Here is a 72,089-nt window from a genome sequence, read left to right on the forward strand (position 1 = left end):
TTTAGCAAACTACGACGGCAACATGAACAAGAACGTCACCAAACAAAAGGTTTAACGAGCAAAACAATAACTCTGCACGTGTGATTTAAATCATGGTACATTTCTTGACCGTTCTCTGTGAAACAACAACGTAAAAAATGACCAAGTTCTGCGTATTTTGGAGAACGTGAACAAGAGCTAAATTTCCGTATTTCTATTTGGGGATGAACGCTTTCTTTGCATATTCAGCTTCGGTTAGTTCCTAAACTAATAGATACACTGAATACCTCTGGATAATTGCGAAATTCTCGAGTAAAATATAAATTCATTTTGCAACAGGCGTTGTCCTCGGCGTCGCCGTCGTCATTGCTAAAGCTCCCTATTATTTTAGTATGACCGTTTGCCTGATAGGCCTTTTAATTAAAACTATATTTGAATAATAATGCGGCAGAATATAGAGAAAGCACAGTTTCGTGCACAACGTGTTAAACTCTTGAGTAAAGTCACTCAAGACTCGGACAATTTCGACAGTTTTAACATGGCTAAAAGCTTTGAAACAAAGGCAGTTATCTCGAAAATGTTAATCTACCAAATAAAATAAAAAATGAAAGTGATTGCCAGCTGCTTTCTACAGGAAGACATTAAAGACCAAGCAAAGAAATAGCAAATTTAATGACGCCAGCGTTTGAAGTATTAGAGGAAACTTTATAGATATGGCGTTAAAGATTGTTCTTTCAACGTGGTATGCCATCACGGGTTTGGCAGCCATGGTTGGAAACGGGATGGTCTTGTGGTTTGTCGCTGGAAATAGGTCGCTACGAACACTTTCAAACTTGTTCCTGACTTCACTGGCAGCCGCGGACTTCTTAGTGGGACTTGTTATAGAGCCAGTGTGGATATCTATTCGACAAGTGGCTTATACCGCAGATCATCTGCAAACCTATGGTAAAGCTATCGACTATCTTTGGATCCACACGACTGTAGCTACTTCATTTAACTTGTGCTGTGTCACCCTGGATAGAAACATCGCCATCTGTCATCCTCTACGATACGAAGACATCGTCACTGATAGGAGATGCTATGTGCCCATAGCCACTGTTTGGTTCATGTCCTTAGTTCTCCCTTGCTCCAGATTCTTGGTTACGGATGCAAAAGGGCAAGAGGAATTATGGTTGTCTTTCTTAATCATCACGATGTTGGTACCCATGATAATTATCGTATTCTGCTCTATTCGGAATTTCAAGGCCGCTGCAGTGCAATCTAGGAGAATATCTAACAATACTTTACGGAATCATGATCAGGACGATGCTAAGAGAAGAAAAAAGAACTTCAAGGCAGTCAAGACAATTAGCATCGTGGTTGGACTGTTTATTATTTGCTGGTTGCCAGTTCTAGTGACTTCTTTTGCGGATTTTTTCGACGAAACATCGTCTTTCCCAGTGGTGTGGATATATGTGGAAGCGGTCGCGCTAACTTCATCGGCAATCAACCCGTGGGTGTATTGCTTACGTGGCGACGATTTCTATGAAGCACTATCTCGCACCTTTCGATGTCAAAGAGGACAAAATTCAAATCAGAATGCCCTTCCCATTCAGTTGAGAGATCAAACCACAGGCAGCCCAAGCGATGGCTTCGTTAATAAATTGCAACGGTCGTTGTCGGTTTGACTCAAGCCATCGAAAAATATGCTCCATAAATCGACGAATTTGAGATCTTTCGTTCCTAAATTACAATTAACTGTTAGTCAGATAAATAAAGATCACTTACCTATTGTTGATTGTGTGTTATTGTGAAATCTGGTGGGGTTTTGGGACGATTAATTCCTCAGTGTAAATTTCATATTTATTTGAAGCTTATACCGGACATTAGGATGACCATGGTTTCCTAACGAAGTAAATTTTTGATGTAATGTATATCAGACTATATGAAATAATTCATATATGAAGAGCGGATGTATATGAAAGTGATATATGATCGTCGCAGTGAATTTCCAATTTAAGCAATTGGAATAAAGAAGCCTGAAAAAAAAAATTCAGGGCTTCAACGGGATTCGAACCCGTGACCTCCGCGATACCGGTGCGATGCTCTACCAACTGAGCTATTGAAGCCACACATTGGGAGCGACCTCCAGGTCTTGTAAACAGCTGGGAAAGTCGCAATTAAAGTTAAATTTCTTTAAAAGCGGTTTAGACATAACACGACGCCGTGCTCTTTCGAATTCTGTTTCACTAGAGCCCAGACTAACAACCCCTACGGAAGAATTTTGTCGAACTCGTGTCCTCAAATATTGTAATAGTAATTGCAAATCAGGGGGGGGGGGGGGGGAAGAAAGTCGGCACTTTTCTTTGAATACATAGCAGTGCCTGGAAACGGTGCGACGCTATGTCAATCAAGCTGTTGCTAAGAAAGACATCAAACCAAAGTTTTGTTTTTTCAGAAAGATTTAAATATCAATGACTGCGTGCGTGTGAAATGAGAATAGTCGCGGTGTTTGCGTTTGATGTTTTACGCCGCTGAGATGTTTTTGAAATTTTCAGCCAGATTTGTCACCTTATGTCTCACGTCATTGAAATTGTTTTGGCGGCGTGGAATAACAAGCGAAAAATTTGTCACGGTTGAAATTTAACAACCAAAAAATGGGAAATAATTTCAGAACCATTGGAGTTATTTTTAATTAGTAGAATTCACAAGCCTTACTTTTGCCAGGCTGGTCACCGTTATCACTGTTTGTTGTTTTGATGTCCGGAAGACTTCAAAGAAGCAATCAAAATGCAAATAGCTATTTTGTTTTGTGCACGGCCAAGACCAAATCATGCGAACTAAACAATGAACCTTGTCAAGCTATTCACTACGCGCTTAGCAACCATTCGATAGCTACTGCGCAGTCTCGGTTGCCCGGCACCGCTATGATTACTTTTTGAGTCGTGTAACAAAGGAAGTTCCCCCCCCCCCCCCTATTGCAAATATATATTTTGTTTAAACACATAGAGCGGTTTTCACTTGAGTGCCGAAAGTAATTCGCGTTTGCATTGGTTTTGCATTACTACGCTTTGTGATTGGTTCAAAAACCTCGCACCACTTTCTCAGCCAATCGGAAGTAAAACCAAAACCAATCATGACACGCTCGCGCACGTTTTCCCGCGCTTCGTGCCGGCTACATGTATTTGCTTCGAGTTTTGATTGGTTTACTGGATTGCCTGTGTTCTTTGTGATTGGCTAGAGTGATAACTTTGGTTTTGGTTTTACGACACTCAATTGAAAACTGCTCTATCGTAACATTTCGTGTCTCCACACAGGAAAAAAAGCTCTTAAATATATGGGTAAGTGGCGTCATTTGACGACAACGGCCGGTTTCCTTTATCGTTATTTTAGTATGACCGTTTGCCTGATAGGCCTATTAATTAAAACTATATTTGAATAATAATGTGGCGGAATATAGAGAAAGCACAGTTTTGTGCACAAGGCATTAAACTCTTGAGAAAGTCACTCAAGACTTGGACAATTTCGACAATTTTAACATCATCATCATCATCATCATCACTTTGTTTACCCTCGGATTTGAAGAGTAGCTTATACAGCTAATATCTCCGAGCATTTCACAGTAAGCACAATACAACGGGCAAAGACCAGACCACAACACCGGGAACTCCATGCCCTACTCTTTACGATAAGCGTGTGGGTTCTTTTACGTCCCCTGCTGACCATAACACTGAAGATGCAGGAGACGGGGCCTACGGTTTATCGTCCTTATCCGAGAAGACTAGAATATCTAACCATTTGCAGATGTTATTGCAAAGGCAGCATATTCTCCTCAGTTATTTTAATACCCTGAGTGTTGGTCCGGTCTGGGACTCGAACCCGAGACCTCCCGCACTGTAGTCTGTCGCTCTACCAACTGAGCTAACCGGTCGGCGGTTCATGTCCTTAGTTCTCCCTTGCTCCAGATTCTTGGTTACGGATGCAAAAGGGCAAGAGGCATTATGGTTGTCTTTCTTAATCATCACGATGTTGGTACCCATGATAATTATCGTATTCTGCTCTATTCGGAATTTCAAGGCCGCTGCAGTGCAATCTAGGAGAATATCTAACAATACTTTACGGAATCAGGACGATGCTAAGAGAAGAAAAAAGAACTTCAAGGCAGTCAAGACAATTAGCATCGTGGTTGGACTGTTTATTATTTGCTGGTTGCCAGTTCTAGTGACTTCTTTTGTGGATTTTTTCGACGAAACATCGTCTTTCTTCCCAATCGGGTGGAAACTAGTCGAAGCGGTCGCGTTTACTTCATCGGCAATCAACCCGTGGGTGTATTGCTTACGAGGCGACGATTTCTATGAAGCACTATCTCGCACCTTTCGATGTCAAAGAGGACAAAATTCAAATCAGAATGCCCTTCCCATTCAGTTGAGAGATCAAACCACAGGCAGCCCAAGCGACGGCTTCGTTAATAATTTGCAACGGTCGTTGTCGGTTTGACTCAAGCCATCGAAAAATGCTCCATAAATCGACGAACGTAACTTGAGATCTTTCGTTCCTAAATTACAATAAACTGTTAGTCAGATAAATAAAGATCACTTACCTATTGTTGATTGTGTGTTATTGTGAGATCTGGTGGGGTTTTAATAATAATAATAATAAAACATTTTTATAGCGCCTATCCAGGTCTGCTCTAGGCGCTTTACAAATCTACAAAAATTCGTTAAAATTAGCAGAATAAATCTTAAAAATTAAAAATGTACATTAAAAGTAATAAAAAGTAAAAATCGCTAAGAGTAATAAGTTTTTTTAAAAAGATAAGTTTTGAGTTTTGATTTAAAAAAACTTAAATTGTCACATGAGCGGATAAAAAGAGGTAGACTGTTCCAGAGTTCAGGCGACGAAACAGCAAAAGCTCCGAGACCCATACGACTTGAGGTGGAATTTGACAGGGTTAAGGCGTGAAGAGTGTTTTGGGACGATTAATTCCTTACTCAAGTGAGGTAATTCGTCAGTGTAAATTTCATATTTATTAAAAGCTTATACCGGACATTAGGATGACCATGGTTTCCTAACGAAGTAAATTTTTGTTGCAAAGTTATTGTAATTTTGCTGTATTTTTTTAGGCTTAAAGAGTGTCCATGATTAGCTATGTGAAACTAGAGGTTGTTAATAAACTCCAGCTTGTAAAACAGCTGGGAAAGCCACAATTGAAAATAAAGTTAGGCTCCCGTTTTCCATGTCAAATAAACTAATGCTTATACTTATGTACTTTAATACTCTCATGTCAAGCTCGCTCATTGCCCTTTAAGACTTACATTCGGGACACAATGAAACAGAATAGACTAAATATCCTCGCTATAGCCTGCATGAAGCACTCCTACTGATGGCAATAAAGTCACTGTCAACAGTTTGGACAAGATGATTGACATTTTCGGACAACACCACGGAAAGAATTACTAGTACAAATTTCGAATTTTGGTTCATGATCAGGAGAGGACGCCAATATTTTTAAGCGAACGAGGCCTCGTTCAGGGTTGCACGTGCGGAAAAAAAAAAATACGCGGTCATACTGCGTTGGCGGTCTAGATCGATAAGGCATGAAAAAATGGTATATTTTAAGGGGTCGATTGAGCTACGCCCAGGTTGGTCTCCTTTTAGGGTTTAATTTAAACTTTTCGACGAGTATCCCCGTTCTTTTTATATGGGAGTCCCTCTCCGGGCCGGGATTGACGTCGTGTCCAATTAAGTCAAATGTGAGTAAGGTTCTAGTCAAGCCCGTGTCTGAGGAAGTCTAGGTCTTAGGGACTTATGCTGTGGACGGCACATGCCTACTCAGGATCCGAAGTATACCCTAGGAGTCTCACTATTGTTCAAACGTCTTTTAAGATTTTTAACACCTCAAGCAGCAGAGATGGCGCAAGACGACGACACTGTGTTGAACAAATACAAAAAAACAGAGATTAGAACTCTTTCACTCGAACAGCTCAAAGAGCTTTTGATTTCCCTGTTTATTGTTTTTTGCTGCTATATATTCAACAATTGTTGCCTCGAATTTAAATGATTTCAAAGCTGCAGACATCTTTTCAAGAAAAGAAAACAAAGCTTCATAAACTAACATAGAGCTAATTAAAGGAAAGCCATCACCACCCACCTAGTAACTTGTCATTTTGATTAAAATTTTCACCCAAGCGAGAACTTACTTATCAAAAACTCAACCCTTGTGCAAAACTGACAATTATTTTCCGAGCTGTGTTTTGTCGAAATGCTGACAGTAAGGACCGACGTCATGAAATGCCAATCTGCCAGAAGAAAAGAAAAATAATTACTGACCAGCCGTTTAGAGAAGTAAATGGAGAAAAGTAACTTCAAGGCATTACTTTTATGCGCGGTTTTATCTTTCGGGACAAAGTTGCTTTTATCATTTTGTCGAGAGAAGCAAACAGAGGAATAACTGATTAAAGAGTTTTTCAATTAAAGGGTTTTTCAAGACATTAAAATGAGGCAGTTAATAATCTCCAGGTCTTGTAAACAGCTGGGAAAGTCGCAATTAAAGTTAAATTTATTTAAAAGCGGTTTAGAGAGGGTAGCAAAGGGGTGTCGCGATCCCGTTTCACACACAAAAATTTTAACCAAATTCACACGTCACGTTTACTTGAAACAGCAGAATTCACGAATCCCGTGTCTTTTCTGGCTATTTTCACACGTCAAGGTATAATTTTTACCCTATTTTCACGCGTCACGGACAAATTTTTGCCCTTTTCACGTGTCACGCATAAACCCTTTGCTACCCTCTTTAGACATAACTTAACACAACGCCGTGATCTTTTGAATTCTGTTTCACTAGAGCCCAGACTAACAACCCCTACGGAAGAATATTGTCGATCGTGTCCTCTAATATTGTCATAGTAATTGCAAATATATTTTGTATAACATTTTGTGTCTCCACACAGGAAGGAATGCTCTTAAATATATGGGTAAGTGGCATAATTTGACGACAACGGCCGGTTTCCTTTATTTTAGTATGACCGTTTGCCTGATAGGCCTATTAATTAAAACTGTATTTGAATACAGTCCGACCTCTATTAAGCGGCCACCTATTAAGAGGCCACCCTCCATTAAGCGGCCGCTTTCCAAAGTCCCGATTTATTTGTCACTAAACTGCTGTATTTGATACCTCTATTCAACGGCCACCTCTATTAAGCGGCCGCGGCCACCTTTTTGCTGTCGCAAATGTATTATTTGTATGGTTTTTTAACTCCATTAAGGGGCCAGCAAGTTTTTTTTCCAGAAGAGAAATGGTGACAGATAATACATATCGTCCGTGAAATATCTTGAGCTAAGTTTTTTTACATACTTACTGTTGATGCAAAAAGGCCTAAGAAACTAGTCAACGATGTTTTGCATATTTTTCTGTACATTATCAACCCAAAGAAATACTGTACATTTCAACTACGTGCCCCCGGCCGAATATGGAGAAAGCACAGTTTTGTGCACAAGGTTTTAAAGTGCCACTATGATCAAATTTTTGATTTTCATTTCTTTGCATTTTCGTGAACAATTAGACTTTCTTAATCACCATGCCAAATTTCAATCTATTACGAACATCAGAAGTCATTTTATTATAACATTTATTCCGGAGAATTTACGGCCGCCATTAATCAACCTTGTTCCAAAGCTTGGTTGCGAATAGGGAGAAAATGACGTCAAAGCCCAAAAATACCTCACGGGTTGAAATTAGAATAACAATCCGCATAAAAAATTGCACGAAAAACAAGTCCAAAGTTTTTGTTTCTTTTCGCGTGATTTTCAATACATATTGTTATTATAATTTCAACCCGTGAGGTATTTTGGAGCCTTTGACGTCATTTCCTCCCTATTCGCAACCAAGCCTTGGAACAAGGTTGTTTAATGGCGGCCGTAAATTATCGGAAATAAACGTTAAATAAAACGACTTCTGATGTTCGTAATGGATTGAAAATTAGCAAGGTGAGTAAGAAAGTCTTATTGTACAAGAAAATGTAAAAAATTGAAAATCGAAAATTTGATCATAGTGGCACTTTAAACTCTTGAGTAAAGTCACTCAAGACTCGGACAATTTCGACAATTTTAACATGGCTAAAAGCTTTGAAACAAACAGTGCGGCGCGTAACCAGAACTGGATATATGATTTCCTGTCGTCTGATTGGCTCACTCACTGACCAAAACATTGTTCTGATCGCGAAAGGACTAAGCTCTAGTGGGTTGGTAAGCAAATATGGCGTCGGCCCTCGAGCTCCATGAAAGAATATAATAGCCATAGAATCCCGATTTAACCCACGTTGTATTGAACCTCGGTAAAACTCAAACCAGTGGTTGGTTTCCTTGGATTTACGTTACGTATTTAAACGCTTCAATTTAACGCACGCTTACTCGAATCAATTTTCGTTTCCTCTTGAGTTCGATAAATCAAGATTCCACCGCCGCACTGCGCTGAACTTATCAATAGTACAAAGGATTTTTTGCACGAGATCTCGTTCTCAAGTTCGCCACATACAAAGATAATTCAGCCTTAAAAATGAGGCTGTTTCAAGTGAAGTCTGATGCAAGTGAATATATTTTTTCAACAGGCTTTTATGACAGTTGAAGTATTGACCAGTATTGTAGTACACTCTCGTTTTCATTTCCGATCATTTTAAATCTTCCTCCTGTTTAATGTGTACTAGCGGGAATTAAATCAAACTCGACTCTTAGTGCATACAATCTAGATCGTTTAGGTCTTTTCTGTGTCATATGCAATGTTCTAATAATCACTAAAAACATCTAGTCTTTAAAAATGTTCCAGGTACATGTATGTACAAAAGTTCTAATACTTCAATTGTTCAGGATTATCCTGATTACAATTGTATATTGAGAAAAGTTCACACTGAGGTGATAAATGTAAATATTAGTATCATTCGGTTCCAAAAATGTTCTGCCACTACAGTTTTCAATCCCGGCACAAAATCCAGTATCCAGTATTATTTGGATTTTAACAGCCCTATATCAGGGTATCTTTCTTTGCTGCTGCCTCAGGAACTTCAATCACTTGTTTGTATTTTGTGTGAAAGCAGGGTTGAAACAAGCATTTATGGTAACTTGAAAAAAGCATTCAACACCACTCATTCAAAAGTTATTTTATTATGTTCCTTGATCATATCATAACTTCCTTTTTTCCTCTTTTAAAGCTTTCTTGCAATGACCTGGAAAAAATAGTATAATTTTAGCAAATGCAATGAGAGCAGCTCAACTCATATAATTATTTATTTCCTTTTACATATATTAGCTATCACTGAGAGGTGAAAATGATTCTGTCAGCATTTGCATACTGCCAAGTCTGTGGATTGCAGCTAGTGCAAGACTCCCAAACAATATTCTACCACAAATTTCTCCCACATATTATCTCCACAACCACTAAGATTTCAAGATACGAGGCCAAGGCCTGAATTGAAAAGATGATAGCCTCATTTGTTGAATCAAGCTTTCACTATATTTCAGTGCTAAATACCATGTGAACCCCCCCCCCCATATTTTTTGGATAGCAAGAGATAATAAAATTTGTGAACAATTTTTATTGACATTTATACCATGGGTATATATATATATATATATATACAAGGTAAAAAAGATTTTGTTACAGCAGTCCAGTTTCTCCCCATACCCTAATCATGTCCACCTTAATTGTGAAGTGGCAAGTTTCACTTTTTATCTTTTTTCATCCATAGTAAAAAATCTGTTCTTCTCAGCAATGATTCAAAAGATAAATTAAGGATCATATGGTTGATAGCTAAGCAGTTAAATTAGGGGAGATCAGCTTTGGATATAAGGTTATTATAATTACCATAGATGCTCTCAAATTTGAAATTCTTAATTTTTAGTGCAAGAAATGCTAACATGAATTTAAAATTTAGTCAGTCACCCTAAACTTAACAAGCAAGATATACCCATGAACAATTATGTAAATACTACAAAAATACCAGAAATGAAAATAAATATTATATGAGTCAATGAGTCATGAGTGCATGATTCAAAATAAAGTCTGCGTCCAAGCCTAGTGGCCCACACAGCCAGAGCTTATTCCGGTTTCTGTAGCATTTAGGGACTAGGAGTATTTTACACCCCATGGATGGGATGCTAGTCCATCACAAGGATACCCTTGACAGTAAATTCATCAGTAACCATTTATACATCTGGGTGGGAGAGGCATGTTTCTTGCCCAAGAACAAAATGTAGTGCCCTGGCCGGGCCCCGAACCTGGACTGCTTAATCTAGAGTCCAGCATGCTAACCATTAATGGGCCACTGCACCTCCCACAAATAATAAATTATATAAGAGAAGTTATTTGAAAAAGCCAGTGCAACCATAACTAACAAATAAAACCTAACCACATGCAAATGATTTGGAGTGCTTCTAAGGTAATTTGTACTCAGGCAAAAATTATTGTGGTTCAATAGGTTATAACTAACTTTGTGTGAAAATCACTTTTCTACTGATTTGACTCATTGACTCAGACTCATCTGACTCATAAAACAGGGGGGTAAAAACAGGGGACATTGCCTGACCGCAATGTCCAGACATTGCCTGACCGCAATGTCCAGACCCATGCGGCACAGACAAAATAACTTGCAAATTGGTTGAACAAAAAAAAAAACAGCAATAACAGTATGCAGAGTTGTTTTATTTTCTGCTGTGATTTATGTGACAAAGACAATTAATTATTTGCATTGTTTTCAGCCAGGTATAAGCTTACTATTGTTTTTACCCATGGGGCTGATACATGTACAAATAAAAACCTACCTTATTTTCATCCACCAGTAAAAGATGAAATTGATGCTTTTGACCATAGCTAGTTGAGGGACTTGACTTCTATTAGTTGTAATGTTGAGCAGGTTTTAATAAGCTCAAATCAGGATTGACTGCAAGCTGAATACACTTTCTTCGCGTGAACATCTTTGGTGTCTTACTCACTCAACATCGATGTCAAAAAACTCCAAAATTTCGTTTCAAACCGCTGTCTTAAAGCAGTTCTGGACCACCATTCACTTTGATAAGGTTTTCTTACACAACCGGCATCTTTTCTTCACGAAAGCGATGTGCTTTTCCAACAGACTGCAAAAGAACATTAAACGAACATGGCATAAGCAGTCCAGTCGATGTATCACTTTACAAATAACGCACATGGCGCGACACAAAGTTGTATCTTCAAAACCACAGCACTATGTGAATAAGTCTTGCACTACAACGAAAATAGTACGAAATCAAAGCAAATTGTATACAGATTCTTAAAATAATTTTTCCAAAGATGGAAAAAATTGCTACGCACCTTTTATCTTTAGATGTTTGATGCTTGGTCAAGCAGTTTCATGCTATTGAATGCTCCAAAAATCAATATTTTTTCCTCTAGAACTCAAAGAACACGTGAAAAGACGCCATTTTCTCACACTCGTCTGTTACCTTGTTGTTCAAAGGCTAAGTTCCCAAAGTACTGTGGGACATGGGCACTTCAGCGCGTATACAGGACCTAAAAACTCTACCACTATACTGTCCCTTGAAGAGGGCGCCATTTTGAAAAAAATATGACGTCATCAGATATCCAGTTCTGGTTACGCGCCGCACTGACAAAGGCAGTTATCTCGAAAATGTTAATCTATCAAATAAAAAATGCCAGAGATTGCCAGCTGCTTTCTTTTTTTTTTTGCTTCCTACAGGAAGACATATAAAGACCAAGCAAAGAAATAGCAAATATAACGACGCCAGTGTTTGAAGTGATAGAGGAAACTTTATAGATATGGCATTAAAGATTGTTCTTTCAACGTGGTATGCCATCACGGGTTTGGCAGCCATGGTTGGAAACGGGCTGGTCTTGTGGTTTGTCGCTGGAAATATGTCGCTACGAACACTTTCGAACTTGTTCCTGACTTCACTGGCAGCAGTGAGGCCCTGTTAGGGGGGTTCAGTTATCCCTTATCCCTTTAATTTGGAGCACAGTTATCCCTTATCCCTTAAAGTATCACCAGCGTTATCCCTAAAAGTATGTCTGGTAGAGTTAACACCGTACAGAAAGTTGAAATCGTATTTCTAATTATTATCAAGAGTGAAAAAGCCGTTATTAAATCCATTTAAGGCCATTACCTAAGATAACTAGAAATATTCACGGTATTTGAAAGAAAAAGAAAAGAACCTTTTGTTTTTCAATATTGAATTCTTGTCGTTTGAGCACAAGCCACCAAACAATCATCCCTGAGATTTGGGTTAAGTGCTGTAGGCGAAATAAGCCGAAATAATGGTCCTCTTTTGTAGTTTGTTGATGAATTCTTAGCGATTGTCTGCAAAATACCTAGATAGCCATCAATACGTGCTATCGATTAGTGACCAGCTCGATCAAGAGGTTATTTTTCACAAAAAGGTCAGTCAATGGTTCTCCGTGCTCTGGAGATTTACATTGACCTTCATTCGCTGAAGGCATAGTGTATCTTTTCAGCTGCATCTGCACTTGACAATATTGGTAAGAAATGTTTGAGTTTAATTTTTTTCCCAAAAATTAATTCTGTCAATTCTACAACTTGTGAACAAGCCACGGGCCGGAAAAAATATTTTATGATCTATTTCTCGATGTTGTGGTTAACCTCAGCTGAGGAACGTGAAAAAAAAGATGAACCATCAACGCTTCTTTGCGATCTGCCAGCATCCATGATATTTTTTTTGGGGGGGGGGGGAGGGAGTGGGGGGAATTGGGGGAGGGGGGGTCGAATGATGGTAAACGGAGAAAAAGGGGACGGCCTAAGGAAACATCGACCACTTCTGTACGAGGCAGCTCGAAATCAAGAAATTCAATGTGGTCTCTCCCCCCAGGCATATCCGGGACAAAAGCGGTGCTCTTGGGTTCAAAGTGTTGCTTAAACTGTCTCGTTACGACCGATAACCGATCAAGGGTGTAAAAAAAATCAAGCAAAAGTGTAAAAAGACAAGTCGAGTGTGCTAAAAACCGAGCCCGGACGTAACAGAGCTTGTTTTCAATTATCCCTTAAACTAATCCTGTTATCCCTTATCCCTTAACTATTTTTCGCGTTATCCCTTATCCCTAAAATTATTTTTCCTGTTATCCCTTATCCCAAAAACCCCTAACAGGGCCTCAGCAGTGGACTTCTTAGTGGGACTTGTTATAGAGCCAGTGTGGATATCTATTCGACAAGTGGCTTATACCGCAGATCATGTGCAATCCTATGGTAAAGCTATCGACTATCTTTGGATCCACACGACTGTACCTACTACATTTAACTTGTGCTGTGTTACCCTGGATAGAAACATTGCCATCTGTCATCCTCTCCGATACGAAGACATCGTTACAGACATGAGATGTTATTTGGTCATAGCCACTGTTTGGTTCATGTCTTTAGTGACCCTTAGTTCTCCCTTGCTCGAGATTCTTGGTTACGGATGCAAAAGGGCAAGAGACATTATGGTTGTCTTTCTTAATCATCACGATGTTGGTACCCATGAACATTATCGTATTTTGCTCTATTCGGAATTTCAAGGCCGCTTGGTCATATTTGGTCATAGCCACTCCTGTCCTTAGTTCTCCCTTGCTCGAGATTTCTTGTTACGGATACAAAAGGACAAGAGATATTATACATCCTTTTTACAGTCACATATTACATAAAAACTAAGATATGATATAAAAACTAAAGATATGATATAAAAACTAAGATATGAGACTAAGATATATAATAAAATATGATAAAAAGTTATGATATAATGTACAATAAGTACGTTCTGCAAAAGACGTATCATGACTTTCCCCATGGGGTGGAAAGTAGCCGAAGCGGTCGCGTTTACTTCATCGGCAATCAACCCGTGGGTGTATTGCCTGCGGGGCGACGATTTTCTATGAAGCATTAACTCGCACCTTTCGATGTCATAGAGGACGAAATTTAAATCAAAATTGTTCTCCTCATTCAGTTGGGAGATCAGACAGGGAACTCAGAGAACACCGTTATATGTATAATTCGCCAGTGTAAAGTTCATACTTATTTAAAGTTTAAAGCTGACATTAGGATGACCATGACGAAGCAAATTTTTATTATAAATTTCTATTATTTTGCTGTATTTGGCTATGTAAAACCCACTTCTTGTAAAACAGCTGGGAAAGCCACAATTGAAAATAAAGTTTGGCTCCCACTTTTCCATAATGGTTACGAAGTGCAATCTCATGCTCACTTAAACTATAAATGTGCAAACTAGATAGAAAAAGGCCTGCTGTTGTCCATTGCTGTCCATTTTTTCGTAATAAATAAAAATTATAATAATTCTTTCGCCTGCTCACCGTTGAACATCTTTTTTCCAGAATTGACATTCTCTTTCTTAAAACACAACTACTATCGGACGCTAAATATGTTGCGTTAAGCTAATATACTATATTTCTCGATTTTCATACGTTCGCATAAAATATCGTCTGCACAAGAGATAGGATAATGACTGAGTTAGAGCTTGAGTTGAGTTTAAGTTAAGATTGAATTAAGTTTGAGTTACCGTTTTCTGTATATTTTATATTCCAAAATATGTTAAATTACCACAAGGGGAGCTTGTAAGTGAAGTGTGACTATGTTTAATTAATTCACATTCTTTCGGGCAGATTGTCCAAATAGACCCAAACAGAAGCAAAGGATTTTTGTGCCTACATGGCAGCCTTTGTATTTTTGGCTTTGAAACTGCTACGCTAATGAAACAATGGGGAATGACTGACCCATCGACTAGAAGATTTGTATTGTAATGATGACTTTTCTATACTTACAAACCGGCTAGCTGATATGAAAGACAAAGGAGAACGTTTGTAGGGAGTTGATAGGCAGGTGGCACTAAGGAAATAGAAATTAGGGTTATAATTAGGCAGCGGGGTTGAATCGAATGAATAGATGATTCAAAGAGTATCAGAGTTCACTTACCGATGGGTGGTGTTGTGAGTGAAAATGGAGGGACACTAGGGAGGAGGACATCATAGCCAGGGTAAGGTAGGGACAGATGATGTTCTCAATGCTATTGCCTGTTTGCATATCAAATGTTATTCGATTAAGAACAAAAATCAGGATCTTTAACACAAAAGATAGTTTAATCTGTGGTTTTGTACGGCTAAGAAACACGGAGATCAAAGAAGAAATTGTCTAAGAAGCTACAGACCTTTATTAATAAATGTTTGTTTTTGGAAGATCCTGAACATACGATGGCCAAACACCATCACAAATGAAAAGCTCTGGGAGGCTAGGATGTGGAAGAAGGTCGGACACATACTCTGAAAACCTATAAACAACATCACTAGAACTGCCCTCGAATGGAATCCCTAGGGTTCCAGGAAGAGGGGTCCACCTAAGTAGTTGTGGAGTAATTTATTATTATTATTTTTAATAATACCACCATTTACATATTCTGAAAACCTTACTACCGTATTTATTCGATTAAACGCCACCCTCGAATAAACGCCGCCCTCGAATAAACGCCGCACATTATAGCAGAAATATTAAAAACGCCGCCCTCGAATAAACGCCAGTAATAATCAAATTTTGAGCAAGCCTCAAAAATATTTTCTTTATATGTAACGACGTTTTAAGATGATAAAAATGAATTATCAGACAAGAACTAAAACATGTTTCTGTTTTTTTTTTTAAATTTAAATGTTCAGTTTTCATACTATTGTTAGCAAGAAATAGAATGAATTTTAATAAACGCTGCCCTCGTATAAACGCCGCCCTCGAATAAACGCCGCACTCGGCGTTTAATCGAATAAATACGTTATGTGAAATCAATGAAATACAATATAATCATACACTAAAAACCTCTCCAAAAACTACAAAAATCAAACTAAATGCTTTCTTGTACAGTCTTAAGGTACATTTTAACAGTAGTTTTAGACAATCTAAGATAGTTTTTTATTTACAGTTTTCTAGAGGTTCTGACACTGCCACCAAATCTCGGAGCCGCCGAGTAAAGTGCCAACGTGCCAATTCCAATGCCAATGTAAATTTGCTTTTTAATTAACAGTTTCTGAGTCATTGTCCTAGTAAATGTAGGAAATAACTTAGAAAATTCTCGAGCTCAGTAGGGGTATCCGTTGTATTTATGCACGGCGCCTTAAGGTCATTGCCCTGAATTGCATTGCGCATCCTTACTGCGCAGAATTTTACGCGTAATTAGCACATGAACAAAATGGCGGCTTTTTTCTATGCGGCTTAGTCCGCGAGAGGACCGCGAGAGAATAAAATTGTCGCTTTCTCGTAAACAAGTATGGTGACCTATCAATTTTTTTCTCATATTTTGGATGTAGCGATCAAATTCTCTTTGTAAAATGAAAACAGATTAATTCCTATGTTTGAAAAATAAATTATCGCTAAAAACGTGTACTTTGCCAGTACTCGCAGAGGAATTATATGGAATATACAAACTCTTCCTGCTCCTAAACGAATATGGTGACCCCCCTTTTTATTTCAAAATTTAAGTTCCCTTAAAGTAATAAACCAGTAGGCGAAGTTTGGTTAAAAATCTATGTTCAGTTCTATTTCAGGGTAATGACCTCAAACATATTTTCCGTTGCTAGATAACCTTGTTTCGCTAAACGTTTCCTGCACTTAAACCTCTTAAAGGTCAAATGAACAGAATTTCAATATGCCATTTTAACCAACCAAACACTAAAACTATCCATTATTGAGTGAAATGAAAAAAAAAAAATGGTTTTCGAGCCTTAAATTGCGAATTACAGCAGAAAATACGAAGATTTCCGAATTTTTCCGAAAGTTTTTCCGAGCACTCTACGATTATGAAGGCCTAAAAAAGCATTTTTCAACTTGCAATATCTCTGCGATGCAATGTCCAAGTATACTTTGTAACTTCGGGATATGTTTATTTGGCTCTAAATAATCTCGTTCCCAGAGCCTGCGTTCCCCTTGACAAGCGGACGGGAAACTCAACGGCTCTGGACGAATCCAAAACCGGACAGGAAAATCCTGGTTGATTGTGCGCATGCGCCGGAGTTTGTGGTGAAACGAACAAGTTTTCGACAGCCAATCAGATTCAGACGCCTTTGTGGCGGGCTTTCAGAATAGCCCAGAGGTCCTGATCCCTGGCGCAGACCAGAAGGATCGCGGCCTCTGGGGACGAGATTGGGCTCTAAATAAACACATGGGCGAAAAATAAAAAAAAATTGAAATTTCAGTTCATTTGACCTTTAAAGCTCCTGTTTCGAAAGATGGCACTTGCAGTAGCTGCCTTTGTCTCCCGCACGTTCCGGTGTTGTTATTAGGATGGAAATCCGTTTCATTTCTAACACTCTGTTGAACTCTCGAATTGAGTGTTAAATCGCGCACTAGCACTGGAATTCTACGCCCTCGCACGCGTAGAATATGAAACAGCGTAGCTCGAAACCTACTGTTCATGATGGTGTAGACAATGGGATTGTAGATTACGGAAGCTTTGGCGAACAGCTCAGAAACTTCTGCTTGCCCGGATGCTATCACGTGACTTTTGGTCAATACTGCAGCGAGGCTAACAAAACAATATGGCGACCAACTCAGCACAAAAGCGACGACAGACATTGTTGTCATACGTATTACTTTTATTTGGGAGTGTCGATGTCTTATTTGGACTGCGGCATTACTTGGGACGACAGCTCGATGAACAAAACTGAAAACAAGAAAGAAGATATATGGAGTATTATGACGCAAGGCCGGGGGAAAGGGAGGGGAGGAAGGAGGGTTCTTCAACAAGCCTTTCTGTCTTGGGCATATTCAAAAGCATCATGTCCCTCAGTGTATGTCTTGTATGGTTTGGGAGATTTCCTCCCTAAAGTAGACTATGTTATAGGTTAGGTTACATTATCTTCATTCGGTAAAAGTGACTTAAGCTGAACAAACAGCCTTCCGTGTTATGGTTTACAAAGGAAGCCATACGATGCCGTGCACGGCTCAACCTTAACTCTTTGTAGAAAGAGAGCAGGAGGGCATTTTGCGTGCGCATGCGTCGATATGGGCTAGTGCGCACGACAGAGAAGTTCTGCTATCGATTTTTACATATTTTTCACAATTTATGGCCTAATTTCAGCTCAAAATAAAAGGTTTTTAAGTTTTATTTCTGTATACGATACTAAGAGTCCTTGCTTTATCTTCTGGCAACAACCAGCATACTTTGGTGTCGGCGTGCCGTTTATCTGATCGACTTTGGCTATGTGTATTAAACATTGCGCGTGGACAAAATGGCGACCGAAGTCGAGAACCGTAATACCTTGCCCATGTTTTTAATAGCTGGGAGATCTAAACGGACAAAGCGCTACGGCTATTAGTGCTAAAATATAAAAAGCAGTTTTAACTATACGATGTTATAATCAAGTATCCCGGGTTTGAGCGAGTGGTATATTTTTTAGATTTTTCATAAAACTGCAATTTCATCGTTCTCACGATGCAAAAATCTCAAAATCTAACCTTGATCTCCAGCGTCTACCGAGATAGATGGAGCCGAATATTGAACTATCGTACTCGACGTTGTTCGACTTCAAAGAAAACTGTACTAGCTCAGTAAAAAAACCAGAAACGTTATACTCTGCATAAAATTTTAAGAATAATTTTTTAACAATTTTTTTCAATTTTCTTTCAACGTTTTTTTTTAAGATTATGTTCGTTCTGTTATAACGACTTTTTACTTTTGTCGCCTAAATGTGATTCTTGTCGCCTAAATGTGTCCAGGAAACCCTGTTTGCCAGTCGAGGGAGTTGGCCTGCTTTAGAGTCATCAATGAGCTGCTTATCATGTGCAGAACACCCAAACATTCTTTCCCCTCAGGGAAAACCTCAGTTTTTTGGTGGCCGTCCCTTTAGGCAAAAAATCTCCCGACAAGCTATAATATTGCTCGCACTCTGCTTGTATTACAGCAATTGATTTGATATGAAGTTTTGATCTTAATATATCACACTCCAGCACACGAATAAATTTTTCCTCTTTTTACGGCCTGTTTGATTTCTGTCGATGAAGGCTTTCCTACCTGTCCCACATATTTTCCCATTATTTTCAACAACGATCCCGAAGCAGGCCAGAAAATCTGCTTTATAAGAGCCTTGCAACACACAAAACACTTTTTTTAGCGAAATTTACGTCTATATTAAATTATGTGACGATAAACAGTACAAAAAACAAAGTTTGAATCTTCCGCGCCATTTTTATTCCCAAGATCACGCGGTCTTTGTACAGCGGTTGCACGCATGCGCCCGCAAAATGCCCTCCTGCTTAGAAAGAGAGGCCATAAACAGTCACGGCTATGAGTTTTTCGGGTATCGGAGTCGAGTATTGAATGGCGGAATTATGCATTGTAAACGGTATTCTAAGTTGGGTTTTTAAATAACACCGAAAAGAGTAAGCTATTTGAGTATATGACAAAAAATTAATTTACCTGTAAATTTTGTAGTAGCATATTACCATAACTATGAGAGGCAGAAAGAAACCCAGCACAACAAGAAGAAGATTGTAAGCTGTATCTGGTAAAGATTTTCCTGCCCAGTCTGGACAACAACTCACTCTAGACGACGAAAGAACAAACCTATTCCAACCCACCAGCGGCGGCAGCATACAAAGGCCTCCGTAGAACCACGCGCTGCCAATCAAGCAGATGATTTGACGAGTTGACAGCCTACTAGTATTTGTGTTCACTTGCCTCACACCGAAGTATGATACCACAACCATTTCTGTTAAGGTAAAAATGGCCGTTATTCCCACGGTACCGTTAACGAATCCTGACCACATGCAGTGCGAGCTTTCCAGAAACTCTCCTCTAAGATTAGATTGAATTGATACCGGGTAGCCGAACGCGACAATGAAAATGTCCGCCAATGCGAGGTTGATCATTAAGGGGGTTACGCTTCGGCTACGGTGTTCACGTTGGTGTAGCACAAGAAGAGTCAAAACATTGCCAATGAAACCAAACGTTAGGATCAAGAACATGACGATGCCGTATGCCATATAACCGTCCTTGTGCCAAACAAAAGTGTCCTGACCACTTTGGTTTGTAACTTGCTGCATATTGGGTTGGTATACTTGTACTGTTTAGTGTGGCGTCTTCAAACCTTGGCAACAGAAATGTAAGGCAAGTATAAATTTCTGTATAATACAGCAGTTGTTATTTGAGGGTCGTAAAACCAAAACCAAGGTAAACATTTACAAAAGACACCGACAATCCAGTGAACCAATAAAACTTCGAAGCAAATACACCTAGCGGCACGAGCGCGGGAAAACTCGGGGCGATTGGTTTTGGTTTTACTTCTGATTGGCTGAGAAAGTGGCGCGAGTTTTTTGAGCCAATCACTCAAAAGCGTAGTAATGTAAAACTAAAGCAAAAGCAAATACCTTTCGACACTCAAGTGCAAACCACTCTAACAAAGCTACTGTGGGCCTTATGATTAGTTGATTTCCCATGATCCGTTAGAGACAGGTGCACGTGGATTTACTTTGTCACTTACGTCACCAAAATCCAGAGTCCATAGTTCTTTGAATCAGTACATTTTGTTCTGCAACTAGCATTAAAAATTAACTGGTCATCTGTAATCTCCAGACGCGTATTAAACTTCACATAAAAACCCGATATCGCACGAAATCATGAAATAACGCAAAATGTCTTCGTCAACCGACAAACTCAGCACGTTGTTTTAACCTGATTCAAAGCTTTTAGCGGCAGTCAATTACACACAAATAGGCTTTATAGAACGCTTAAGCCTTACATTGTCTCTCGGTTGTCCTTTAATGTGATCTTAAGAAAAAGATAATTGGAGTGGGCGTACCCCTAGGTGCCAAAGGCTGTTTTTTACATATTCTGAAGGAAACGAGAAATAATGTTTCGGAAAATTCGAAAATTTGTATTTCATGTAAACCTGAGTTACATGCAACGGTTTACTGACACAAATGGTTTTGTGTTCTCCCAAATTTTCTCGACTGTTTTCGTTTGCATTTAAATGGAAAAGAAGCCAAAAAGAGCTTAATAGATCTTGCCTTTATTCCAGCGAAATCCTTCCTCTAGCGTTATCGATTACATTTAAAGGCCTGGTTGAACTAGGAAACATTGTTGCGGAAACATTGCTGCGGAGGCAAATGTTTCCCAGTTTAGCCATGTATGCGCAAGAAACATGTTGCGGAAACAAATTTTGCTGAACGGAAACAAAAAAATGTTTCTGCCTCAGGTCAAAAACGTTTTTTGCTTCCCGGACACAAATTTTCATTCCGAAACATATATCGCCCAGTTTAGCCGCCATGGAAGCAATGTTGACTACTTTATGAGCATGCGTGACACTTTGTTCCCGGAAAATTGTTTCCTCGTTTAGCCACTCGGGAAGCAAAACATTTTGCTTACTTTCCGCTAATTTAGCCACCTAGGAAACATGACAAGGAACAATGTTTCTGCAACAATGTTTCCTAGTTTAGCCAGGCCTTAAGTGTCATGGTCAGAAGAAATCAAAGAAATTTTGGCCACAGCCAAAAATTCATACTTTGTCAGTTTGAGGGCCTAGGTATGTAACTGAAAGATATGAAGTTAGTTTTTCGAAATATTCAAATTTACGCCAGAAAACCACAAATAACGGTAATCGTACCGGAAGCTCAAATTTCACTTCTCGGCAATCCGAAATTTCACGCTTTTCAGCTTCTTGCTACCCAGACGTTTCAACCGCTGTAAACCTTTCCTATAGTAGTTGCATAGATTGACTCTTCCTTTCTCGAAATATAGTTAGTATTTTTATCTCTGATTATTTCTGAGCCAGCTGAGCCTCGATTAAGTAGACACATTTTTCTCATTTAGGAAAAAGGCTAAAATAATCCAAATTCAGTGAGGAAAAAAGCTGACCGGTAGTGCTTCAAATCTTCTGATATTTTAGCCAAAGAGAGTCCAGTCGTTGAATTTTAGGTTTATGGTTTCAAAAGTGTAGGATCTAGTAGCAGTTTTGAACAAAGGTCGATCAAAGGTCGACAAAATTACAATTCCGCGGCTTTGAAAAGACCAACTGTAACACGTGACACGAAACACGCAATAGAGTAATTTGTATATTTTTTGGGCAAAGACAACACGGTAAAATTAGCTTTGAAGTTCTATACGTTTGTGACTGTTACAACTGTTAATGTTGTAACGACAAAATAAGACGAGTAAACGTAACGTCTTCTTTCTTTATTGTTGCTGTTTTAATTACATGTCGCGCGCATTGTGACGTAGTTAAATTACATAATTTATGACACTCTCCCGGGCCGACAACATAAGCTGAAAATATAGTATACATTTATGCGTAGGGAATAAAAGAAAAATGTCATATATTGTTCCCTTCAACATCAGTGGTTATTCTATTTGTTCCTTGATTCTCTGTGCTGCCTTCTGAGCGGCAAGTCGTAAAGGAGGACGTTGTATATCATTTTCAGGAGCTTTTTCTATGTTTTTGTTAGTCGGTATGTCTGACATCTCTAACGGATAAAGTTTCTCTATAGGTCGTGATAGTTCCTTTCCAGAAGGTACTCTTAGAGATACAGATCTTGCGAGTCCATCTTTCCCCGTGTGTAGGCTAGTTACCACACCTATTTTCCATTGGTTTCGTGGTGTGCTATCGTGTATGGGAACAACATCTCCAATGGCAACTGTCTTTTTGTTTACTATTCTTTTTCGACAAGTGTGATGTTCTCGCAGACTTGTCAGATATTCAGTTTTCCATCGTGTCCAGAACGCGTTTATTAGTGTTTTCTGATACTGAGCTCTTTTTATCAGTGCTTTTGTTGACATCTCAGATGGAATATAGTCTGGATCTGCTTCGTTTTCTTTAGCATTCGTGTCTGGTAATGTTAGGAGACGGTATCCACATAAGAAATGTGATCATGATGGCGTCAGAGGAGAGGCATCGTTGATGTCTGTGTAAGGGTATGTTAAGGGTCGGCTGTTTAGCACTGCTTCTACTCTAGTAAGTATTGTGTTTAGTTCAATCATGTTTAGGCAGGCTTTCCCCAGAGTTTTCTTTAAACGTCTTTTCATTAGACCAATAAGCCGCTCGTAAAATCCTCCCCACCACGGAGCTCTTTCAGTGATGAATTTCCAAGTTATGTTGTGATGAGCTAAAAATAGGCCGGTTGTGGTCTAAATGAATAAAATCTTAAAACATATATCTTACGATACTTGCGAAAATGAAAGCTGTTTCGTTTTTTAGTTAAGACAGATTTGTGGGCAAAGTTTAAAGAAAATAGATTTTTCTTATTTCAGAATATGACTTACTTTGAATCAATGGAAAATATTTTTGTCATTCGCGGCTCCAAGTCGCTCGTGCGTGACGAACATCAGGGAGAGTTCAAGTGCTGTTATTTTTGGTATTTCTTCTATTGTAGGCAATCTTTAGGATAAATACTATTTTTTCTAAAGTCTCAAACGTATAGAACTTCAAAACTAATTTTACCGTGTTGTCTTTGCCCAAAAAATATACAAATTACTCTATTGCGTGTTTCGTGTCACGTGTTTCAGTTGTTCTTTTCAAAGCCTCGGAATTGTAATTTTGTCGACCTTTGATCGACCTTTGTTCAAAACTGCTACTAGATCCTACACTTTTGAAACCATAAACCTAAAATTCAACGACTGGACTCTCTTTGGCTAAAATATCAGAAGATTTGAAGCACTACCGGTCAGCTTTTTTCCTCACTGAATTTGGATTATTTTAGCCTTTTTCCTAAATGAGAAAAATGTGTCTACTCAATCGAGGCTCAGCTGGCTCAGAAATAATCAGAGATAAAAATACTAACTATATTTCAATAAAGGAAGAGTCAATCTATGCAACTAAGGTAAGGAAAGGTTTACAGCGGTTGAAACGTCTGGGTAGCAAGAAGCTGAAAAGCGTGAAATTTCGGATTGTCGAGAAGTGAAATTTGAGCTTCCGGTACGATTACCGTTATTTGTGGTTTTCTGGCGTAAATTTGAATATTTCGAAAAACTAACTTCATATCTTTCAGTTACATACCTAGGCCTTCAAATTGACAAAGTATGAGTTTTTGGACTGTGGCCAATTTTCTTTGATTTCTTTGATTTTTTCTGACCATGACACTTAAGAGTTTCTTTTACATGGTCAGCCACAGACAAAGCCAACCAATTATCACGTGGGTAGCATGCACCAATATAAATGACGTCGTCTGGCCAGCAGTGGCCAGCACGTGTTTGTTTTTACAATAAAGGGCCGCTAAATTAATTTGCTTAAAAAAAGAAAAAGGGAACGACCAATACTTTTTCTTAAATTCTATGTTATCCATTTGTCGCGATATATGGCGTTTTTTTCGTCTCGCTTTTGCTCAAGAACGTGATGCGTTTAGATTTACCGCTGCGTAGCGATGACTTAGTTTAAATTCAGTTTTTTGACGATTTTATTCCAGATTAATTAAATGCAGCTGTCTATGTTTATATTTCGCGATCTTTAGCAAATGACGCGCAGTTTAAACTAGTGGATACCTCGATATAAAGTGTATAAAGTCAACATAAAGTGCAATAATATATAAAAAACCTGGCCTGATGCTAAGCGTCTACACAAACTGACCAATCTCAATATGAGCGCATTGTAAAAGCAAATTTTTTTTTAAAAAAATTATCTTTCTATTTAATTTAAAAATTCTCCTGAGCAACGCGCATTAATTAACGTAAACAAACACCTTCTCTTCATGCCGTCTGGTGTCATTCTGAACTTGCGAACTTTAGAATTTCCGATCACGTTCACAAACTGTTAAAGTATTCTTTGTAAAGGTGATTTTATATTAGCGTCATTGCATTTCGTGACAAAAATATCGGTGTTATCGTTGAAGTCGACTTCGGCTTCGTGAGCTTTAAAGTTTTGAGAAACTTGGACATTATTTTTTTATTGTACACCGACAGAAATATTTAATGGTTCATTTAATTTTAGTTATACGGTTTATAAACAAACAGACGCTCAAACTGAATTTGCGACCGTAAAAGTAAAAAAAAAAATAAAAATATGTCTTAAAAGATAAAAGACAAAGAACGCACAAAATAATATCGCATTTGTTGAAAAGAAAATGAAAAACTAAAAGTGAAGTTATAGCTTGAGATCAGACTTGCCTTAATAGTTCTAACATTCAAAGTTCAAATTATTCAACTTTTAAGCATACCTGGTTTTCCTAGCAAACTTGTGTTTGCTAGGTTTGTCTTGGTGCGCGCAAACGTGTCGTCTGAATAAGCTCAACTGAAGACACAGTCAGGGTTTCCCGTTTAACATTTCTTATAAATTAATGAAAAACCATGTGAAAGCAATTGTGTTTTGCTTCCGACAGGGAAGAAAAATGCAGGCAATATTTGATAGGAAGGCGCATTATTAATGTGACATTTTTACTCGGCAAGGTGCTTTATAAATAGGTTGTTTTCATTATCTTATTTAAGAAAGTTTCAGTTTTTACTCACGATCATGCCAGTGCGTTCGTTTTAACAAGCGAGAAATACCCCGAATATTTTGTCCTTTCATGCAAAATTTAAAATATTTCTTACCGTAGTTGTAAAAAAACTTATCAAAATAACAGATTTTTGATGTTTCGTGAATATCTTTTATTATTGAGCATGCCTTTTTTGTAGCCGTCTATCTAATCGTAGTCGCTTTAAATGGATTTGACAGGATGCATGTTGGCGTTAACATATTATGGAATTAATTTTTCCGGACGCCCTTTCCAAAAAACCACGACAATCTCTTATAATAGTTCCGCAAAAGCCTTGCGGCTAAACCTTGTTTTCAAAACTGTTTTTTGTGACGAGACGTTTTATAGCAATTTTAAAGAGTTTTAATTTTAACTGCGTGTGCTCTAACAAAGTTAAACATAATAAACCATCAATTTTGATACAAGTATGTCAAAACTAAACTTTTAAGCCTACTCGACAGTAATTATACTGATACTAAAGGTTCCAAGTAGGGGAAATACAGGGAACGCTATATTGACGTACTTCGTAACAATGGGAGTAAAAAAGGGAAATTCGAGAACCATGCAGCCGAACTCTTGGCCTGCTTTAATTCTCTTAAATTATTCAAAGAGAGATTCAATGCGTCGGCGTATAGCAAGCTAAACGGCCTGATTTAACCACCTAGCCCCAGAGATGATTTATTGATTAAGGTAGGTTTAAGTTCAATGGTTCAATGGTTTCGCAAGGGTGTCAAAATTGTAATATCTGAAGGAAATGTATTAACCAAATTGCAAGTTTAGGAAAGCGGCAGACACATGGAAATTTCTAGACTGAGCACGCGAAGGCGTTTTATTAAAACTCATACAGTATGAGAGAGGTTTAATTTGTCATATTTGAACCTAGTTATATGACATAACCCCCAGAGTCTCATACAGTGTATAAAAGGTCATCGGTTGACTCCTGTTTGGAGAACTTTGAATAATTTCTCAAGGCTTATCAGAGCCACAGCGGGCCGGACGTGTGATAAAAATCTGTCTCGTATCTCTACTGACCAAGCCGTAACATATGCAATATTTCTTTCCGAAAATATCGAGTGAACACTGCATCTTGGATAATTTTTCAATACAAAAATAATTTAGTGGTTGTTTTACTTTCCTTCACAAAATATATCGCCAGAAGACAATAAATGAATCCAAAGCTCAGACCCGGAGCTCAGAAAAGTTAATGACAAATTGAGAAAGCTAAAAATGTGTTTGTCGCCGATAAAATTGAAAATTATGTTAATGAAGAAAGAAACGGTGTACACAATGACACCTCACGCTGAGGCGCAACAAATCACGAGCTTCCTTATTTGTCAAAGCAAAGTGCTATGAGCACTTTAACCCATTCACTCGTGCTAAAATCTCAGCATGGCACCTCGCATTTTCTGCATCGTTCTCAAATAAACTATTTTCGTACGGCACTACCATATACACAACAAAAAAGATAACGTTATTTGATTTACTACTGGGCACGATTCCAATTTCTTTATAGGCAACCCTTATCCAACTGTTCCTTCCGAGAAATGGCAGAACGAGGTCAGTTTTGATGTGACTGTTCATCGTGCGTTAGATGTAAAACATGACTTTTATTGGCAAAGAAGGAGTTGTCGAAGATTCAACATGATTCAAGAAAAAAATACGAAATCGACATCTGTAATAAATTGGTAAATTCAGAAGACTGAGGACAGAAAAAAAATAATTGGTTATTTGCAGTGATGGCGGACGTGTTTTTCATGCCACAATTTTTTTTGATTGCCGGAGCGTTTTCTTCTTCGATTCTTCCTTGGAATCATTCTCGACTCCAGAGCTTCTCGTTTTCCCACTCTTTTTGCCGACCACGTGACCATAAGAAAGGAGAAGGAGGGCCTTTGGATCGAGAATGCGCGTAAAAACTACGCATGCGCTACGGCTGCAACCGCAGCAAAATGACCTAAAGCGGCACCGGAAAGCGAATTCACGAACGTATTTCTCGGCGCATTACTTCGATTACTCGTACCGTAGAGGTAGTCTCGCACCCCAAGAAAATTGGTCGGTGGTGCCACATTATATTAGAGACATGTACATTTACACGTCAAGAGCTGAGAGCGCCGTACACAAAAAAGTCAGCACGGTGCCAAAAATTTGATCTGCCGTGCCGATTATAAGATATAGTTCGTGTATATTTTTTACTTGTCCGCCCATACCAGCAACGATTTCAAGTTCGTTCACCTTTTACGCGTGCCAAAGTATAAAAAAATCCCAAAATGACTGTCAGGGAAGTTTGAAGAAATAAGCAGAGGCAACTCAAAAGGTCTGCTGGACTGCTTTCATTTAAATGATGACTCACTAAGTTTTAAAGGTTAGCGTTGCCTTACGGTCAGTGAACTATGAATCAACGATAAGCAGGGAGGAGATCATCTGTAGGCGCAGTTCACCTCAAAAATTTGTTGGCAAAGGCTTTCAAGATCCCTTTATGTGCTGGAAAATTGGAATTATTAAAAAAAGTTTTACTATCGAAGCAAAAAAGTTACAACAACTTCGTCGCAGCAATTTCAGCTATTTTAGCTAGTTCATTACCAACACGGACAGCGGTCAAATGATTTCCCCTTGTTTTGCTCAGTATGTTGCTTTCATTGTTTTACTTTCAAAGATATTGTTTTATTTTAAAGACATATTGTTGTTGGTTCTCCTCCTTGCTCCTAGGGTTTTCTATAGGTTTTCCAGTTTTTTTCTCTCCACAACTGAAATAACCAACGCTTCTAAATTCCAATACGATCTGGAAACACTGGACAAAGAACCACACCATGGATGTGCCGCTGTAAATACCATTTATTATTTATTATTGTGGTTTATTGTTTATTTTTAACAGGATAGAGTAATAATGTGGCTTTTATTTCTGTTGCTCTATACTAACTCCCCTTCTCCTTCCCCTTTAAACGCCGGCCACGCAGGCTACTCTATACTCGGCTTGACTTTTATCGGTTAAATAGCAAATTCGATTTCTTCATCATCGCCATCTTCGGCTTCGTCGCTATTCTTCCAATCCTCGTGCTGAGTCTCCGCGGGCACATCCTTGTCCTTAAAGTCCGACATGCGGGCAGCAGTGGCCTGGGCCGAGTCATGGCGGTTTGTCAGCCCAAATCCCTGACGACGACGACGACGCCAAGCGTTACTGTACATAAAATGGAAATTGAATTTTTTTAAATAAAATTTCCAAGTAAACACCTATTCACCTCAATATTATCCCAAGTACTAGATTTAACATTTCTATGTCTGTAAAGGAGTGATACAACTTGCCTAAGGATTTATCGGGTAAATTCATTTTACGTCCGTTTCAAGATGGCAGCGATTTCAATTGAGTACTTGATAATTTATACTACAGGCCGATTTTTTACCTACAATTTTAGGTATTTTAAACTACAAATAAAAATTATTTTCCCTTTAAGGCCTGGATTTTTTTAAAGGAATTTGTTGAACTGATAAACGTCTGCCCTGATGTAACAAAGAATACCAAGCGGACTGAATGGTCAGCAATTCATTTTGCCTCACCCCCCCCCCCTCCCGGGATTCTGGCTAGCCCAGGGGTGTTTGTGGAAAGCCTTTCCATCTCCTACTACAGCTAAGCTGTCGGAGGGTTCAAGGCATCTGGACCCATCTAGAATTATCTAGCAATCCTGCAATTCAACGCCTGACCCAGCGGTTGTTAGACCATTGACTAAGCTATCCGGCACAAGTTTCCAAAACGGGGCCCCCTCCTCTCAAGTTTCTCCCACGAGACTAGTAGTAGCTTGTCGGCCCTTCAAGCACGGATTTTTTGTCATTCCGGAGTGCATGTTCTGTCAAATCAAGACCGATGTATTCTAAAATGTTCCCAGGGTCTTCCTTCATGCGTACGCCAAGGAGTAGTCGCCATTGAGCCTTAATTTAAATTGAGTTGACAATATAACACAAACCTTTGATGCAAGGAAGAAACAATGAGGCACATTACAAGGAAAATGATAAAAACACGTCCCATGTTAAGTCTTTCTGAAAATAACAAAATAAAATATTTAAATAGCAATGTATCGTTTACTCATACTGAAAAGTAAAGCCATTCTATGGGCTTTCACCGTAACAGCCATTACAACTTGATCGTTTGGCTGGAAATAGGAGGAAGTGGAAACCTGCAGAAATAAAGAAGGACAAACGGCTTTGCACTAAGATTTGTGATTACGTGGTAAAGCAAGAGAGGATATCCTCTCTTGGGTAAAGTGAATATTGAAATTAACGCGATGTTTTCAATGCTATAAGAAAAAATAGATTACATCGAACGAGTGAGCCCAGTGAATAAGATTTTCAACCTGAAAAACATGTATGGTACACAGGATTTTTTTTAACCTCAAAGGACCTATGTCACGGCAATTTCGCAGATTTTTGGCCAAACTGTTCCGAAATTAGTGGTAGGCAACTTAACCCATTAAACACATTATCCTTGAACATCTAAAGGAAGATATAACTTCAATTTGCGGATAGAAATCAACCAACGGCTATAAATATCAATTTTGATGACGTGCGGAAACAACTTGAAAACGTTAGCCTAACTTATTCAAGTTGCAATCCTTTTCTATCCGAGCTAAAATCTGTACACTGTCAAGGCGGGTTTAAAAAAAGAGTTGGCACTTTAAGTACTATCATGTAAAGCTCGTTCAGCGATTTTCGGCGCTTTTTAGACTTAAATTCGGGACACAATGGAAGAGAAGAGACTGAACAACCTTGCTATAGTCTGTGCATTCCTGTGGATGGTAATAAAGTCTCACTGTGAGCGGTATGGACAAGATGATAGACATTTTCGGACAACGCCACGGAAGGAATAACTTTTGTCAGATTTTTACTAAATTGAGAAGAATGCCGATAGAGGTTATAGAGTATGCGAGGTTTCAAAATAACCTTTTTATGAATGATACTAGTAGGTTTTTTTTTTTTGCAATTTGAGTTCGTTTGTATTTCGATTTTAATACTCACGCACCATCGGGCCATTGTGTAATATTTTCGAGCAAGAAGGTCACCGCGCCCTAAGTCCGAAGGTGCCCGTACGCTTAGGCTTTTTCGGGATGCTTACAATCTGGATGTACAGAATGATTTAACTTTGTATATACATGTATAAATAAAGGCGTGTGCTGAGTTAAAGGCATGCTTGACATCCATTGTTATTTACCCTTACAAAGAGAAATAACTGTAAAAGATAGCTACTTACAAAATCAATCACGCTTTGAATTGCAGTTGTCCGTCTTCAACGAGCTCAGGGATGAACTGATGCTTTAGCTGGTTTTATTGCCAATATTATATACCATCCGAAAAAATCCATTAAGGTCCATTAAGGCCATTAAGACATGTAAGTTACTTTTTATCGCGCGTGATCGTGATTTGCAAAATACTTTGTAAACGAGATACGCTCTCTTGATAAGCAGGTCACGCTATTAGAGAACTTTCGAGAACATATATTGTTTAACCGAATAATAAAAAAATCTTGATGCCTCAAGGGGGAAGGATTATTCTTTCATCAAACAATTTCATTCCTGCTGGCAAACGTCTCCCTCGGGATTCGAGGTTTTTTGTATCTGCAACAAAATCAGAATAAATAAATCATTGATTTGTTCATTTATTGTATTACAGTCAACTCTCGTTATAGCGGACACGCTCGGGGCGTCGTTTAGTGTCCGTTATAGCGAGAGTCCGTAATAACGGGAGTCATTTCCAGTCAAACCTCTTTGCCGGGGATCTGGATTTTGTCCGTAATAGCGAGTGTCCGCAATAGCGGGGTGTTCGCAAGGCGAGAGTTGACTGTATTTAGTAAAAAATCTATTTCTTAAGATTTTTGTAATTAACTTAGTTTTACTTTTTTGCCGCCCGCCTCGATTAGCACCTTCTATTTGCGGACGGCACAAAGCTTGTATTATTTTAAACTAATGAATAAAGTCGAGTTTGAGTTTAATTAGTGTTTGTCATCTGTTTAACTCACGCCCTAAGCAAGGTCTCAAAAAAAGATCATACGCAAAATAAACGTGTCTCTTTCAGTTTTATAGCTGGAATAAACAACTTCTTCTAAAACTTTTCCCGTAATAAAAATTCAGCGATAAGGACAGTGGTTTAAACTTTTTAAGTTACAAATGAAATCTAAGATAGCAGCATATGTATAATTTTAAGACGATGGGAACGTTAAATTAAAGCGATAAAAAACAAACTGTAGGTGTAAATGATAAGCGAGAACTGCTTCCTCTAAAAAGCAGGATTACTCAGGATTATCAAACAATTTGTTTCCGTTGAAAAACGTCTCCTTCCGGATTTAAAGTTTTCGTGCATGTAAAACGTCCTTGGGCACCCGTTTAACCCTCGCAATAAGCAAGGTCCCAAAAAATCGGCGATAAAAAAAGGATGTTTCGATCTCTTAGGGCCTGTTTACATGATTCCGGAGCGGAATGACTTTCATTCCGGAACGAGTTCATTCCATCCCCATACATTTCTCTGTATCTGTTTACATGATACCGAGACGAAAGTCAAGTCATTCCGGAATGAGTTCATTCCGGTTTTCATTCCGGAATGAAAGTTTCGTTCTGGAATGACATTTCATTCTGGTATCATGTAAACACAGAACGAAATTCGTTCCGAGATGAAATCGCAACTCATGAAACTGCATACGGACTCCACAGTTTGAATTCAAAGCGAAAAAACGTAATAGCATTTACTGTTTAGCCCAAAGAAGCAGCTCTATGGTCAAATTACTCGTTAAAATTGCAGATACGGCCATTAATGGGCACAAAAACATATTTGCGCGAAACAAGCGCCATCTTGTTTTGATCTCGCGCGAAACGTGCGCCACCTTGTTTTGATCTCGCACGAACACCGCGCACGTGAAAATGCCTTTAGTTGAACCGGTCGACTCTGTCATGTAAACGCAGAACGAAATTCATTCCGGAACGAGTTTCGTTCCAGAATGAAAGTCATTCCGGAATCATGTAAACAGGCCCTTAGACAGGACGACTCGGATTAATATTAATCGGATTAATATTAATCCTAATGATTATTATAATTCAGTAATAGATTATTATAATCCAGTAATAGATTATTATAATCCAGTAATAGATTATTATAATCTATTACTGAGGTTTGAGCCGTGCCTTAATCCATTAGGATTAATATTAATCTTATGTAAGATTAATATTAATCTTAATAACAAATCTCAACAGCTCAATCCTAGTCCAAAGATTCCGATGATTGACATTATTTAACGATCTAAGGCGGCCTTGTCAATATCTTATGCATTTTTGGACCCTTTTGCTTGGTATGCGATCATTAAAATATAAAGATATTTTTTAATAAGTGCGTCTGTTGATAACAGTAACTGTTTGCAATTTGACGTATCTTTCGATTGATATAACATTGCCGACTTCGAACCTCGAAACAGTTGGTATCTTTGGGATTGTCGCTATTTCTTCGCAGCTGGTAACGATTCCCGGTAGTCAGGTCTCCCTTTTTGTAAAAGAACATGCCCACGGCACGGATTCGCTGACCCAGAGGCGCTTGATCCTTTTCTTTTACTTCTAACAACATCGTCTATCTAGCTTTAGCATATGCAAAAGTGATCGTCATGTGACGGATTAGTGACTTTAATATGTCCTGTCAGTCCTGTGTTGTATGTCTGCAGTGTGTTTGTCATAGCATGTCATTACATATCTGTCAGATAGTCTGCAGTCCGAACATTCACAAAATTTTATCGGGATTATAATAAAGATTAATATTAATAACAATAATAATAATCTAATCCTTCCAATTTTTGCCGTGCCTTAATCTATTACTGGATTATAATAATCTATTACAGGATTATAATAATCTATTACTGGATTATAATAATCTATTACTGGATTATAATAATCCTATTATAATCTATTATTATTATAATCCGCGGATTAATATTAATCCGAGTTGTCCTGCTTAGAGATCATGGTCAAGATGAGTCTAAGAAATTAGCATATAAAGTAACTTGGTCACGGAAAGTTCATCTCGGTAAAATTGCACTTTTTCGCGTTTTCTGTTGGCAGTCCGTCCTATTTTTCGTAAGTCGTGACCACCATAGTTTATTTTCGGTTTATTTTAATTCGTTTTTGTTTTCTCCCTTGGAAATCTATTATTTTGAGGTTTCTTTTTGAATTAATATCTTGACATATAACTTCTTCCACGATGAAGGAATTGTTTAAAGTGATAGAAATAAAGCTGTAAAGAGTATACTAAGCGATAACTGGAAAAAATGAAACAAATAACTTAGAGAAAATCAAAGTTATGCCAACAAAAGTCGAACCTATATGGCCTCGAATTCAGCATATCAGTCGAACGCTCTACCAGAGAGCTACAGACCGGTAGGAGGTAGTCCATTTTTTAAGGTGAGAAACTCTCCCCATGATACTGTTAAGAATTAGAATTGTTAACAAGTAAGAATGTGTGAAAATTGAAAGAAAATGGTTGTATTTCTTAAGCTTAGTGGAAACATGAGAAAAATGTAAGTCAGTCAGTACTGATTTCCGAGTTCTTCCGACAGAAGTCGGATGAAAGCGGACGGCAACGGCGATGGCGGTGGCGATAACGATTCAAATGAAATCATATGAAAGAACCGTAAATTGAAACAAAAGAAAATCTGTAGGCTCTGTTAGTGATCTGGATTCTTGCCTCCATCTTAAAAGTTATCCTTTTAGCTAAACTGATAACATAGGTTATTAAATGTGTTTTAAAACTGATACAGAAGCCACGAAAGTCTAATATTTTTCCAAATGTGATGCATTTAATTAATAGTTTATGAATGTTTATCAAGCGGGTGCTGTCTATGGCTTTTAGGTTTTTTACTGCAGCCAAAGAGATGTAACTAATCGCAAGTCCTTTGATTTGATCCAGGACTCAATAAATCTCTCTCCCGTTGATAGTTAACTTTATTACATAAAACAAGTGTGCGCTGTAAGTGAAACCTAAGTGCATAAGTTTTCTAGCAACCGTGGCCGAATGATGTCACGGAAAATGCTGCTTAATAAACGAGAGGTGAAACGTCAGGTTGCACGGCACACAGCAAAGGTCAACTTGCTCTGACCTTATTTCTTTTTTTTTTCGTCAATTATCAAAAAAATCCGTCATTAAAAATGGTCAATAATTCGCCCTTTCAAGACAAAATCAACTGCTCACTTTAAGTACAAACGGCCCATTAAGACATCAGTGTAAATAATATATTGATGCCTCAAGGAAGCAGGATTATTCTATTATCAAACAATTTGTTCCCGTTGACAAACTGCTCCTTCTGGATTCAATTTTTTCTTCGTTGGTGTTTTCTCCCTTAGAAAATCTATAATATTGAGGTTTCAGTTTTGAGTTAATATCTTGACATAACTTCTTTTACGATGAAGGGATTGTTAAAAGTGATAGAAATAAAGCTGTAAAGGGTAAGCGATTACTGGAAAAAATGAAACAAATAACTTAGAGCAAATCAAAGTTATGCCAACAAAAGTCGAACCTAGGAGGAAGTCCATTTTTTAATGTGAGAAACTCTTCCCATGATACTGTTACGAATTAGAATTGTTAACCGTGAGAATGTGTGGAAATTAAAAGAAAATGGCTGTATTTCTTAAGCTTAGTGGAAACACGAGAAAAATGTAAGTCAGTAAGTGAAAATGTGGAAAAAAGTGATTTCCCGGCTTTTCCAACAGAAGTCGGATGAAAGCGGACGGCAACGGCGATGGCGGTGGCGATAACGATTCAAATGAAATCATATGAAAGAACCGTAAATTGAAACAAAAGAAAATCTGTAGGCTCTGTTAGTGATCTGGATTCTTGCCTCCATCTTAAAAGTTATCCTTTTAGCTAAACTGATAACATAGGTTATTAAATGTGTTTTAAAACTGATACAGAAGTCACGAAAGTCTAATATTTTTCCAAATGTGATCTATGTAATTTTTTATAGTTTATGAATGTATATTAAACTGGGAGTGAATGTAACTATATTAAACAGGGTGGCTTTTAAGTTTTTTACTGACTGCAGCCAAACAGAGTGTGACTGATCGCAAGTCCTTTGATTTGATCCAGGACTCAATAAATTTCTCTCCAGTTGATAGTTACCTTAAGAACATAAAACAAGTGTGCTTTTTTTCGTCAATTATTAAAAAAATCCATCAGAAAAAATAGTCAATAATTCTTCCTTTCAAGACAAAATCAACTACTCACTTTAAGTACAAACGGCCCATTAAGACATAAGTGAAAACAATATATTGAATCCTCAAGGAAGCAGGATTATTCTATTATTACACAATTTTTTCCCTGATTCAAAGTCTTGTGTGTTTGGGTACCTGTTTAACCCTCGCCCTAATCAAAATGTCCTTATTACTCTTAAAAAATTTCGTACACTAAATAAAGTTGTATTTTTTTCTTAGTTGGAATAAACAACTTTCTTGTCAAACTTTTCCATAATAAAAATCGGCGAAAAAAAAAAGAAGGACGTTTTGATCTCTTACAGATTATAGTCAAGATGAAGCTTAGAAATTATAAAGGAACTTGGTCAACGACGCGGCATCTCGATAAAATTGGCTATTTTTTGGCGTTTTCTGTTGGAAGTCCGTCCTAATTTTCTTTAGCACTCTTTGTTGGCTTAGTATGTTTCCTTTTTGATGTTTTTTTCTTCCTTAGAAAACTATTACTTTGAGGTTTTAAATCAAATTGAAAGTATTTACTACTCCTTTTAAGATGATGAAAATGTTAAAAGTGATAAAAATAAAGTGAACAGAAGTCGAGCCTATGACCCTCGGCGTATCGGTCGAACGCTCTACCAGAAAGCTACAGACCAGTAGAAATTCGTCCATTTTCTATTGTAAGAAACTTTCCCCATACTCTTACGAATAGATTTGTTGGAAAGAAAATGGTTTTATTTCTTAAGCTTGGTGGAAATATGAAACAAAATGTAAGTCAGTCAGTAAAAATGTGGAAAAAACTGATTTTCGAGTTCTTCCAATAAAAGTCGGATGATAGCGACGGCGATGGCGATGGCGATGGCGGTGGCTGATAACGATAAAAAAATAATCATATGAAAAAACCGTAGATTGAAACGAAAGAAAATCTGTAGGCTCTGTTAGTGATCTGGTATCTCGTCTCCATCTTAAAAGTTGTCTTTTTAGCTGAAATGGTAACATTGGCTATTAAATGTGTTTTAAAACTAATATAGAAGTCACGAAAGTTTAATATTTTTTCCGATGTGATCTATGTAGTTTTTTATAGTTTATGAATGTATATTATATTAATTGCTGTCTATGGTTTTTAGGTTTTTTACTACAGCCAAACAGATGTGACTGATCGCGAGTCCATGATTTGATCCAGGATTCAATAAATTTCTCTCGAGTAGATAGTTACCTTAATCACATAAAATAAGTGTGAGTTGTAAGTGAAACCTAAGTGCAAAAGTTTGCTAGCAACCGTGGCCGAATGATGTCACGGAAAATGCTGCTTAATAAACGAGAGATGAAACATCAAGTCGCACGGCACACAGCAAATGTCAACTTGCTTTGACTTTATTTTGCTTTTTTCGTCAATTATTAAAAAAATCCATCAGAAAAATGGTCAATAATTCTTCCTTTCAAGACAAAATCAACTACTCACTTTAAGTACAAACGGCCCATTAAGACATCAGTGTAAATAATATATTGAAGCCTCAAGGAAGCCGGATTATTCTATTACCAAACAATTATGTGACACCGTCCTTAGGTACCTGTTTAACCCTCGCCATAAGCAAGGTCTAAAAAATTTCGTACACAAAATAAACTTGTATATTTTTCTTAATTAGTTGGAATAAACAACTTTCTTGCCCAACTTTTCCGCAATAAATATCGGCAATAAAGAAAGAAGGGCGTTTCGATCTCTCAGAGATCATTGTCAAGAGGAACTTGTTCACGGAAGGGGATCTACGGTAAAATTGGCTTTTTTTCGCGTTTTCAGTTGGCAGTCCATTCTTATTTCCTTTAGTCGTGACCACTTGTGTTTATTTTTGGTTTATTTTTACTTCGTTGTTGTTTTCTCCCTTAGAAAATCTATTCTTTTAAGGATTCGTTCAAATAATAAAAAACGACGGCTTAAAATTAATGAATTTCTCGACATAACTTCTTTTGCGATGATGGGATTGTTTAAGACTGGTTCTCATAATCGCCCCGATCGTTTCTATCGCTTCTGTCACTTCAAATATATTTCTTGCGATCGGTGCGGCTATATAAGAATATTACACGGACAATCGCTAACATTTGCGGCGATTGGGGCGATCATGATCGCTTGGATTGCCCGTACGTGTTCTATCCCGTTTTTTTTTTGTCCCGTTTTTTTTATACTCTGTAACTTTATTGCAATATTTTTTTCCGCTTGGCCCAGCCACTTAGCTCCATTAGCCTTAGCTATTTCTAAGTGACTGTGCTCTTTTTTTTATTGTTAATTTTTCTCTTTGCATGTATTTACTTATTGTAAAACTATTCTGGGCACGAAATAAAAGATTGTTGTTGTTGTTGTTGTATCCTTCTAGCTGAGAAGATAAGAGGCCGCGAGTTTTGCTCTTTCATTGAAGGCTGCCATTGCGTTGGATTTAGGGCTAAAATGATTGTTTTTCGTAGGTGTTCGCTCTTATGGGACTATCATATGAGAACCCCCGATCCCTTCCAATCGCTTCAATGTAAGTCAGTCAGTGAAAAAGTGGAAAAATGATTTCCGTTTTCTTCCAACAAAAAACGGATGATAGCGACGGCGACAGCGACTGTGATGGCGGTGGCTGATAACGATTTAAATGTAATCATATGAAAAAACCCGTAAATACAACATGGGGCATAATATCTTGTATCTGTTTTTACATTTTTATATCCTTTTAGATAAATGGAATAGGAAACTAGATGTCTTTATTTATTAAAAAAGGATCATGAAATAGATATGATCTAAGTAATTTCAAGTAAATTGGGCGCTGTCTATTTTTCTAGAAAGGCCATGCATTCCAATAAAATTTTTCGTTTCCCATCGCATCGCCTGACCGACCCAATGTTTTCAAAAAGTAAAACGAAATCCAGTCTCACTGTCTAAAAGGAAAGTGCTTTAATTAACAAGCACATCATCCTTTCTTCTATAAAACAACAACAACAACAACCAATTGTTATCATGTACTCTTTTTTACTAACATTTGACATTACTGCTGGTGAGCGTTATTTATTTATCTTGAAGCTCGAAACTTGCAAGTTAAATGTGGGTTTAAATAATAAACTGAAACAAAAACTTAACGACCCATTACCCTGTATTCCTAAAAAAAGAACATTTTTACAACTGCTTTTTCCTTACATAAACAATAATACAGTCGAAGCTCTCTTAACGGACACTCTCGTAATCGGACAGCTCTACTTACGGCCGCCTTGTTTGAAACCCCGTTTTAACTCCCATACAAACTCTGTATTCAGTTTTACATTCTCGTAAGCGGACATTCCTGTAAGCGGCCGCGGACACTTTCAGAGATTACGACTTTGACTTTTTCTTTGTTTTTAAGCTCCCGTAAGCGGACACCCAAAAGAAAATCCTATAAACAACCTCTGTATCTTGTTTTTTCTTATTACCTTTACATCGCCGTTCGTCACAATTATTTTACAGTAATTACAGAACAATATTTCAGTGTTTGTTTTGTCGTCGTCCACGTCCGGTTACATTTTGAAACACCACTTGTTAGCAAGCTCCCGTAAGCGGCCATCTATCCCCTTCACCTCTAGTGGCCGCTTACGAGAACCATTCTCGTAAGCGGCCAGCTCCAGTTACGGACACTTTTTTCGCGTCCCGAGGGTGTCCGCTTACGAGAGCTTCGGCTGTATGCACATGAAAATCGTGCTCGTACAAGTCGGCTAATACCCCTTTGCGGTTTTTGAAACGAATGCTTAATGCACATGAATCACTAAAAGGGAAACAGTATGTCCTCCACTGTAGATCATGAAAAAAATTAGAAAACACATTATAAGATCTGATCGCGCTTCCTAAAATGCGTATTTCCATAGCCGTGTATAGCCGTGTATAAACCATACTAGGGCTAGCCTTTTTTTCTCTTAGTGTTTTCTACGAGAAAAAGTAAACATTTTGGACCGTTTTTAAATCGAGTTACAGAAACATTCGTGAAAGTTTGGGAGAACTCGAAAAATCCAGAAACTAGAAACAGAAAGGTGAAATCACAAAAAAAAATCGAGAAAATGTTTTCTTTTTCTCAAATAATTAGCGAGCGAAAATTAAAGACCATGCATGTTTGAGTCGACTTTGTAGCGCAGCAAGGCTTCTTTTTTGACAGTGCTAGTCACACTCTCTTGTTGCACCTATAATCCCACAACTAATTATTAAGTATTTTTTTTTTGACCCGAGCGCCCGCCTGCTCTACCGACTCACATTTACGGAAGAGAGGGCGATGGGAAAGGAAATATCTTAATGGGATGGACTAACACAGCAAAGCGCAGATGTTTGCAAGCGACCGAAATCTGTACAGACCCATAAGTTGTCAGGATGTTTAATTTTCACTTGTATACATATTTCGAATCTTTTTGACAGTGCTATAGAATGATTTCAAAGGAGCTGAAAAAAGGAAGCCTCGAGCCCAGTGGCTCACATTCTGCCGGAGCGTATCCCGGTTTCGATAGCATTAAAGGGGCAGTATCCTGGGATTTTGATGCATTTTCGCCACAACGGAGCTAAAATTATGCCTCAATAGCTTTTCTCATTCACAAGATGCGCAAAGAACACCAAAGTGAAGATATTTAACAATTATTCGCCGAAGGCGAAGTGATTATTGTTGAATAATCCCCGAGACGAATCATCAAGAACTTAAAAAAATAACGATTGCAAACAAGAAAACAGCAAACGCAAGTGTTCGCTTGCATACGGTGTAAAGTGTAAACCAGTTTAATTCATCGATTGCAAATCAGAATTTATTTAGTTAAAGCAATAAAATGGAACAAAACAAACACTATGAGAAAGATAGATGTCCGGTACCTTTGTATGATTGTTGATGACTTCTAAGCGAATGTGTGAATCCTCTTGAAAATGAGTAGCTCCGGTTAGAAGAGAACCAAATTATGTTTGCTCAATCGATCTGACTGAGTTTCTCATCGATCGCCAAAACCGCCGTGTTTACGATCATTTCTAATGCCTTGAGAACCATCTCTTGAAAATATTTACGGTCCAAAAGCCTTGGTAGTTAATTTGAAAAATTCCCAATGTTTAAAATATCCAAGACTTGGGTTGGCTTCTTTCAAATCAAAGAAATTTTCTTTCAGCAAAAGCGGCCATGTTTACTTGCCTGGATGTCAAAGGTGGCGTGGCTAAGTAACCAAGCCTTCAAAGCTATAATCACCTCGCGCGGGGTGAATATAGCCTCATAAGCCGAGCTTCTCGACCAATCAGAATGCTTCAATTCTTATAATCACCTCTGAAATTATACTAATATGTGAATATTTCAAAGGGAAATGGTATGCTAGTCCATCGCAGGGTACTCCCCCCCAGCATTATTTCACCGGTACCCATTTTTATTATATATATAGCGAGAATTTTAAGCAATAAACCTTGCAAATAGAATTCTATATTTGCTATATTTTCACATGTGAAAAAAGCGATACGTCCAATCAGCTTCGCGTATAGCTTTCTTCACATGTGAAAAATATAACCAATCAGCATCTAGACTAGTACGACTAAACCAATCACAGCGCGAGAATTTAAATGGTTTCCAACGAGGTTGAGAAAGCGAGCGGCAAGTTTGCTCTCGACGGCAGTTTATGCTTTGAAAACATAGCTACATGTTTTGTTTCTTTACAAAACTTTGCCTTTTAAGAACTTAATGGAAATGCAAGCCAACAGAAACACGCTAAGCAAAACCTAAATACAGCAGTGATAAAAACCACTCTTCAAAGGCGAAGTGAAGACAGGCGAAGGCGAAGTGTCGATAAGTGAAAGCGAGTTGAAGACAAGACTTTCATCGGAACTTACAACACATCCAAGGACTTTCTAAGAGTATTCAGGAACTCTTGGGATCGTCTTGGTAAAGTAAATTGTATTTTTTAATTGGATTTACGTCGTAATTATAGTTTAATTAACCGACTCCTTGTGTTGTCACAATTTGTTCAAAATTCGCCAGTTGATTCGCCAGTAGTTTATTCGCTTGTGGCGAAGTTTCCTCGATGCGATACGAAGTTTATAAATGTAACGCAGTGTGTTTATTTAAATAAAGTTCTTGCTAGGAGAGTTTGTCGCCAGTAATTTTTCTTTCATATTATTGAAATAGCGAATTCGCTTGTAAAGCTATGTGCATTTGCAGCTTTGTTTTCTCGCGCCGTTTAACTGTTGTATGCTAAAGGTTATAAACTGGAAAAATCGGCGTAAAGTGCTCAATGGTTGAATTCTCGTTATATATATAATAAACAAATTACAGCATAGAAAGTGCTTTGTACGGATTTTTATTCACTCGTTGCAAAACTTTGGAAAACTCACTCGTTCGCTACGCTCACTCGTTCGTTTCCCAAAATTTTGCAACTCGTGAATATAAATCCGTACAAAGCACTTTCTATGAAGTAATCTATATATACACCTGGGTGGAGAGAGGCACTATGAGAGTAAAGTGTATTGCCCAAGTACGCAACACAGTAACCCCGGCCAGTGCTCGAAACCGGACCGTTCGATCCGGAGTCCGGCGCGGTTGAGGGTTATCAGTTTGAAAGATCAAAGGAGATAAGTAAAGTTAATTTAAGTTTTTCTGAGCTATGTTTCTTTCAGGATTTGATTGCATTTCGTGTTAGGGAATTGAGGCCTTTAAGGCTGGATCGCTGTTACTCAATGTTTTGGTATTTATTGCTTGGTCCCACTGAAGTTTGTAATCTTTAGTACGTTTCCTCATCACCTCTATAAGACGGACGCCTGCTGTTGGTCCCATCCGGTCCCTGCCGTTTTTCAGTCATTTTACCGTAACTAAACTCCCTATAACATGTACACCTCTCTAAGACGGACAGTTGGAGCCTGTCGGCGGGTCACAGTGGTGTCCGTCTTGGAGAGAGTTGATTGTATTAAGAAAATGCAATATTGATAATGTTTTCATCAAGTCGTTCTAGCATACTCCGGCTCTTTCAGCAAGTTCATTAGTTATACCGTGATCAGCTGTCACTTCTTTTTTCTCCTAAGTTGCTATAGAGGGTCCTGAAGGCGTGGAGGTCCCAGTCCTTATTCTTGGTTTGTGATTCCCAGTCATTTTCGTCCTCCCTCAGCCGGCTGAACCTGGGGCACGAGGAACATGATTTATAAATTTGGCAAATCAAATCAAACGTTTTAAAATCCCTTTGTTGTAAGGGATTTTAGTATGGTTAATTTGATAGGCTAGATTTGAAACCCCTTTTGTTCAAATCCGGCCAATGAAATCGCGTGTCCCCAGAGCCACTTGTTCCTGGTGCCCAGGCTCAGGCGGCTGAGAGGGACAAGTGGGTCTGGGACGAGAATGATTCCCAGTTCCAGTGGCTTAAACCCCAGTTCTCATTTTGCCCCTTCAGGCCCATCTTGCTTTTATGCTGCCGTATTTTTTTTTATTCTAAACATATTCTAAACAGCTGGGTAGAGTGATCATGTGGCTTTTAATTTCCGGTTGACATTTATCAAGTACACTAGCAACTCAGATTTCTTTATCGCCATCTTTCCGTTCCTCGGGCTCAGTCTCCGGAACATCCTCGACCATAGACTCCCATATGACGTCAGCAGTAGTCTGGGAAGAGGCATGGCTGTCTGTCAGCTTCAAGCTGTTAACAGAGCGACGACGACGACGCCTAGCAGATGTTTCATCCTGACTAGTACTCACATGAAATGGAAATTGAATGTTTCTTTAAAAAATTTTCAAAATAAACACAAAGCATTTACAATTAGAATTGTATCCCAAAATACTAAGGAACCTGTCATTATTTATCGGGGTGGGAGTGGGGATGGAGGCCACTTTATTTGGGGGAAGGGTCACTAATTTTTGAGCGTTATTATTTTGGAGAGGGTCATAACCTTTTTAACTGTTTAACTGTATGTGGGGAAGGGATATGATTTTTTTACACTTAATCACACAACATGTGTCAAATGATTTGTAAGTCAAGTTCTTCTTAATTCTGAAACTGACGCCCGTCCTTTTTCGTGTGGTCAGAACAATGTTTTTCAAAAACGATATATACATATATCTATTCTTATTAACCACGTGTGAGGGCCGTACTGGGCGAATATTGGCCCGTGGCAAAACGTGGTCTTGACAGTACGGATCGAGCGCAGCGAGGTCCGTGCAAAAAAGACCGAGGGCCAATACTCGCCCAGAACGGTCCCGCCGAGCAAGCTTGGTTAATAAGAGATTTATTACCCGACTGGAAACTTTGTGAAGTGAGAATTGCTACCCGGTAGATGTCGTAGAAAACAATGTGCGGCAAAACTTTTACGCGCGCTAAAGGAGTTATAATTATTTCTGTGTTTAAGGTCATTTCATTTTCAAAGCAAAAAAAAAAAACACTACGAAAAAATCTTGCAAAAAAAATCTTTCAAAATTCTTGCGCTAAATCTCGTGGGATCATCCAGGACAAACCCGGTCCTATATACTTGGAAAATATCGGCCCTTGCGATCGCGGGACCGGAAATAAAGTAATCTGATTGGCTGATTTAGTTATTGGCCCTCGGACCGCCTTAGTCGTGTAATAAATGTCAATATTCAAGTATGGCCAGAAATGAGAATGTCTCTTCAAGGAATATATTTTGACTTTGCTTTTCTTATTTGTCTTAACCACGTACTGCGTGTCATTTACCCTTGGCAACGGTCAAACATCTTGTCCAGAAGAAGGGCTATGCCCAAAACGTTCGTGTTTGTAAACTACACAAAATGACACTTTTTACACCATTCTTTAGTTTTTTGTTTTTAGCACTATTTTGTCCATATTGCCAATTCTACTAGTAATTTGCAATAGGTGTTGAAAGCTTCGTCGTTTCTGGTCCTTCTGTTGCCACTCAGTTTGCTTCTAGAATCATGACCTAACTTTCATGGTCAGAGAGGCTTTTCACCTTTGATCACGGGTGCTTTACACTGGTATAAATTGATTACTTTTCACCATGTTTGACAGTTTTGGGTGCATTTCTAGCGATTTTAGAAGATCTAAAATAAACATTTTCCCTGGGGGAGCATGTCCCCGGACCCACCTTAGTTCCCTTATATCGTGAAACAGTTGTTAGAGTTAAGGCTTCTCAGACAGCCCTCACGCTTTGAGCGCGAGACTCACGCAATTGGATGCAATTTATATACTGAAACAATTGTCTCTCACATAATTTTTGCCGGAGCCTATCATTTTTGAAGTAGAAATTATTAACAAAGTACACGTAATCAATGTATGGTCTCAAAAACATAGTATAATGCATGCTATTTTTTGTTTCGTTTCGTTACCCACTTAACAGATTGAAAAGCTAAAACAGAGATCTAAATAGCTTTTCTGTAATGACCCTATTGCTGCTCTGACAGATCTAGAATAACGGAAAACAAATCTAAGCGGAATCAATGTAACTTTTTTAAAATTCCCTGGGTGAGCATACCAGGCCACACAAGAGGGCACGAGTGTACTGTCGTGAATTGTAATAAACGTCGTGAATTGTAATACCTGTCGTAAATTGTAATAACAGTTGTCGTGATTTGTAATAGCTGTCGTAAATTGTAATAACAGTTGTCGTAAATTGTAATAATGCACCTATCGCAAATTGTAATAACATGCTGTCGTAATTTGTAATACGCCGAGCTGTCGTAAATTGTAATAGCACATTGCCGTGTTTTGTAATAACCAGTATTATCATATATTATTTTGCCATTTAACTCTGGAAATCTATTTATCTATTAATTGCAAGCATTTCACAGCGAAGGGAGTCAGTAAGAGGTTCCGGTATTCTTTTTAATAAAAATGTGCATTAGAGTGATTTCATTTAACCCGTGAAACACTATCTACCAGTCAGTGCGTAATAGTCAAAAATATACAAAAGAAAACAATGGAATAAGTGTCTAATAGTATCAAAAAGTGTAATAACTAACGGGTTTAGTGAAATCACTCTATTTTGATTAAACTTAAGGAACTATGTCATGGATTTTAGCCAGAATTAGGCATCGGAAATGACCACCAAGTTCGGTAAAATATAATAATAGCCCCTAAAACAGTGAAGGAACATTTCAATAATGTAATCAATAATCTTGTAATCCCCGGTTCAAGACCTGCCTCTGCCACTAGCTGGCCGGATTTGTTTTTCGGTTGTCCCGAGTTCAAATCCTCGACCACGCTTTGTATATAGCCAACTGGTCTGCCCCCTGCCAGTTGGGATTTTTAACCTTGTTATGTTTATTTAAAAATATTTGTTTCCAATGTTTCAGTGGCATGCCTGTAAACTAGCTATCTCGTTGAGATATGAAGCTAAGTGCATGACCACTATAAACATATATTTTTTTATTTTTTTTATTTTTTTTTTTTAGCAAATACAAAAGAAGGTACGGATGGCCAAAAGTGATAAAGATTGAATCTGATTGCAATATGGGTTTTTTGAAATATTATTGGGCTGAACAGTTTTCAATAACGCCTGGGAGACAAATTTGGTTGCAATGCAATGAAGCTATGGTTTTGTCATTTGGATGCATAGGAGTAATTGCTTTGCAAACATGAAAGTTTCATAGCAAGTATTTGGCAAAACTTAAAAAATAAACTTAACTCAGCCGTGACACAGTTCCTTTAAAGAAGGTAATATTTGAAATAAAACCCATTATCCACTTTAAAAAATAAAGACCAGTGACTTGTAAGGGACCGAATAGAGAAATCACAATGAAAACTTTCGTTTCCCTTTATGTGCTTTGCTGCAAATTTGTTCCAGTGAGAAGATTAATAATGTTGGATAGCCCTCAAGACGATATCAAGCAGTAAAATAAATTTATGCCACGCGTTCTTTAACTGTTATTCCTTATAGATAACGAAAATGAGATTTCTCAATGATTTTTTTCCTAATTCTTATTTCAGGGCTGTAACTAGCAAGAGGCAAGACGAGGCACTTGCCTTGTCTAAATTTTTACCCAAAATTAAAAACAAAATATTTTTCTCAAGAAATAACTCATAAAAAATGTCTCTGAAAGAGATTCATAGCTTCTAGATTTCAAATTTTCTGGAGGGCATGCCCCACAAACCCACTAGCAAGATCTTGCCTCGTTTATGGCAATGGTCTGGTTACGGACCTGCATTTTATAGAATTATTACAAAACACGGCAATTTGTTATTACAATTTACGACAGCTCAGAGTATTACAAATTACGGCAGTGTGTTATTACAATTTGCGATAGGTGCATTATTACAATTTACGACAACTGTTATTACAATTTACGACAGCTATTACAAATCACGACAACTGTTATTACAATTTACGACAGGTATTACAATTCACGACGTTATTACAATTCACGACAGTACACACGAGGCCTTAGTGGCCCTTCCCCCCGGTAAATAATGACCGGTCCCCAAATTCAACATTTCTAGGCCTAAAATGGAGTGATAAAACCTAGTAACGGATTTATTTTGCGACCCCTTCAGAAAAGCAGCGTTTTTCTTTGTGTGACGTTTAAATAATATATATACTACGGGCCCGATTTCGTCATGAACGAATTGTCCATAGGCCGCAAACGAGTTGAAAACCACTCTCCGAAGATGAGAGTTAGTTTAAGTAGGATAGCAGTTCAAAGCCGATAATTTCCCCTAGCTTTAAAAGCAACGCTCGCGCGCCAAATAGTTAATTAATTGCGACGATGAGGAAAACAAACATACAGTATTGGCGGATTTGCAGTAGGCCACGACGAGTGTCTACCTATTTTTATTAATATAACAGTACGGTACGAAAAACAGCCAATGGCCTAACCCAAATATAAGACCAAATTTTAAAAGAGAAAAGCAACAAACTGAGAAAAGGTAAAAAAAAAAAAAAAAAACCCAGACCATCCTGACCCAGGGCTTGTAGGGGTATTAGGTCTTTGACTAAGCTACCCGGCACAAGATTCCAAAACGGAAGTCCCACCCCCCTTCTAAATGTTCTTCCACGAAGACTAACTAGTCGGCTTTCAAGCGCGGGTTTTGGAATGTATGTTTGATTTTGTCAAATGAAGGTAGAAGCAAACCAAATGTTTCTAAGGTTTTCCTTGATGTGTACGCTAAAAGTAGAAGCCATAGAGCCTTATCTTAAAATAATAGATGTATTTAAAATCATGTGTTGACCCAATACAGTATATCACAAACCTTTCATGTATGAAAGAGACAATGAGGCATATCACAAGGAAAATGACAAGAACACGTCGCATGGTAAGTCTTTCTGTAAAAAAAAAAAACTATGTTTACAACAATACTCCAACAACATAGTTAGAGCTATATTAATGAGCTTTCACCGAAACGGCCATTTGATCATTTTGGCTAGCTAAAACCTAAAACTAGGATTTTAAGGAAGTTTGTCAGAAAAAGTTAAAAAGAAACGGCTTTGCTCTAAAGGCTGATTTTCGCTAGCCACTAGCACCGCGGAGCTTTACATACCAGTGAAAATCAAACCGACTGAGTCGTATGCAGACTTTCCGATTCGGCTAATGACTTCATCGCTTATGATCCAATGAAAACTTAATTTTGGGAAGCAGCAAGGGAGTACTCGGAGGGCCTGAGAGCTAGAATTGTGTGTGATTGGCTCGGGAGCTAGCCTGTTCACACGCTATCTACATTACGGACACTTTTTATCACATTTCAGGGACAAACATTTTGAACACTTTGAAAAATAGCACAAATGCTATCAAGCCGTTACGTATCTTAAGCGGTGTCTTAACTAGAGTTCCTTCCATCATGATAAAGGCAATTGGAAGCTCAAAGTGGCGTAACTGATCTGCTACAATTCTTTAAGACCTTTTATTGCTTGCTTGTATATTTACAAGTTTTATTCTATACTGTAAATATTCTGGACGCTGAGCTTAAAAATTTCGGCTGTTTTTTTTTTGCTTTTTTTTTATCGTCCGAAGTTTTTTGCAAGCAATCTAGTTTTCACTGGATCATAAACGACAGAGTCTTGAGTGGACTCCGAAGAAAATACCCTGAAAATAGAAACATTGATTGCTGCGACTCACATTCTGTAGAGCTTATGACTCCTCTAATACGACTCCGATGTTGGATTTTCACTCGGTCAGCGGTAAGCGCTATTCCGACTTCGACTATGAGTTCGTCGCTAGTGAAAACAAGCGTTAAGTTTTGGAGTGTAGAGTAGAGGATTTTTCCATTTTGTTTTCTATAGCTTTTCATCTTGAGTGGAAAATCTCAATCATCAAAATTCCAAACTTGATTTCAAACGTCCTTGCTCTGATATTCAAAGGTACTCATGTTTTGGTAGAATTCTTTTTCTTTTATGAGCACGCATTTCTGGAATTTCGAGTTCAGTGCGCAACAAAAAAGTATGTAATTCGTTTCTCTATTGAATGCAACTGCGTATCGTTCGCCGTTGGGCGAGTTCTGAGACATGCTTGACATCCCCTGTTATTAACCCATACAAAAGGAAATAACTGTAGAAGATAGTGTACTTACAAATCACGCTTTGAATTGCTGTGGTCCGTCTTCTACGATCTCAGGGATAAACTGATGCTTTAGCTGGTTTCACTGTTGTACTCTTATTGTTGTATTTTTATTGTTTTATCATTATTTTTCACGTATTTCTATTTGACTATTTCAAATGTCATCTTGCACTAAGAACTTTTCAACTAATTTTTCGAAGAAACTTGAGTAATTTTCCTAACCGTGTTTACCATTATCTTGATTGAATTCTTACAGGTGCATGATCAAATCAAGATAATGAAATAAAAGTTGTGGTCAAGTTTTTGAAAGCGCTTTTCCTGGAAAAAGTGGTTTTGGGCTCTCAAACGGATTGGAATTTTTGCTATCTTATTTTTCAGTCAAACTTTGTTCTCATTGTTTTATACATATCGATCTATTTGGACGCTGAATTACGGTTGTTAAATTACTTTCGTATAAACCTTTTATCTCAGTTCTCCTTAGGTTATGTTGTGTTTCTTGGAAACTAATCTATCTGCAAAATATGTTTTCATTAGCACATGCACAACTATTTTGTTCTTTGAGGCAAGATAAAATAAACTAAATATACAATAGCTTCAATGAATACTTCGTAAACGCCAAAGTGCGACCAAGTAAGCGAACAAACAGTCGTCTTGGATTTTACACGTTCACTTGGAATATCTTCATCAGCAGGGGAAAATCTAGGGTGAGGGTGTCTTAACTAGAGTTCCTTCCATCATGATAAAGGAAATTGGAAGCTCAAAGTGGCAGGCTTAACTGATCTGCTACAAATCTTCAAAGACCTTCTAAAGGATCATCTGGTTCTATTTCCTTAGTCGCAGCCTCCACTATTCCTGTCTGAATGGGGTTTAGTGTTTAGTGTTATTTGCCCATAATTTTTAGTGTTTGCTGTTAAATTGGCAATTTTTCTAATGTTTACTGTTTTCGGAGAATTTACTGTTAAAGCTGATTTCCAGTCCGTACTGCGCAGACTCGGGGTTTGTTTAGTTTTTGTTTTGAATTCGTTGAAACGTTACACTTCGGTGACAGCATACATGAAGTTTTTTAGTCCGCCATTACAGTTCGCTTCGTTCAAGAACTTCCGATGAGCTGAAACGTCGGTTGAAATAGCGTCAAGGTTCTTCTACTTGTTATTATTTGTTCTGCAAGGATACTGGCGTTAATAATGAAGAAACAGGTAAGTTTGTCACGTAATTTTTAGTTTTGCTTTGTTTGTGAGGCTCACATAAACATTGCAGCCGAGATTGCGCAGTACGGACTGTAATTCATCTTTAACCGTTTGGAGGGTTTTTGGAAAAACCCAGTCTTTTAGCATTGTAAATTCGTATCTGCCCTTCGAAAATATGTAATAAAATCACTCATGAACATTGAGCCTGTGCTCAAAAGGGCCGTAGCCTCTTTAATTTTTGTCTTTTTTTGACCCATGCGCAACAGTATTCTGGGAAAACTGGGGAGTACTGGGGACCAATCTTGTACCAACAGCCCGTCATCCTTTGGTCAGCGTCGAGGACGAAGTCGAAACATTATGGCGGCATCGAGAGGATCTCCGGGACTAACTATCCTGCGCTCACTTTATGTAGTAAGACAATAGTGAGGCACCTTATGACATATTTATACCACGTAACACTCAGTCCATGAATGTTGAATACTATTGACTAACACTCCGGTTAGCCTTAATAGCACTCCGGGTAGCTTAAATAGCGTTCGGTTAGCCCTACTAGCACTCCGGTTAGCCTACTTTAGCTTGTGTTGTTTGTGGTTAGCTTTTATAATAGGGTTAGGATTTCTATCTAAAAAAGTCAGGATTCTGGTAGCTTTCGTCGATGACCTAGTGGATATCGACATTCCCGCTCGGCATGCCGGCGACCCGGGTTCGAATCCTCTTGGTGTGTGTGATTTGTACCTCGTCAACTGACAACCTCGTTCCCAGGTTCTCTCTCTCCCCGCCCCCGGTGTTGTTTAAGCTTTAGCTAGTGGGCTTCTATAGAAGCGGATAGAATTCTGCTTTCGAAAAGCATAAAAGCAGCTTGCTTAATTAAGGTATCAGTTGACCTTTCAAAGCAATCCAGCACGGCAGCCATCAAGACACAGTGACGGAATTCTTGGCCTTAAAGTTTTCGGATTTCTCCTCGGAAATCTCGGTAGTCTCGGACATCTTTGGTAGTATCGGACATCTTCGGAACTAAAATAAGAAAGCCAACTGCTGAAAATGTGGCTTTTCTATTGGCTGTTGATGATACTTCGACTTAGAGATCAATGGTATTGTAATGGTAACTTCTGCTCTTCTTTTAGCCGAAGGGTGTACGAAGACCCTTTCCTTTTCCTCCGTTGACAACGGCGATAGCTTTTACATTATTTCCTGATATTTGTTTTGTTTTCTTCACTTTCTTTAGTAACCTCTGCGTTTTTCAATGCGAAATTCTGAACCTATCGTTGATTCTTGATTCTTAAGTTTGGTCCGATGAAATTATCAACCAAGCCGAAGTCTTCTGCTCTCCTTTTTGCCAAAGGCTAAAAGAAGAGCAGAAGTTACCATTTCTATTTCATCGAGTACTAAATCGAAGTCTCATCAACAACCAATTCTGAGAAAGAACCACATTTTCAGCAATAGGCTTTCTTATTTTAGTTCAGGCTGTAATAAATAGTTGACCGCTTTTAAATTCTTGTATAAGGAATCGCCGTTTATATCAACGATGAGAAAGAGTTTTTGTACATCCTTAAAGGTTGCTGATGACACTTCGAGTTGGTAATTTATTGCATTGAAATGGTAACTTCTGCTCTTCTTTTAGCCGAAGGGTGTAACGAAACTGACCCGTTTCTTTTTCTCAGTTGTCAACGGCGATAGCTTTCACATTATTTCCTTATATTAATTTTGATTTCTTCAGTTCTTTTGTAACTTTTAAATCTTGTTAATGCGAAATTATGAACCTGTCGTTGATTCTTGATTCTTAAGTTTGGTCCGATGAAATTATTAACCAAGCCAAAGCCTTCTGTTCTCCTTCTTGTCAAAGGCATAAGAAGAGCAGAAGTTACCATTTCTATTTCATCGAGTACTAAATCGAAGTCTCATCAACAACCAATACTGAGAAAGAACCACATTTTCAGCAATAGGCTTTCTTATTTTAGTTCAGGCTGTAATAAGTAGATGACCCCTTTTAAATTCTTGTAAAAGGAATCGACGTTTATATCAACGATGAGAAAAAGTTTTTGTACATCCTTAAAGGTTGCTGATGACACTTTGAGTTGGTAATTTATTGCATTGAAATGGTAACTTCTGCTCTTCTTTTAGCCGAAGGGTCAGGTACGAAACTGACCCTTTTCTTTTTCTCTGTTGTCAACGGCGATATTAGTCAGGTGGCTGAAGGTTAAAATATTTACAGACTGGAAGAAAGCACCAAATTTGACACACATGATCTTTTCGGTATACCAAACAAATTCAGAAGGGGTGCCACGTGATCCGGTTATCCGGGGGGGGAATGACAGGCATTTCAATTTCTGGGTATCTCTATTAGCATGAAATCGAGGTTGGAAAGTCAACATGACCCATATCTGTGTTTTTTATTGGCAACTTGAGTAAAAACAGATAACAAAACATCACTTATTAGCTTATCTCCTCAGTTTGCAAAGTTCTAGGATGTTTAGAATGCAGTCCCGTGACAGTCCCATGAGTCTTTGCATGAAAGTAAGACTGACAAATCAAACGTACCTCTTCATGCTTCTCATTGGCAAATTGAGACAAAATGAACTAGAACGTCACTAATTAGGTAGTCTGGGTATTTTGAAAAGCACTTAAGGTGTTTGCAAAAACTAAAGTAACGTGACAGTCCTACAAGTCTTTGTTTTCTTGCACACGATGTGTACCATCTACAGAGCATGTGGGATTCACAATTTCGACTTTCAATAAATAAAACCGTTTCCCTCCGCGTTTCCCCACACATTCCAAAAACACGCTGCAAGCATTGTTATGTATTGATATAGTAGACTATGAAGTCGTCAACGTGAAAACGAGGCTAACGTTAAAATGGGTCTTACCGTTGCACAATTCAAAAGGGTCCTCGATACCCTGATCATCTTAACACATTGACACCTAAAACGCCCTAAGCCGCCCTGGACTTGTGTGCGTCTTTAATTAATTTGTTTTACTTCTAACTTTAATAAAAGCCAAAAAAGGCATCAAAACCCCAAAAAGCACAGCAGATATATTGGGTTAATTCAGCTTGAAATCCATACAAAACGCTCGGAAATGTGAGAGAAAAACCTCAGAGGTAAATTTCCCTCTTGCATTCTTGGCTATTTCGTGGTACGAATTAAATGGCTCGTTGACGTTTTCTCGGAAATTCTTGAAGTGAAAAGAAAGCCAAGGCACAACTGTGACATAAAACGTTCGGAAAGAGGAGAAAGGAAAAGCGGAAAAAAAATGAGACGGAAAGTCGAGAGAAAGGTAGTCACCTTTGCATTTGTGCGCATACCCGAGTTAAAATGCAATCAAATGCGTTGCTTCTGGTAACACCGGCGAGGGTTGTTTTTGTGTTGCATATAAGTTTTGAGCAACTTGAATCAATTTTGTTCACAACTGACTAGAAAATGTCAAAACTGTCTTAAAATGCCTTTTTTTTTTCGAAAAACTCCAGGAGTCAGTAGGTTAATTAACATCTTCAAAATTTAGAGGTTTTTTTTAGATGAAAACAACAAGCAATGATTACACACTCCCTGTTCAGTCGCAGTTCATAATGTGACACAAAAAAAGCTTTTAAACGTCATACATACGTTTTCAAGTTTAATACGTGGTAAAAGTTGAACGGGATAATTGTTCACAATTCAGAATTTATAGACCAAGTTACAGGTGGTAATAATTACTGCAAAGTAAGCTTCAAGCAAAGACTTCTCCACATATGGAGTCTGATTGAGTATTGAGATCTGATTCTATTTCACCAAGGAAAAAACATCTCGCAAACAGACAATTTGCTCAAGGCCTCTCTTCAAGAGTTGTGCTCTTTAAATGCATTGATAGGGATGGCATTGTGTAGCTGCTACTGTATCCGTATCAGATGAAATTAAAACTATAGGCTTTGGGTGGATTTGTTTCACATAATTTGAACATTAGCGGTCGGTCCAATGCAGCACAAGTACATTCGTTCTACAACTGATTTGTGAAAAGTCAGATCAGTAATTGGAAAGAGCTCCAAATAAGAGCTCTGACGTGCATGACTGGAGCTTTTATTGACGTGAGCTGCCGAGACACGAGGGCCATAAATGTTGCGGGGACAAGATCATGTACTGATCACTAGAAATGTAGCAGAAAGAACATTAGTCAATATGTACTCACTTAAAAAATATAGCGGCGATATGTTTCAAAGGAATGTTGCAGTTAAAATTCCTAGTGTGGATTTAATCTGGGCATGGCACATCACCTACAGTACAATAAGTCGTCTTTCAAAATCAACCAGAAGATTTAGGGGCGACATAAAAAGGCTTGCGTAGCAGGCGCCTGTGTAGGTTTTGAGTGTGCATTTAGCCGTCTCGCACCTTTCGCAAAACCTACACAGTTGCAAGCAACGTACACTAACAGCATTGAAAACTTCGCCAAGTAAAGGATAGATCATGCAGTAGCCTTAGCTACCCTCTGCGAAACAACAGCTTGAAGCGAGCATTCTGGCGGCGTGTTTTGGAGATGGTTAATGCAGGATGAGTGGGAGGCCCGGCGGCCTAATATAAATGGTTAACCCGCTGGACTTCGGATCGAACGGTCCAGGTTCAAGCCTTGGCCGGTGTCACCTTGTTGTGTTCAAAGGCAAGACTCTTTACTCTCAAAGTGCTTCTCTGCACCCAGGTGTATAAATGGGTTTTGGCGAATTTACTGCTGGGGGTAACCCTGCGATGGACAAGTCTCATCAACAACCAATAGAAAGTTAGACCACGTTTTCAGCGTATCTACACTTCAATTGGTTTTCTTATTTTAGTTCAGGCTGTATGTTTGCTAGAGAAAGTCAGGTAAGATAAGCTTGAGCCTTAGTAGTTTTTCAAATTTGTTTCATTGTACTATAAAAAAGAAATATTGCAACTAAAATCCGACCGTTTGTTGATTTTCTGCAGGTTTTGATCACTTGAGACAGGACGCTGTTTGGAGAAAACATTGATAAAATTATTCAAGGAATTAACCACGGTAGGCCGTAAGATCTCAGCAGTCCCAACAGATATAGACCAATGTTCATGGTTTAAGTGTTTTTAGAAACTCTGAATCCTTGGTGAACTTAGCAGGTTACAGGAACTTTACTTTATAGAACTTCGTTGCTCTGGGAAGAACACGCGTGCTTTCTTTCAGAAAGCACTTATTCTGTACTGCGTAGTTGAAGGTGGCGCATTCAATTAATTTGCGAGAACGCGCGTTTGCGAAAAAAAGCGCCCGTGTAAACAGCAGTCGCTCGTTGTACTTCGAGATGATAAGCAAACAAACCAAAAACGTAATGACTTCTGTACGCCAGTTGCATAACGATAAAAACAGTATAAACAATGATTTGGAACACTTACTTAAATACTTTCCACGAAAGCGCGCGTGAAGAAACCAAGGACACTGAGTTACACTGATAAGAGCAACTTTGTAAAGCGAGCCAAGTGCAAGTCTGCTTGATAAGTAACAACAAGCGCTGCTAGTTCTTATAAATCTGCTTTATAGGAACACTTCATGCAAACTATGTTGTTGTTCGATATTTTATATGTAAAATTTCCGTTGGATGGCTTTATTAACTCAACTATTTTTCCGGCTATCAGTCCTATTTCGATCTAACCAAAACAGCATAATGGAAACGAATAAGACGCCCTTCGAAAGACAAAGGCCTGCCTGGGCTTTAGGCGAAAAGTGAAAGGCATAGCTTAAATCACACAGGCAAAATTTAATCAAAGTAGCGGAATCCCAATACATCTAGACCTAATACAGTAAAATGGTATGACACCTTTCAGTTTTACCAAGAGAAATATTTTCTCTTGGTTTTACACATTATTATCATTAATATAAGTGGCTACAATTTTGGCACTTTTTCTCATCTTACAAGAAAAGTAATGCTTAGTTAAAGACGCTCATTAGAAAACAAGTGGACATAGTATGTTATCTTAACTGACGAAAAGATTGTATTCTAGATCTGAAAGTTTGTTCTCGTTAAATTCGAGAAATTTTCCATCGTTCGCGTATTTCCGGTTGAGAACTGTTTGTCAACCCCGAAAGATGTTTCATCGGTCGAAAGCTGGTAGCAAATAAAACAGTTTTCACTGCCTTATCAAAATGCACAAGAAACTCCTGCTTTATTTTTATTCTAAAAAGTCACAAGTTGAGCAGGTAACCAGGCCTTTCTTCCGGTAACCTGGCCTTATTACTCTGCCCCAGTTCATCGCGGTAAGTCCGCGACATGCTTTGTGCATTAAGTTACTCATGTCGTTTTCAATTAGTCGAGAAAGTAAAACAGTTTTTAATGCCATATTCATGATGAATTCCTGAGAAACTCCTGCCTTGTGTATCAAGGTTACACACGTCGTTTTCAATTGGTAGGGACATTAAAAACAATTTTCACTGCCTCATTAAAAATGCAAACAAAGCTCCTGCTTTGTGTTCAAGTTGCTCACGGTGTCGTTTTTAACTGGTCGAGAAATTAAAACAGTTTAACTGCCTTATACCCTAATCCTGCCCTGTGTGTTTAAGCCAGTAGCTTGCAACAGTTTTGATCTTTTTAGCACTTTCCAGCTCTCACAGAAAGTCGTATCTTAACAGTTCCTGCCATCTCAAAACCATTTCTTGCTTGCTTGTATATTTACAAATTGTATTCTATACTGTAAATATTTCGGACGCTGAGCTTAAAAATTTCGGACTGTTTTATTTTTGGACTTTTTAGTCCGAAATTAAAATCGTCCGAAGTGTTTTTCGAGTGTGATGTAGTTTTCACTGGATCATAAACGACAGAGTCTTGAGCGGAATCGGAAGAAAATAGAAACATTCTGATTGTTGCGACTTACATTCTGTAGAGCTTATGACTTCTCTAATATGACTTCGATGTTAGATTTTCACTCGGTCAGCGGAAAGCGCTATTCCGACTTCGACTATGAGTTCGTCGCTAGTGAAAACACGCTTTAAGTTTTGGAGTGTAGAGAAGAGGACTTTTTCATTTTGTTTTCTATAGCTATTTATCTTGAGTAAAAAATCTCAATCATCAAAATTCCAAACTTGATTTCAAACGTCCTTGCTCTGATATTCAAAGGTACTTTTTGGGGGCATTTCTTTCTCTTTTATGAGCACGCATTTCTGGAATTTCGAGTTCAGTGCGTAACAAAAAAGTATCTACTTCGTTTTTTTATTGAATGCAACTGCGTACCGTTCGCCGTTGGGCGAGTTCTGAGACATGCTTGATATCCCCTGTTATTAACCCATACCAGGGGGGGGGGAAGAAAGTCGGCACTTTTCTTTGAATTCATAGCAGTGCCTGGAAACGGTGCGAGTCTATGTTAATCAAGCCGTTGCTAAGAAAGACGTCAAACCAAGGTTTTGTTTTCTCGGAAAGATTTAATTATCAATGACTGCGTGCGTGTGAAATGCGAATAGTCGCGGTGTTTGCGTTTGATGTTTTACGCCTAATGTCTCACGTCACTGAGAATGTTTTGGCGGCGTGGAATAACAACCGAAAAATTTGTCACGGTTGAAATTTAACAACCAAAAAATGGGAAATAATTTCAGAACCATTGGAGTTATTTTTAATTAGTATAATTCACAAGCTTTCTTTTGCCAGACGGGTCACCGTTATCACTGTTCACGGTTGTTTTGATATCCGGAAGACTTCAAAGGAGCAATCAAAATGCAAATAGCTATTGTGTTTTGTGCACGATCAAGACCAAATCATGCGAATTAAACAATGAATTTTGTCAAGCTATTCACTACACCCTTAGCAACCATTCGATAGCTACTGCGCAGTCTCGGTTGCCCGGCACCGCTATGATCACTTTTTGAGTCGTGTAACAAAGGAAGTTTCTTCCCCCCCCCCCCCCCTGACCCATACAAAAGGAAATAACTGTAGAAGATAGCTACTTACAAATCACGCTTTGAATTGCTGTGGTCCGTCTTCTACGATCTCAGGGATAAACTAATGCTTTAGCTGGTTTCACTGTTGTTGTATTCTTATTGTTGTATTTTTATTGTTTTATCATTATTTTTCACGTATTTCTATTGCATCATATCTTCTGTAGCGCCTAGAAATTTATATTACGTAATTCCATTGAGGATTAGGTAACCTTGTGGTGATATGTAAATATTTTTGTTGGTATTTTGCATGTATTAGTTTTTCCGCGTGTAAGTCAAGATTACTTGGATTATGTGTTTCGTTTGAAATCGATATTCCTTATTGCCACACAAATAGTAAGTATTTACTTATACCTCTTTTTCGGATTTATTGTTCACCGTATTTTTGCGATAATATCTTTCCTAGGACTTAGGTATTTTTGTTATTATTTTTCAGTTGAGTCATCAGTTGTTTGGATCTTGTGTGTTTACACAATTGTTCTTCGTACTCTTATAGGGAAAAATAAATATGGTGTATTCAACATCGTGGTTCGATCCTGGATATGTTACGTAGTCTTTGCTACATCTTCTTTTGCTTCTGATCCATTATATCATATTCATGGATGCCTCAAAGAAACGGAATTGTTCTATTTTAAACAATAAAAATGCAAGCAATGATGCTTTCCATTCATGCATTTATTCTTCTGTAAATATCAAAGGATTTTTTTGGGTGTTGGACGTATATACTTTTGAAGCATATGTAATATAATCAGAGGATATTTAAAGGTACTCGAAAGATTACTTGTAACTTGCGTTCTGACTTACTCTTGCCGTTCGATGTTTTTGAATTATACCTTTTCCTTGTCTTATGTTATGTTTCTTGGATACTAATCTTTTCGTAAGATATGTTTTAATTAGCTCAATTAACTGTTTTTTTTTTCTTCTGAAAAATGATCTTACGTCTTACCTTTGACTATTTTAAATGTCATCTTGCACTTAGACCTTTTCAACTAATTTTTCGAAGAAACTTGAGCAATTTTCCTAACCGTGTTTACCATTATCTTGATTGAATTCTTACAGGTGCATGCATATATGATCAAATCAAGATTATGAAATAAAAGTTGTGGTCAAGTTTTTGAAAGCGCTCTTCCTGGAAAAAGTGGGTTTGGGCTCTCAAACGTATTGAAATTTTGCTATTTTATTTTTCAGTCAAACTTTGTTCACATTGTTTTAGCGATTTATTTGGATGCTAAAATACAGTTGTTTAATTACTTTCGTATATACCTTTTATCTTCTCTTTATGTTATGTTATTTTTCTTGGAAATTGATCTATCCGCAAGGTATGTTTTTATTAGCACAACTGTTTTGTTCTTTGAGGCAATTATCTTACGTTGTACCTTCAAGAACGCAAGATAAATTTACAATAGCTTCAATGAATACTTCGTTAACGCCAAAGTGTGACCAAGTTAGCGAACAAATAGTCGTCTTGAGTTTTACACGTTCACAGCACAAGCATTCATTAACACTATTATATGGTTTTATTTCAGTGTAAACAGCATTCCTTGATATGACTGAGTGCTCATTAGCGCCCATCTATTCTTATTCAGCATCAATAAAATTTCATTTTCGCCATCAAATTTTCCCACAGGATTATGAATAGCCTTATTATAAAAACGAAGCTGTCTAAATTCTTAGTAAATAATAAAGATGGTAAATTTTAAGCTCGGTGATAAATAATGAAGATGGATTGTTCAACAATGACATTGCTCATCCTAGCAGTATGCAGGACGCGTGCATGTCATATAACAACCTTGTAAATAGACCAGCTCACAACAAGTCTCTTGGAGGCCATGATATGGGTTCGATTCCCGTCGGGGACTCAGTTTTTTTCTTTGTTCCATGCTCGTGTCATTGTTAAACAATTCATCTCCATTGTCTATAAAATTCTACTTGCACAGCTCTTGCAAAAATGGCTTCAGAATACGTAACCGAGTAAGTCCCAAACAAGCATCAAGAATGATTACACATAGTTAGGGCGTTCGAAGTTAAGAGCGAAAACAATCTATCGATTTTAGATTTCAGATTACAGTTCCTAGGAGGTAAAAAGGCAGTTCTTTCAAAATCAGGCTAAAGAAGTATAAACACACTAATGGTCCGAAAATGTGCTTAATGGGGAAGCGATTTAAGGTGGCTCCGTAGTTATTCCGGGCGTATTCATCAGTGACATACTATGCGTCATAACTTTTTCAGCTTTTACGCGATGGCTTTCAAACTTTGGGAAGACTTTCATGTATCATTTAGCAATAACATGATAAAGTTTGATTGCAATGAAGAAATACATTTTAAATGCTATTGGCGTTTAACTGGACCCATGTTTTTGAACAAAATTGAATCCAAAAAAAAAAGATTTGCTGATATATTTTTGCTCAATTTCTGGAATAAGCTAATATTGACTTAACACGTGAGATGCCAAGTTTCAAGTAAATCGTTGGAGTAGAAATGAAGAACTACTGGGAAATATTAAACTCATCTGAATAAAACTCTTAAAATTTACTGTAATTTTATACACTTGCCGCTTCTTCACGAAACAATCTACAAACCCAATATTTTGCGAATAGCCTCCCCAATACTTGCTAAATAAAACTGCCTAACCGATATAAGATTGTCGATCGAACTAACCGTTAAAAAGTATTCGCTAGTTCTGTAGGTCTCTGTAAACATTATAAAATGATCGAAAATCATCGCGCACCTCCAAGGTTGCGTAATGCATTTATTTTCGAAAACTATGCCGCCGTTTTCTCTCAAACTCCAATCACGTAAACTTCAGGGTACTACAAAAAATTTTGCATCGACTTTTGCTACTGTGCCGTGCTGTAATTTGGAGAATTAGCGTTGGGATTGTAAGCTACTTTGCAACTGTTCAGAAGTTTGAAAGAAAACTGCCGAATTTTTTTTTTCGAAAAATGTTGCAAACGCAATTTTACTGGTTCGAGAAGATTTTGAAGCATTTTCCAATGCTTAGAGAACAAGCGAATATTTTTTAACGGTTAGGTCAATGACAATCGGTTAGGCACTTTGATTTAGCAAGCGTTGGGGAGTCTTCTCACAAATAATTGGGTTCGTAGCTCGTTTCAAGAAGGGGCATCAAGTATACAAAATTTCAGCAGATTGTAAGAGTTGTATTTAGAAGAGTTTAATATTTTCTCATTTCTGCTCCAACGATTTTCTTGAAACTTGGCTATCTTATGCATTAGGTCAATATAAGCTTATTCCAGATGATTCAGCAAAAATATATCAGCAAAATTTTTTTCTGGGTGCAATTTTGTTCAAAAACATGGGTCTAGTTAAACGCCAATATCATTCAAAATTTGTTTCTCCATTTCAATCACACTTTATAATATTATTGCTTAATGATACATGCAAGTCTTCCCAAAGTTTGAAAGCCATCGCGTCAAAGCCGAAAAAGTTATGACGCATAGTATGTCACTGATGAATACGCCCGGAGCAACTACGGAGCCACCTTAAGGATAGCACTAGCTGTTATTATAGTTGAACCTGTGATAATATATTCTTTTGTTGAGAAGGTATGCGAACGAGGCGAAAGGGTCAACTCATCGGTTAAAAAATGCAGATTAAAGGGATGTGTCACGTTTTAGCTAAATTTAGCCATGGGAATGACCATCATGAGAGATATAAAATAATCGTTAAAACAGTGATGGAACATTTCAAAACCACACCAAATACAAAAGAAGGTACAGATGGCCAAAAGCGACGAAGATTGAAACCGATTGCGATATGGGTTTTTGGAATATAGCGACATATAGGTTTTTGAAATCCATATGCGACAGACGGGTTTTTGAAATATTGTTGGGCTGAGCAGTTTTTAAAGTTAAAGGAGAAGTTCACTCCAGAATGGCCATTTATTTTCTTTACGCCAATAAAAAGTTTATACAAAGATATGTTATTCACCAAATTTTCAGCCTCCAACGTGCGCTATAACCCTACGAAATCTTTCCCAAAACTCGACAACTGAGCGCCGCCATCTTGGAGCTGGTAATGTATGCGTGACGTCAAAGAGCTCAGCCTGAAGTTTGGTGGGGGAAAGCTGTCAAAATTTATATTAGTTTCGTCTTGAAAGAGCAGAATATAAAGTATTTGCGACAAGTGTAGCGTATTTAGAGATTTTGTACTTAGTGTTGTTGTGCCACCGTATAGTATATTACGTTCATTGAGTTCGAAAGTCGATTAGTTTTTTCACACCACCAAATTTGAAAGCATTCCAGAAAGCGGAGACTACATTACACAGGAAGAGCATATGCGGAAGCGTTTCTGGCACAGCCTGGCAAGCGCGGCAGAGATCGGACTCAGACAACCTCGCGCGAAACAGGAATATTCTCGTTGGAAGGATGTTTTGTATAATTTTATATTGGAACATTTGTAATTTAACTTCTCGCGTTGTTAAGAAAGGCATCATATAGACATTTTTCAGGCTTTCCGTTTAGTAAAGCCATAACGTAATTTTAGTCTCAGCTGTAGGTGGTTGGAAGAAATGGTCTAGGATGGCTGCGTAAGCAGAGTGAGTAGTGATATTTTGGGTGGGGGGTTCAAGCATGTCAACTGGATTATGGTTGGGGGGATCTGTTAATTTAAGTTTGCGCCGCCAACTAGCGGGGATGGAATTTATTAGTCCAAAATATACGGTAAAGGGAACATGCATCAAAAGTTTTTGCTGAAGTTTGTCAATGGATAAAAAAGTAGAGTCAACATCAAGAAGGTCGTGCAGGCGTAAGATTCCGTTTTGAAGCCAGTGTTTGAAGAAGATTGTTCTTTTGTCTATTATTATATTGCTATTGTTCCAAATTATTTCATTATGGATCTGTGTATTGTCATCAATAAGATCTGATCTGTAGTCTTGCCAGTACTTCAGTACCGAGCAATAAAAAGGAGGCAGGTTGTGTAACTGGAGTAACTTTAAGTCATACCGGCATTGTGATAAAAAGGAAAGGCCACCTACTTGGCTCAGCAAAAATTCTGGTATGGCTTTCCAGCCAGCATCAGAGTTTTGTTGTATCCTTGGAATCCACGCGATTTTTAGGGCAGATTCCATTATACTAAAATCTATCATCTTAAGACCACCACTGCTTTTCTCACCAATAATTGTGGCTTTTTTTATTTTCGGAGGTTTACCTTCCCAAATGAAATTGAAAATCAGATTGTTGGTTTCATCAACAACACGGGGTGGTACGTACAGGTTGGAGGCGTTAAAGATCAGTTTTGACAGTGCTAAAGTTTTTACAATGTTAATCCTGCCGATTAATGTCAGTTTTCTGCATTTCCATACATTCAAAATTTTTTCCATGTTGCGTATCTTGTCGCCAAAGTTTAATTTGTCTGCTCTAGGTGAGTCATACGAGAAAAAAACACCAAGCGCGCAAATAGGTTCTTTTGGCCAGTTAAAATTGAAAGGGGTATCTTGTCTGTCTTTCCAACAGCCCAACCACATAGCTTCGGTTTTTGACGTATTAACCTGTAAACCAGAAGTAGAAGCGAAATTCTTTAGCATATGTAGTAAATGTTCTATTGAATTGAGGTCGCTTACAAAAACGGTGGTATCGTCCGCATACATAGTGAATTTTATTTCTTTTTCTCCGATTGTGATACCTTTAATGCGATCATCACGTTTGACAGCTCTGGCAAATAGTTCAAGGCCAATAACAAAAAGTAAACCTGATAGTGGACAGCCCTGTCTCACACCTCGGTTTATTGGGAAAAAGTGTGAAGCGTGCCCGTTGTTTATAACGCAGCTGGAGATATCAGTGTGAAGAGTTTTAAACCATTGTAAAAAATTAGCGCCAAAATTAAAATGAGTAAGGACCTTTTCTAAGTAATGCCACTCAATGGTGTCAAACGCCTTGCGAAAGTCAAGAAATAGGGCAATTCCTGGCAGATTTGTTTTGTCGGTGTAGAACATAAGGTCTTGTATAAGCCTGATGTTTTCGCCGATATAACGCCCTTTTACATAGCCTGTTTGGTCAGGATTTGCTATCTTCGGTAGAACCTTTTCTAGGCGCTTGGCCAAAACTTTAGTGAGGATTTTGTAATCCACATTTAACAGAGAAATCGGTCTCAGATTTTCCAAAATTGTTTTATCCTTATTCTTTTTTGGGATAAGAGAGATAATTCCGCGTCTTTGGGATATTAATAAAGAGCCATTGTGGAAGGCATAGTTAAAGCTACTAACAATTGAGCTTTTCAGTTCCGACCAGAAGTATTTTAAAAATTCAGCAGGCAGTCCGTCTGTACCGGGAGTTTTATTTGCAGAGAAACCCTTGAGGGCAATAAGTGCTTCTGTTTCTGTGATAAGACCTTCGCATAAAGCTTTTTCATCTTCGTTTAAGGAGGGAGTATTATTTGGATTAAAAAATACATCGTTATCCTGTGAACACTGTGGCGGGGATACATGCGATTTATAGAGGTTTTCGTAGAACTTTTTTTGTTCCTCTAAGATGTCAAATTGACTAGTTGTGAAAGAGCCGTCGCTCAACTTCAATTTAGTGACTAATTTTCTTGAATAATTTCTCTTTTCAAGACCATAGAAATATTTATTGTTACGTTCACCTTGTTCATGCCATCTAGCACGGCTTCTAAGAATCGTTCCACGAGTTTTGTAGGCTATTATTTTGTCTAGATGCGCTTTGGTCGAGTTGAGTTCGTTAATGATTTGTTTATTGTTTCTGTTGTTTTCCGCTTTCGTGAACAGATCGTTCATTTTATCTTGGAGAAATTTTTCCTCATCTCGTCTTTTTCGTGCTTTAATTTTGGTGTATTTGACAGTGAAACCTCTAATTTCCATTTTAATAAGGTCCCAACGTAACCCTAGATCTTCTACGGATTCGTATTTGCTTTGGAACTGAGGGAGGTTTTTACGTAGCTGCGAAACGTATTGATTATCTTCCAGTAGGGAAATATTGAATTTCCAAAAGCCGGGACCTTTTTCCTGTTTTGCTTCTTCAGAGATAAGGTTAAATTGTACGGCGGAGTGATCGGTATTGGGTGTATATACAATTTTACAATCTGAAACAAGGCTTTTTAGTTCGTTAGAAATCAAAAAGTAATCTAGCCGACATTGCACTTTAAAAGACTTGTCCCTCCACGTGAATTGGCAGGCATCCGGATTTATAGATCGCCATATATCGCCGAGATCATATAGCTCGCAGAGATTGTTAATTTCGTCGATGACTGGGCCTTTTCGTGTAACAGGGTTTCCTCCTTTTTTATCCCGTTGGGTAAGAGCGCAATTAAAGTCGCCACCAATAATTATATTATCATGCGGGTATTCTTGAAGTTGATTTTGAAGGTCTTTGAAAAAGTGTACCTGTTGATTAACGTCATTAGGCGAGTATACGTTCACTAAAGTGAGATGCGAATCATCGGTTGTTAGTTTTGCGATTATAAATCTCCCGTTACTGTCTTGTGTTATGTTATCAATTTTGCAGTCGAGCTTGGGGTTTAAAAGAATCATAACGCCTTTACTGTGGTTGGTTCCATGATTAAACAATACTTTTCCACCCCATTCCGCTTCCCATATATTTGCTATTTCTTTTGAGCTATAAGTTTCCTGAAGGAATATAAAGTCTTTGTTCTGTTTATGCAGCCATCTGAAAAGGGCACGCCGTTTTATTGATTTGTTAAGACCTCTTACGTTGACAGTGAGACCTTTTAAGTTGAAGGCGTTGATTAAGGAGAGGTGTGGCGATTAAACCAGAGCAAGACGTGTGAATTTGACGGCTTTCTCCCTGTGGAATTCAATACTTTAGAGGTAAAATTTGGCGAAAAAGTTGTTTTGTTGAAGACATTGGAAGAATTTGCATACGTTCGAAAAAATTGAAAACAGGTTTTAAAATAAAGAAGATTATTTAGGAACAGCTTAGATATTAGGAATCTACAAATAACATTTGCGACATTTAGAACAATGAAGACTCACTCACTCTGAAAAGCAAAATAAAACAGGCTCTTATGGCCTTAACGCAATTTACTAAATATTTATGCGTCATAAACACGTCGGTAAAGTCATTCTTGCTATCTTGTTAACATGTTCGTTTTATTTCACTTTTAACTAGCGCTTAGAATGAAAATTTATCTTCCGTTCTTGAAAGGCAAAAGGTATAGCAGTGATTCGTTGTCAGAAGTTGTTGCCAGTTGATTTTATTATAACAATTATCCACAATATTTGCCTCATTCAATAAGCGCTTCAGTTTTTGATCGAGTTCAGTACAAAAGTGTCTATTCTAAATCTCAAAAGCACATGGCGTGATTGACTTTTGCTATACTTTTGAGCCCGATGTATTAAATATTTTTTTCTGTGATGTGGGTTTGAAAACTCAAAATTTTACAAAGACTGTATGGGCTCCTTATAATTAGCGCTTTTGCCACCCAGAAATTTTGCAGTTTTTGGAAAGTAATATTTCTTTCAATTTTAAACGTAAAGGGCTGAAAATTTTCCCGGTTTTTAAATTTTACAAGCTCTTTAAGCATCTGGAGTCAATTTAAAAAGAGCATGATGCCTTCTTTACGCAAAGTCCTATGCTGATGAGGCGAAATGTGACCATGACGTCAACAAGAATTCTCCTGTAGAGTACCGAGAGGAACTGAGTCCAACTGAAGTAATAAAACCCATTCTCGTCCCCACAGCCCTTTTCGTTTCTCTAAGCCGATAAGGCCTTGGCACGAGAAGTGAAGGGCTCTGGAAACGCAGAATTTCCATTCCTAGATTCTAGGACTTCTGGTATTCATGTATGCAGTCGTGATGTAACTTTTAGTAATGTAAGAGTCAGGCGTTTTGAACTTCCTTTGAAGATTTCAGCCAATCAAACGAATTCGAATTAATTCAAAAATTCCTAGTCCCCAGAGCCCTTCGTGTCTCGTGCCGAGGCCCTGTCGGCTAGGAGAAGCAAAAAGGGCTATGGGGACGAGAATAAATAAATCCATGCCATAGAGAGAAGCAAAACAGGCAAATATGGTGTTGGATTAGGGATCTGATTGCCATTTTAAACCCATTTTTCCCGAAATGTGAGTATAGCTATAGCCAAACGCTGTTTCGAGTGCCTTTTATTTTACGCGCACATGCTTTCGCTAGCGCTGTTTCGAGCGCCTTGCATTTCACTCTTCCCAATATTTTTTTACGCGCTTGCTTTCGCTGTTTTGAGCGTGTTACATTTCACTCTTCATAATATTTTTTTACGTGCACTTGATTTCGCTGTTTCGAGCGTCTTACACTTCACTCTTTTACCGATATTTAAACGCGCGCTTGCTTACGCTGTTTCGACTTCCTCTACCCAATATTCCCACGTAAGCTTGCAAAAGCGAATGTCTAAAGCCTCTGTGTAGTAGAGAGCCACAAAGTGTTGTCCTTGACATGAACAGTCAGTTTTACAGAATTTTAAAATCTTCGTCATAAGGCACAAACGTTTGAGACATTTTATTACTAAACTGAATTTCCGTCAAGTATAAAAGGAACTCACGTTTCAGTGTGGCGAATGTATTGTAAAGTATTTCGATATGATTGGGCCTATTATTGCTTTGGATGCATCTAGACGCTAACCTTCTTTGAACCATGCGAAATTATAAAAACGAATACACATCTTCCTAGATCCACTCGCTTCTTTAAGTGAAAGAAAAAAATCCTTGTTACGAACACGAGAAACAAACAAAGCTTCCTGATAATTACCCGCACGGTTGGCCTCCGAGAAACTAGTTCCCTTGAGGGTGCGAATAAATCTTTCAACAGGTAGATTGGGGGTGCCAGAGGCTTTTTGCGCGGTGCCCGGTCTCGGTCAAGTCTCTTTTTAAAGAAATTTGAATCTTAAATATAAACCGGCATCCTTTTTAAATGCGAAGAGGAATTTAAAACTTTTGATTTTTGGGCTTAAGTAAAGTAAATTGACCAAACAATCGGCATGTGGTTGTTTTGATTTATTTTTAATGTGCGGATATCGAAATTAATATTGTTTTTCGCTCATGGCGCGCTTTCATATCGGATGCAGCCTTTATCTTTGTAACTCTGTGACTTTAATTTAATTTCAATTTTCTTTCGTTGTATTATTCTAAAAACAGACCTCTCAATCTGGTCTTGACTACTTGTAGTCGGTCTTTTCTCTAAGTGTCCGACCCGAGGCCTTTTAAAACCCTCGCCCCGCGCTTCCTTAGTGATTTCAAGAATAAAACTCACTCCAAGCAGTCTCAATCTGGTCGTACGTACGTCATTTTTATCTGCGCGAAAGAAACGTCTGAGATTTGAACAGAAATTCCGTACAAATGACGCTTCACCCTGCTGAAGTACAAGATTTGATTCACCTATAAAAAGATAAATCCAAAGATGAGTTGTTGAGATATTTGTAAGCAACATAATGAACGTGATTGAGTTGCCTCAGGTGAGGTATGCCATTTCGTTTCATGATGGTATATGGCCATTCCTTTTCAGTAACACCCTACGGCAGCTACTTACTGCTAAGTAGCTGCCTAACACCCTGCTATTACGGACACTAAACGACGCCCCGAGCATGTCCACTATAGCGAGAGTTTACTGCACGTCCCAAGCGTGTCCGCTGCAGCGTGACTGCAATCAACTCTTGTTATAGCGGACAAGCTCGGGGCGTCGTTTAGTGTCTGTAATAGCGAAAGTCCGTAATAGCAGGGAGTGAGTGGTTCACCACTGTTGATAAGCTTGTTATAGACTATATTATTTAACGTAATAACTATATTAACTGCCCTTTTGTCCCTCACACCCCGCTTTTACGGACTCTCGCTATTACGGACACTAAACGACGCCCCGACACTTCTACCAAAATCAAAGGTCTCTGTGAGATTACGACTATTTTGCTATGGTTTATCTGTTGGCAGTCAATTGTGGTATGGAGTAGTTCTTTTTAAAGGGTGAATTAGGCTTTTCACGTTGTTTAGGAGTGCAAGTGTTGAAATATGTATATTTGTGTTGTCCTGGATATTCTGGTTAGTTTATTATGAGGAATGTAGGAACGGTGGAACGGCGGAACGGTGGAACGGTACGGTTGATGGGAGGAACATTGTAAAATGCACATTGACGTATTTTCTTAAAACGCAGTATGTGTGAATTTTGTAAAACGCAGAAGTGTGAAACATTTTAAAAAGTGGCAACAACAGCTACCAAAACAAAGAACCATTTCAATTAAAAATACGTCAATCTAAGGTAAAGAAGGCATGGAATAATGATTATTTGGGGGGGTTAGGGTGAAGTGGGGCATAGGTTCGAGATAAAGAAACGCATAAAGCCGAAGTAAGTTAAGAAAGCTGTTAAAAGGGAAATGAAAGTTCCTGAAGTTAATAAGTTTGTACTGAGAAATTTCTAATGGAATCGCAAGAATAAGGTCATTTATCCAAGTCAAACCCTGCTCAAGGTGAGCTGTTGTGAGATGAGCTACGTGTTCTCTTATACCACATGGAAAGTAGTTGCTGTCATCTTATCGCCAAAGTTAAGGTTTGTTGGGCGGGTTTAGTAATTGGATGGGGTACCAATAGGAAACTCCTTGTTGTTAAATTTTGTTGTTGAGTTTTTGAAATCCTTTTTGTCCTTCAAAGTGTTATTGTGTTTAACAAATTAACTGACAAAAAAGTAACAAGCCAAAAAAGAAAGCTCAAAAAATGAAAAATTTTAAGCCCTTCTTATAAATAAAAATACACAAAAGACCATAGTGCATGTTTTATTTAATAACTCAAAACTTATTTACAGCAGTTAAAGTTTCAATATCACATTAAACGAGCAAAACATTTCGTTTTTAAGAGTAACACATCGGCTTATGTAAAAGTTATCAAGTTTCCAAAAAAAAATTCAATCACTTTACAAATTTGGAAGTACAACAATACATTTTCCTTTTTCTAAGATGAAAACTAACCTGAAAACCTGAGAAAAATCGACCGAATTTCAAATTAACTACCAATAAATTGTACTGCGTAAACACAAGGATTGCATCTCAAAAACCATGGCAAAGTATTAAAACTTTACATTTCCAAATAAATCATTAAAGACACATAATTTATGATACAAGCGAGGTTTTCAATCTAAAAAAAAAGGTGATCCAAAGAGCATTTTGTACCATTTGGAATTTTATCTATTCATACGCAACAGACCGAAACACGTGCGAAGCAACAAGAAAGATAATTTACCTCAATTTCTAGCTTCGAATATAGACCCAAATCTCCAAGTAACTTTCTCTGACACTCGAAAAACGTTTCAGATCATAATTCCTTCTCAAAGACCATCTTAACGAGCTTTTAAACCCTATTAAAGCTCGTTAGACCGAAACCGCCATATTGCTGAAGGAATAACTTCTGCAAAAATCGTCATGTAAGGCACATTAAAGTTTCTTGGCCGGAATCACTAGGTAATTGGCGGATAAAATTCACTTCCTGTATACCAAATTTGGAGGAGAACGGAAGTAACGCGAATTAAAATAATTTTGGCGATTTACGGTCTAATTAGACCAAAAATCTGTTTCAAATTATAAGAAAGAATAAAATCTTGGGTGATAACTTAAAAAGAAGACTTCATCTGTTTAGTTTCTAACTGAAATTTATAAACTGTCGGGCTTGCTTATACCCTACGTCAAAAACGTAATGTAAACCCGGTTACGGCTTTTGGGAAGCAGGATCCGTGTTTTCCACCACCTATGTACTCAAACAATTACCGGAAATTCGTTTTATCTTGCTGTGCGTCCATTGTGTAAATTCAAAAGCATCGCTCACGAAAACATACTAACGAGCCTGTTAGCGACTTACTTAATCGCACAGTAGGAAATTCAGGATTAAATACTAAAACTGCCATACCAAAAATTCATAGAATGTATCATACCGTAGAAATGGAATAAAATGGTAGCTTATCTCTCTAAAAAGAAAAAAAACTTCTTTAGCGCAGCTTAGCATATAACGGGAGAATTTTATCTCAACTGGTGTGTCAAGGGGTGTGTCAGCATTGATAACAACTAAGACAACGGAATAGCGTAAACGGCTATAAATAAACACGGCAGAACAAAGAAAACACGTGTTAAAAAAATTGAACATAACAGAAGTGAGAGAAAAAAAAGAACGAAAAGCGTAGCACTTTAAAAATTGTACGTTTTGGCAAACGATGGCAAATGAGTTAACCAGTTACTGATGGCAAAAATCACGAGCATAAATGAGAATTGCCAGATACTGCAACTCCGTTGACGTTTCCCCACTCGCTTACCAACCGCAGTGCGGAAATACTTCAAATTCCAAGACTAAAAGCGAAACCATGTAGCGATAACTTTATCGAAAAAACATCTGTACCACATGACACATTCATACAAACAACATCAACGCAAGATTGTACTCACTTAAAGGTAACTCTCTTACTCCACTGAACATCTGTCTCTTTTCCAGAGTGAATTCTTCCAACGGTGAAGAAAAGTTTATGACAACTGTCAAGTTCAGTGCTATTGAAAACAAATTTATTGAGCAGTAGATAGAGCTCTATTGCTCCTTTAAACTTCGTAAACCGTTGAAAACCACTCCACTCCGCAACAGTTAAAAACCACTGTAATTTGTGTCCGTTTATGTTATTTCATTAACTTCACTCTTGCCAAACTAAAGCATTAACGTGCGTATCTTTGTACTGATAACTTGGTACTACTGGATAAAACGCACTCTCCAAGAACTTTCCTTTTAATACAAAGAACAAAACGTTTTTAAACAGTTTATGACCGATTTGGCTTGCGTATTCAAAAATTACAGTAATCTTCAATCCACGCCGCCGCAATTTGAACCCGCAAGTGTTTACGCAATACTAATGAGAGCCCCTTTCATCACCTACAGCGGAATATGTGACAAGTCACGTCTTTGTTGACCCAAACATTGGAAACCACCCCCAAATTGCTTGTGCCGGTCTCACCAGGCTTTGAAAACCAACAAGAAAAATACCATCTTTGGGACTTA

The 72,089-nt window shown here is 38.0% G+C and overlaps 3 protein-coding genes and 2 long non-coding RNA genes across 6 annotated transcripts; 1 reads left to right on the plus strand and 4 right to left on the minus strand.

Moving 5' to 3' along the window:
• The first annotated feature begins 689 nt into the window (after nucleotides 1–689).
• LOC144648104 (histamine H2 receptor-like) lies at nucleotides 690–1,646 on the plus strand. The gene has a single exon (XM_078507739.1). The coding sequence runs from the start codon at nucleotides 693–695 to the stop codon at nucleotides 1,644–1,646; it is 954 nt and encodes a 317-aa protein (XP_078363865.1). The 5' UTR covers nucleotides 690–692.
• A 7,449-nt stretch (nucleotides 1,647–9,095) lies between these two features.
• LOC144651355 (uncharacterized) lies at nucleotides 9,096–11,583 on the minus strand. Its single transcript, XR_013570302.1, has 3 exons — nucleotides 11,297–11,583; nucleotides 10,771–11,082; nucleotides 9,096–9,176 (listed from the first exon to the last, which is right to left on the minus strand). It is a non-coding gene; the product is annotated as an uncharacterized LOC144651355 (long non-coding RNA).
• A 3,527-nt stretch (nucleotides 11,584–15,110) lies between these two features.
• On the minus strand, nucleotides 15,111–25,181 carry LOC144651261 (rhodopsin-like). The gene is made up of 3 exons (XM_078511195.1): nucleotides 25,119–25,181; nucleotides 19,396–20,065; nucleotides 15,111–17,640 (listed from the first exon to the last, which is right to left on the minus strand). The coding sequence occupies exons 2-3, from the start codon at nucleotides 20,019–20,021 to the stop codon at nucleotides 17,175–17,177; spliced, it is 1,092 nt and encodes a 363-aa protein (XP_078367321.1). The 5' UTR covers nucleotides 20,022–20,065; nucleotides 25,119–25,181; the 3' UTR covers nucleotides 15,111–17,174.
• Nucleotides 22,315–22,749, minus strand: LOC144648105 (uncharacterized). The gene has a single exon (XM_078507740.1). It carries the CDS (start codon nucleotides 22,747–22,749, stop codon nucleotides 22,315–22,317), a length of 435 nt encoding a protein of 144 aa, XP_078363866.1.
• A 3,045-nt stretch (nucleotides 25,182–28,226) lies between the features above and the next one.
• LOC144651343 (uncharacterized) lies at nucleotides 28,227–30,721 on the minus strand. Of its 2 annotated transcripts, none has more exons than XR_013570296.1 (3): nucleotides 30,649–30,721; nucleotides 29,369–29,437; nucleotides 28,227–28,587 (listed from the first exon to the last, which is right to left on the minus strand). It is a non-coding gene; the product is annotated as an uncharacterized LOC144651343 (long non-coding RNA). The 2 variants fall into 2 exon arrangements; XR_013570295.1 differs by having other exon boundaries at nucleotides 29,369–29,441; nucleotides 30,649–30,720.
• Between the last annotated feature and the right edge of the window lie 41,368 nt (nucleotides 30,722–72,089).

This window comes from Oculina patagonica, chromosome 4 (genome assembly GCF_052425735.1).
Source record: "Oculina patagonica isolate OP01 chromosome 4, crgOcupat, whole genome shotgun sequence".
Lineage (NCBI taxonomy): Eukaryota > Metazoa > Cnidaria > Anthozoa > Scleractinia > Oculinidae > Oculina > Oculina patagonica.

Excerpts from the sequence above, each read along its gene's own strand:
- LOC144648104 (XM_078507739.1), top strand. The coding sequence starts at position 693 with ATGGCGTTAAAGATTGTTCTTTCAACGTGGTATGCCATCACGGGTTTG.
- LOC144651261 (XM_078511195.1), bottom strand. The coding sequence starts at position 20,021 with ATGCAGCAAGTTACAAACCAAAGTGGTCAGGACACTTTTGTTTGGCAC. Across the intron at positions 17,641-19,395 it reads TGCTACTACAAAATTTACAG|TTTTGTTCATCGAGCTGTCG; the intron begins GTAAATTAATTT and ends TCTTGTTTTCAG.
- LOC144648105 (XM_078507740.1), bottom strand. The coding sequence starts at position 22,749 with ATGTCAACAAAAGCACTGATAAAAAGAGCTCAGTATCAGAAAACACTA.